Genomic DNA, 71,749 nt, shown 5'->3' with positions numbered 1-71,749 from the left:
CCTTGGTCTGAATGGTCAGAGTCAACCCTGAGTGACAGGTCTAGGCAGTGACAGTCAGGGTGATTGGGCAGGCGTAGCTGAGTTCCTTACTGAGCCCCCAGGAACAGCTTGGTCGTTATCTTGTAACAGGGACATTGCTGCTGCTGCTAAGTCGCTTCAGTCGTGTCCGACTCTGTGCGACCCCATAGATGGCAGCCCACCAGGCTCCCCCGTCCCTGGGATTCTCCAGGCAAGAACACTGGAGTGGGTTGCCATTTCCTTCTCCAATGTATGAAAGTGAAAAGTGAAAGTGAAGTTGCTCAGTTGTGTCTGACTCTTTGCGACCCCATGGACTGTAGCCCACCAGGCTCCTTGGTCCATGGGGTTTTCCAGGCAAGAGTACTGGAGTGGGGTGCCATCGCCTTCTCCAACAGGGACATTACCTTGTAACAAGACCGCCTATCCTAGGCCTGTCTTGGAAACTGTAGGAAAGAGACATGCCTATGTGCCCGACATCTTTTTTCACAGCCAAGGTAAAAATCAGACGAGGGCAGGGTGGGCTGTGGTCCTTTACTGGATGCTGATGGGCTAGGAGGCACCTTCCGTGGTGTGCAGCCATGGGCGTGTGGCAGGGCCCTGGAGCCCATTCCCAGCCAAGTCAGACAGGATGTGCTCTCTTCGCAGGAACCTGTAAGGGTGGGCTGAACAGTTTTTCAAGGTCTGAGCCCAGGTTCCTAGACTTTAAGTCCAGGGCTCTTCCCTCACATCGAGTGTATCCAGTCATGGAATCCTGTTCTGGGATCTCAGGCACCGGTCTGTGGCCGGTGGCCGACTGGATGCTCGGGTAGCACAGGGGAAGGAGGAAGATTCAGAGAAAGTTTGTGGAGGAGGTGACATTTGAGCCAGGCCTTTTAGGTGGAGATGAAGGACAAAGCAGTTGCCCCACTTCCTCATCTTCCACTCATTTCTCTACCTCCACCCATGGCAATCTGGCCTCTGGTACCACATGGAACTGTTCTTGGCCAGGTCATCAGAGACCTTCTTGTGGCAAATCCAATGGCGGCATCACGGCCTTCCTTTTCACTAATGTGGCGGCCACCTTTCCCGTCCCCCTTGACTCCTGCTTCTCCCCTGCCTCGCCTGCTCTCCCTTCTCAATTTTCCTGCTACCATCCATCTATTATCCATCCATCCATCCTCCCATCCATTTATTTATTCTTTCTTTATCTATCTAGCTATCTATCTGCACACCTATCCAGCATCTATTTATCTCTCTCCATGTCTCTGGAATTAAGGGGAGTTCAATGAAGGCATTGTTTACAAAAGTAAGGGAGGATTAAGGGAATCCAACACGAGATACTATAGTGTGATAGGATGAATAATCTCAAAGAGCCATTACCAGCCTTAGACTTAAAGGCCAAGTGGTTTCCAAAACCCAGAGGGTAGAGCTGTAAGAGGTGACTTACTGTTTGCAGCTTTGACAGAGGAACACAATCAACCAAGGGCGTAAATACCTCTGACTCGGCTCCCACCTTGGAATGACTTTACAAAGGTCAGCCTCCCACGAGCCTTGCCTGTTCCTTACATGATCTTGGCCTGCTGCTGCCTCTGATCCCCACCCCTTTCTCCACATTCTCAACCTGAGAACTCTCCTCTGCCCAATGGTTGATGCCCCCAGATTGCTTTCTTGGGCTGAGATTTCTCCTGGCTACGCAACTATCTGCTTACTGAACATCTCTGGCTGTCCTTCAGGCATCTCAAACTCAGCATGGCCACAATGGAACTCATGGCCTCCTTTCAATCTGTTTATGTTACATATTCCTCGTCTGCATGAATGGCCTTCCTGACTCCTGGCCCTCCTCTCCTGTCCACATCCCTCGCCAAGTCCTGCCAAATCTACACCCAGACGCTTGACTCATGAAACTCCCTCTCCATGCCCTGTCCACCTTCCCCCTTTCTTAGGTCCTTGGCATCTCTCCCTGGATTATGACAATTGCTTCCTAGTTAACTTCCAACACTCATCTCACATCCTTGTGGCAGGGGCTACTAGTAGCCTCTTAGGGTCTATTCGCTCTCTTTCTTAGTTAAAGAACCCCAAGTTTTAGTTAGCTGCATAACCAGTGATCTAAAAGACAATATCTGGGAGTTCCCCAGCAGTCCAGGGATTAGGACTCTGTGCTTTCACTGAAGAGGGCATGGGTTCAGTCCCTGGTTGGGGAGCCAGTATCTGCTAGTGTCTCCTGCATTTAGGAAGGATCAGGGGCTGAAGTTTGGCCGAGAAGATAGAAGCAGAAGTGCTGAGTGGAAGAGCTGGGAAGTTTATGTAAAGTGGAACTGGTGCTTAGTTGCTCGGTTGTGTCCAACTCTTTGCGACCCCATGGACTGTAGCCCTCCAGGCTCCTTTGTCCGTGGGAATCTCCAGGCAAGAATACTGGAGCGAGTTGCCATTTCCTCCTCCAGGAGATCTTCCCGCCTGGGGGACTGAATCCACATCTCCTGCGTCTCCTGCATTGAAGGCAGATGCTTTACTGTCTGAGCTGCCATGTTGCCCAGAGTGGAGCCAGAGCATTCTTCTTTCTCCTGGCTCTGCACTGAGTCCTGGTACATGGATCTGACCATAGGAGCTCCAACAGCTGCCTCAGGATGCGAAAAGAATGGCCTTCCACAGCTAGAAGGAAGTCCTTCAGAGGTATCAGTTCAGTCGCTCAGTCGTGTCCGACTCTTTGCGACCCCACGAATCGAAGCACGCCAGGCCTCCCTGTCCATCACCAACTCCCGGAGTTCACTCAGACTCACGTCCATCGAGTCAGTGATGCCATCCAGCCATCTCATCCTCTGTCGTCCCCTTCTCCTCCTGCCCCCAATCCCTCCCAGCATCAGGGTCTTTTCCAATGAGTCAGCTCTTCGCATGAGGTGGCCAAAGTACTGGAGTTTCAGCTTTAGCATCATTCCTTCCAAAGAAATTCCAGGGCTGATCTCCTTCAGAATGGACTGGTTGGATCTCCTTGCAGTCCAAGGGACTCTCAAGAGTCTTCTCCAATACCACAGTTCAAAAGCATCTTATAGGGGACTGGAATGCAAAAGTAGGAAGTCAAGAAACACCTGGAGTAACAGGCAAATTTGGCCTTGGAATACGGAATGAAGCAGGGCAAAGACTAATAGAGTTTTGCCAAGAAAATGCACTGGTCATAGCAAACACCCTCTTCCAACAACACAAGAGAAGACTCTACACATGGACATCACCAGATGGTCAACACTGAAATCAGATTGATTATATTCTTTGCAGCCAAAGATGGAGAAGTTCTATACAGTCAACAAAAACAAGGAGCTGACTCTGGCTCAGATCACGAATTCCTTATTCAGAGGTATACCAGCCCTAAACCACTATTTCTAGACTTCTTCAGTGCAAGAGTGGAAGAAATGTCTAACTTGGTTAAGCCCCTATTGTTTTCTCTGTTATTTGCAACAAAACATAATTCTCATCCTGTAGCTTGTACCCAGTAGATTGTTGCAAATGCCTATTTTTTTTTTTCCAATGCCATAATTTTTATTGAGTCCTTCTTTTCAAAACGGAAGGGACATATGTATACCTGTGGATGATTCATGTTGATGTATGGCAGAAACCAGCACAATATTATAGAGCAAATATCTTCCAATGAAAAATTTAAAAAAGAGTCCTACTTATGAAAGTATTTACTGTATATAAAGTTCAAAGAAGTTCAAAGTTCAAAGAAAGGCCATGCCAAAGAATGCTCAAACTACCGCAAAATTGCACTCATCTCACACACTAGTAAAGTAATGCTCAAAATTCTCCAAGCCAGGCTTCAGCAATATGTGAACCGTGAACTTCCTGATGTTCAAGTGGGTTTTAGAAAAGGCAGAGGAACCAGAGACCAAATTGCCAACATCCTCTGGATCATCGAAAAAGCAAGAGTTCCAGAAAAACATCTATTTCTGCTTTATTGACTATGCCAAAGCCTTTGACTGTGTGGATCACAATAAACTGTGGAAAATTCTTCAAGAGATGGGAATACCAGACCACCTGACCTGCCTCTTGAGAAACCTATATGCAGGTCAGGAAGCAACAGTTAGAACTGGACATGGAACAACAGACTGGTTCCAAATAGGAAAAGGAGTACGTCAAGGCTGTATATTGTCACCCTGCTTATTTAACTTCTATGCAGAGTACATCATGAGAAACGCTGGGCTGGAAGAAGCACAAGCTGGAATCAAGATTGCTGGGAGAAATATCAGTAACCTCAGATATGCAGATGACACCACCCTTATGGCAGAAAGTGAGGAACTAAAAAGCCTCTTGATGAAGGTGAAAGACGAGAGTAAAAAAGTTGGCTTAAAACTCAACATTCAGAAAACTAAGATCATGGCATCTGGTCCCATCACTTCATGGGAAATAGATGGGGAAACAGTGGAAACAGTGTCAGACTTTACTTTTTTGGGCTCCAAAATCACTGCAGATGGTGACTGCAGCCATGAAATTAAAAGACACTTACTCCTTGGAAGAAAAGTTATGACCAACCTGGATAGCATATTGAAAAGCAGAGACATTACTTTGCCAACAAAGGTCTGTCTAGTCAAGGCTATGGTTTTTCCGGTGGTCATGCATGGATGTGAGAGTTGGACTGTGAAGAAAGCTGAGCGCCAGAGAATTGATGCTTTTGAACTATGTGGTGTTGGATAAGACTCTTGAGAGTCCTTAGGACTGCAGGGAGATCCAACCAGTCCATTCTGAAGGAGATCAGCCCTGGAATTTCTTTGGAAGGAATGATGCTAAAGCTGAAACTCCAGTACTTTGGCCACCTCATGCGAAGAGCTGACTCATTGGAAAAGACTCTGATGCTGGGAGGGATTGGGGGCAGGAGGAGAAGGGGACGACAGAGGATGAGGTGGCTGGATGGCATCACTGACTCGATGGACGTGAGTCTGAGTGAACTCCGGGAGTTGGTGATGGACAGGGAGGCCTGGCGTGCTTCGATTCGTGGGGTCGCAAAGAGTCGGACATGACTGAGCGACTGAACTGAACTGAAAGTTCAAATTAAAATAGTAAAATCAATCTGCTTCTATCTTCTTGGCCAAACTGATAATATGTTGAGAGGTTAACTATATCTTAAAGCTCAAGTTTAAACCTTTCTATAATATATATTTAATTGTGTGTATCTGGGTCTATATGTTTAAATATATACATAAAATGGTACATTAATTTAAGAGCAGATTAGAAATAATAGAAAGGAGAGGACTGAATGACTAAAATGGAGAAGGATCTTAGAATATATAATCATTGCAGATGCGTTTGTCTCCCTGCCCCACACCTCCCTTGAGCCACCCGATTTCAGCACAGCTGTGAGGTCAGTTTTGTGCGTGCCACGAGCGTCCTATTTCAAATAGTCAGGCCTTGTTCAAAACCACAGAAGGCCCGTCAGCCGTGGCCCAGGCACAATCTGGAAGAGTGAGATGGGTGGGGGAGGCACCCTCAAGTACCAGGACTCAGTGTCTGAGAGGGTCCCCAGCAGGACTGGTTCTAGCTTCCCATGGAGACAACCAAATCAACAATGCACCCCTCATTGTCTTGTCCCCAGATCCCTAGCTCACTTTTCTGACTCCGTCCCTGCTGTTTCCTGGGGTCACCTCGCAGGTGAGCCTCCTCCAATCGCATCCTTGTCTCCGGCTCTGGTGCTGGGACGAGCGACCAGCTTCTCTCTAAAATGCAGCTCTGATCGTACCCTCCCCGTCTCTAAAGTCCACCCATTAGTGACTCCTAGAGATGGTACAACTCCTCAGCCTGGTCCATGCGGCCCCGTAAGCTCTGGTCACTTCCTCCCCAGAAGCCCTGTCCGTGGCCTCTTGGTCCCTGTGTGCCCTCTGCTCTGGCCACACCAAAAGCAATTTCACGCTCTAATGCCTCCTCACTGACTGGAATATCCCTTACCTTCCCCCCATTGCAAAGGCTCAGGTGCCCCTCTCTATTTTGTTCACAAGTCGCATAGTCTAGAAAGCAGTCTCTGACCCCCCAAGCTCAGCCGGCGCTGCCCCACATCTGGGGTCTCATTCTCTATTTACATCATTCTCTGTTTGCACTCAAATTGGCTAAAAAGCTTCTTTGACTTTGTCTTCTTTCTAGAGCAGAGGTTCCAAACACCTGATGCAGTTTTATATCCTGGACCAAGCGCTGGGTGGGGACAGAGTTGAAACTCAGTGTTTACTGACTGACAGAGCAAGTGGGGACAGACTGAGGATGAGCAAGGCCCACGGTGGGGATCACGCATGGTGCACCCCTGGATGGATAAGTGGTCCACAGCCCGAGGCCCGTCACTGTCACACCCCTTATCCTGCAAGATTTGAGCTCCCAACTTTTATTCCTCAACACCTACAACCTCTCCTCCTGCTCAGAGCTTGAGCTATACTCACTGTTTTGCTCAACACCCACTTGCTTTTGTATATATATATTTTGGCTGTGCAAGGTGTTAATTGTGGCATTTGAAATCTTAGTGGCAGCACGTGGGATCTAGTTCCCTCACCAGGGATCAAACCTGGGTCCCCTGCATTGGGAGCTCGGGGTCTCAGCCCCTGGACCACCAGGGAAGCTCCTCACCATTTGCTCATAAGCCACCCTGACTCTGGTCATGCTCTTTCCTTCACCTGAATTATTCTACCCCCATCTTCCCCTGGGGCTCCCCAAGTGGCACTAGTGGTAAAGAACCCGCCTGCCAATGCAGGAGACGTAAGAGATGGGGGTTTAGTCCCAGAGAAGGGAAGATCCCCTCGAGGAAGGCATGGCAACCCACTCCAGTATTCTTGCCTGGAGAATTCCATGGACAGAGGAGACTGATGGGCTACAGTCTATAGGGTCACAAAGGGTCAGACACCACTGAATCGACTTAGCATGCATGCACGCATCAGCCTGCTCACCCTTTAAGGCCATCTCAGGAGCACCTGCATCCATAAGCCCTTTTACTGCCCCGAACTGCGCCTTGTGCACTGTGGGTTCTTAGGAAAGCATGTTGTCATTGTGTTAGGTGGGATGAGGGGAATGTGTGTATGTGTGTCACAAACATTTACATAGGATTTAATATATTCTAGGCACTATTCCACGTGCTGTACACATATAAATTAATCTAATATACATAACAATTTTATAAAGAAGGCTTTTTTATGGTCCCCATTCTATAGATTAGAAAACTGGGGCATAGAGAGGTTTTTCTAAGGTTACACAGCTAGAAAGTGCTAGAGAAAGGATTTGAACCCAAGGAATTTGGCCCCAAGGTCCATGCTCCTAATTGGGGGCCAAGGCAAAGGGCTCTGATGGTCTCACTGCAGAAGATGAACTTTTTGGGGAGATACAAAGAGCCATGGGAGGGCTTTGAGTTCCCCTAGTGTGGATGGACCGAGGGGGTTGCACCTGGAGAGGCTGGTGCTAAGCAGACATGAGCGGCCCTGCCCTGAGCTGTGCAGCCTGGAAGAAGCTATGAGATGGGGGCTGCGGGGGCTGTTCCCCAGGGCCCCAGGGCAGTGGGGTGACTCTCAACTCCTGGGAAGCCTTTAACCAACTGAAGCAGAGGCGTGGGGTGGAGAGAAACTCTTTTTTTTTTTACTGACGTTTTGGACTGGAAGCAGAAGGTCAAGTGCTTGGTATTTCAATTCAAGTTCCCCTTCTGGGAGTTCCAAGGTTGAGCCTGGGTGACCAGGGCAGCTTGAGACCTCCCCCCCCCCCCCCATAGGTAGCTGAGGCAGCTCTGGGCTCCTGGGCTTCGGGGGAGAGAGGAGAGTTCCTGGCGGGGAATCAGCTCCAGACTCCCCAACAGCAGCCTCCCTGCTGTTCTGCCTGGGCAGGTGGGTAGGTGCTTAAAGTAGCAAAAAATTATGTTTGCTAATGGATGTGGGGGTCACAGGGAACCCATGGAGCAGCAGCCCGGAGCTTTCACTTGGTTTGCAGGGTGATTTGGGTGGCGTGTCGCTTCTCCTCCATAGGCCTCAGTCCTCCCAGCTTTGAAATGCAAGTGTTGAGCTGGATACACGTGGAAGGCTTTCCCAGCGTGATCTCTAGTGATTCTAGCAGCCTACGAGTCACCTAGGGGAGCAGGAGGAAAGAGGGGAACAGGGTGTGCTGTGGGCTACTCTGTATCTTTCCCAAATCCTCATGTTGAAGTCTTAACCCTCCAGAACTCAGAATGTGACTGTACTGGGAAACAGGATCCAAAGAGGTAATTAAGGTCATTGGGATAAACTTTCACCCAACCTAGCTAGTGTCCTCATAAGAAAGGGATTCTGGGACCCAGACACACACACAGAGGGATGACCACGTGAAGACACCAGAAGAAGACGGTCATCTAAAGCCAAGAAGAGAGGCTTCAAAAGAAACCCACCTGCCGACAAGACCTTGATCTTGGACTTCCAGGTTCCAGAATGGTGAGAAAATAAAAGTCTGTTGCTTAAGCCACCCAGTCTGTGGTCCTTGGTTGTGACAATCCTAGCAAACTGATACTGGGTGACACTGTTGGCTGACTCAACAGCTCTGTCCCCCACCACGGTGTCTGGGTCCCTGTGGGGTCAGGCGAAACCAAGCATGAAAGGAGTTCAGGCAAGATGAGGGGAAGGGCTCGGTGTAGGTCACCGTGGACAGCGTGCGTTGGGCCTGCTGTGTTGTCAGGCTTGGATGACTAAGGCTAGCCCTGCCCTTGAGGAGCTCCTGATCCCAGGAGGAGACAAATGTACACTTGTCCAGTGGGAGTCCTTCAGTGATGAAACATACACACCAGGCAAATGCAGGCCCGAAGAGAGAAGAATCCACTGCCCGGGGTGCCTTCACAGAAGACATGCTTTGAAGGGTCCGCTGTGGAGCCCACCAAGGAGAGAATAGAGGGAAGAGCGTCTCAGGCAGAGGGGTCACATGTGCAAAGGCACAGAGGCACATGTGATTCTACCAGGGGAGTCAGATATGATGCTGGCCTGGGCTGGATCAGACAGGCCCACCTGTGGGGGCTGGGCTTCATGCTGACTCAGCCAGGGAGCCTGGAGGGGTAGGAGGGGTTGACTCTGCCTTTCCACATCAGAAGGAGTGTGACTTGTAAGCTCAGGGCCCAGGAGCCAGACCACCTGGGTCTCAGCCATGCTGGCTGGGTGACCCCAGGGTGGTTACTCAACCCCTGGGACCCCCAGCATTCTCCCCTGAAAAAGGATGATGGTAATCATACCTCCCTTGCAGAAGTACTACAAAGATGAAGTCGATTAAACACCTACGACATCCTCTGAACAGTGTCTGGCATGGGGACGGCTCTTCATACCCTCTGGCTTCTCCGCTCAGCCTCGGGTTTCACACCTGCTCTCCTACGTCGCGGCTGAAATGGTGATTTCATCAACCTTTTCCGCTCGGCGCAGTGGGGAGTGAGGTCAGCGTAGGAAATCAATCATCACAAACGGGAACCGGGAACTGAGAGGTGCAGAGGCTGCTGGAAAGGCAAGGAGAACTTGCCAAGATGCATTGCTGTGGGGTTCCAGGAGGCCTGGCCCTCAAAACAGGACACCCTCCGCGGCCTCATAGGTCCGTGACGTGTGTGGGGGAAGGAACCGAAAAGGGGACCTGAAAGATGCTTCTCAGAAACGGGCAGAGGGAGCAAAGGGGCGGAAGGCACTGTTTTAGAGCCTCCAAGGAGCAGCTTTGCCTCCCATCAGGGCTGAGAAGCCCTGCGACGCTATCTGGCCTGTTGAGGCGAATGTGGCAGCCACTGGCCCAGCCTTGACTTGAAGACCTGCTTGTTTAACTTTACAGTGTTTGAAAAGATTAAAAGATGCAAATTATTACCAGCTTCTTTTAATTTGAGAATCCTTTTGCAAAAACCCCATTTTAACTCCTTTCAACTATTTTTCCCTCCCTCCTCCCAGCCTCTGGCAACCCCTGATCTCTTCTCTGTATGCAGGAGCGTGGTTTTCTGTTCTGTTTTGTTCCAGAGTCGCCCTATAAGTGAGAATCTAGGGCATTTGTCTTTCTGTGTCTGAATTATTTCACTCAGCATGATGCCTGCAAGGTTCAGCCATGGGGTGGTAAACAGCAAGTCCAGCTTTGGTGAAAATCAGAATGTCTGGGAACAGTAGGCCAGCATTCCTGTGTGACGACTCAGGGCGAATCGAATGGTAGATGCCCCCATGTTAGGTCTCCCTGGTCCGTTTTCATTGCCTGCGCTCACAGGAGGCGTTTGGATGTCAGATCACCAAGTCCAAAGCCAAAAGCATCATTTTACAGATGGGGAGCCTGAGATTCAGAGTGGGGACGTGCCCTGCAATTTTATGCCGATGATCAAGCGTGGGTGGGACCCCGGCGCTCCTAACCCCAGCCGCGCATTCCAACCTCTGGTTTTCTTCCTTCGCCTCAGTGCTCTATGGGAAAAGGACCAGGAGAGGAGTGAGGGGATGTGGTCTACTCTTAGATTTAATAATATGATAACAATTTTAATAACAATAGCCACTGTTCATTAAAATTCTGCAAAGTTTTAGAGGTTTTGTACACATTTAATTTTCGAAGGGTTATGGGGCTTCCCTGATGGCTCAGTGGTAAAGAATCTGCCTGCAATGCAGGAGACATGGGATAGATCCCTGGGTTGGAAAGATCCCCTGGGGAAAGGAATGGCTTCCCACTCCAGTATTCTTGCCGGGGAAATCCCAGGGACAGAGGAGCCTGGCAGACTATGGTCTTTGGGGTCACAGAGTCGGACATGACTGAATGACTAACAGTTCTCATAAAAACCCTGGAAAGTAAATATTATATCCCAGTTTTCCAGATGAGGACACTGAGGCTCAGAAAGGTTAACACAAGTTTGCCTAAGGCCACCAAGCCACTGTGTGGTGGAGCTGGACCTTGAACTTGTGGCCTAGTCGACCTTAAAGCTCCACAGCCTTGGTGCAGGCCAGTTATGAATTAAGTACCAGGTTAGGCTCTGAAAGACGCAAATCTCAGAAAGTTCTGGAAACCACAGTCTGAGCGGATTACCAATGGCCAGTTTGGAGAGTTGAGGGCCCCTGAGGGGAGGTTCTGAGTAGCTGCATGTCCCGTGGGCTTCATGGGGGAAGGGCGGCTGACCCTCTCCCTGGGACTGCCCTGCCCTGCCCTTCCCTCTCAGGGGTTCCCCAGTACAGGGAGGAGGGCACCTAGAGGGGAGAGTTGGGGCACCCACCAGGCCTTAGGAAGGAGGAAGAATTGAGGTGTTCGCCCAGAATGGAACGAAATTGGGCTCATTGTACAGGCCTCTCCAATATCGCTGTGCTGGGTTAATTGCCCCAGCTGAGGGCTCCTTGGCACTGCGAGCTGAGCTTGAATGCGGGAGTTGTGACTTAGTGCCGGGGCTTCCTTTAGTCTGTCTGTCTCCTTTTATAGTCATCTGCTCCCTCTGGCCAGGGCCCCTAACCCTTTTATGTTTATATCTCCATCACATGGTTCGGTTCTTGATTCACAACAGACACTCAGTGACTACGCATGTCTGGAATGAATAAATGAATCAGTGAATGAATGACGAGGGAGCCATATCTCCCCTCGGGGTTTAGTCTGCTGGGATTGAATCTTGGATTGACACTTATAACTGAGCAAGATGGACAAATTATCCTCTCTGGTCCTCAGTTCTGCATCTGTAAAGTGGAAATGATAATCACACTTATCCCATTGTTGACTGTTAGAATTGATATATTACCCATAAAGTACTGACCACAAAATCTTGTACTGTGTTGCTTAAGCTAGAGCCACTTGTCACATGGGGCTATTTAAATAAGTGAAAAGTGAAAATGTTAGTCGCTCAGTCGTGTTCAACTTTTTGCGATCCCATGGACTGTAGCCCACCAGGCTCCCCTGTCTGTGGGATTTCCCAGACAAGAATACAGAAATAGGTTGCCAGTCCCTTCTCCATAGGATCTTCCTGACCCAGGAATAGAACCCAGGTCTCCTGCAACGCAGGCAGTTTCTTCACCATCTGAGTTACCAGGGAAGGCACCAAGTACAACCTGATTTAAATAAACTAAAATTAAAGATTCAGTTCATCTACTGCACCAGCCATCTTTCAAGTGCACAGTAACCACACGCGGCCAGTGGCTACTCTACTGGACATCACAGATACAGAGTACTTACAGCATCACAGAAGGTTCTGTTGGACAGAGGTGGTCTCGAACATAGTAAGCTACTACTATTCTTACTGTCATGGCTTCTCTCTCTCAGCTCAAGGTGGAGCAAGTTACCAGGGCTCTCTCCAGCACTGAAGGAGGAGGTCAGCCCTCCTGGAAGGCCAGTCTGAGACCTCACCCTGCATGTCGCCTCTTCCTGGGATGCCTTCCCCATGCTCTCCACCTGCTGACATTTCACTTGTGCTGATGCCTGGGCATCAGAATTTAAGACACCTCCAAGTGGGAGAACCCAACGTAAGAACCCTCCCCTCCTCCACGAGGCCAGACTCTCTTCAAGGGCCGGACTGTGTTTTATTTATCCCTGTGTTCCAAGTGCCTGGTGCCTGGCAAACACTCAAAATGACTTTGCTGGAGAATGAAGCGGGCTGGAGAATGAAGGAGCTGTGCCTAAAGGTTTCCAGGACAGCACATTGACGCAGCCTTGTGGCCGCATCGGAGGGTTCCACACCACATGACTTACAGGGCAGACGAGAGAGCAGCTCAGAAGCAGGCCCAGGTGGGCAGCCAGGAGGCATGTGCTCCAGAAATACCTGCAGGATGACCGGCCTTCCTGAATGATGGTGAACACTAGGGAAGTGACCTGAAACCCAGGTGAGAGGCAAAAAGAAGGTGGATGGACAGGTTTCAGCACACCCCTGGCGAAGGGTGGGGAAGCAAGCCACTAGCACCACCTCATTCCTGTTACAGGAATGTTCATCTGTCCCCCTTTGTCTCCATCTCCATTTTTGACCTGTACTGATAGGAACTGGGAAAATGAAAGTTAAACAGAATCTATTTTATTTTGCTTACTTTTTTTTTTTTTTTAATGGCTGCAGTGCATGACATGGGGCTTCTGAGGTGGTGCTGGTGGTAAAGAACCTGCTTACCAATGCAGGAGACATAAGAGATGGGGGTTTGATCCCTGGGTTGGGAAGATCCTTTGGAGGAAGACATGGCAACTCTGTTGCAATCCCATGCAGAGGAGCCTAGCGGGCTACAGTCCATAGGGTCGCAAAGAGCTGGACACAACTGAAGCGACTTGGCATGCATGCACCTCACAAATGTGTTAGATTGTAGTTCCCCAACCAGGCATCGAACCCATGCCCCTTGCAGTGGAAGCACAGAGTCTTAACCACTGGACTTCCAGGGAAGTCCCTCAAATATCTTTCAAGGTCTGTAACCCAAAAGATTCTTTAATTTGGTTTCTCTCATCACTGAGGAGTCTTTCTTTTATAGGCGTGTGTTCTTGCCAAGTCTGTATTGTTTCAAGGAGAAATGGATCCAGACCCTTAAGGCCTAAACTGTTGTATCAATCAAGGGTGATCAGGTTCAGTTCAGTTCAGTTCAGTCGCTCAGTCGTGTCCGACTCTTTGCGATCTCATGAATCCCAGCACGCCAGGCCTCCCTGTCCATCACCAATTCCCGGAGTTCACTCAAACTCATGTGCATCAAGTTGGTAATGCCATCTTGCCATCTCATCCTCTGTCGTCCCCTTCTCCTCCTGCCCCCAATCCCTCCCAGCATCAGGGTCTTTTCCAATGAATTAACTCTTCGCATGAAGTGGCCAAAGTATTGGAGTTTCAGCCTCAGCATCAGTCCTTCCAATGAACACCCAGGACTGATCTCCTTAGGATGGACTGGTTGGATCTCCTTGCAGTCCAAGGGACTCTCAAGAGTCTTCTCCAATACCACAGTTCAAAGTTCAGTCCCCTTTAATCAGACCTAGAGGCCCACTGGGGAGAGGGGATGTGTCTTTTGCTAACTGTGGTTATTGGAAGTTACCTCTGTTCCAGTTTGCTCCACCTCAAATCTCAACCTGGCCCACCCTGGCTTCAGTGCCTTCCCTGGTTCATTCCCCTTTGACCTCAGCATGAACTGAATGTTGCATCGGGGTCCACATGGCCAGCTGGTGTCCAACCCCACCGTCTGTCTGCCTACAGCTCCCACAGCTCACCTTCCTACCCTCCGACGAACAGCCTTACTCAATTTTCTGTTTTCCTAACCATCCAGCTCTCTGTCACCCCCGGGACTCTTCATGTGCCTTTACTGTTTCCTGGCTCATTGTGGCCCAGCCTTGTCATCTGGCCAACTCCTACTTCTATGTGAGGCCTTGGCTTAGACATCACTTCTCTCCACCTTCCCCCTGCCTCCACCCCAGGACTCCCACAGTGAGCTGATCTTTGCATCTCCTATCTGAGACCCCGACTGCTGGCCAGACTGTATGCTCTAGGCGGGCAGGGCCGTGATGGCCGCACTGTTGTCTACTGAGTGTCCAGTCTGAGGCTCAGAGGGTGCTTGGTAATACTTGCTGAATGAGTCAAAAAGGTGAATGAATGAATGGATTTTGTCATCAAGTTCATAAGCCCATCTTGGATTGCTGGTTCTGAGAATCTTGATAATGTTTTTAAAGTTGAATGTGGAAATGACTTACTCATCACAAGAGTTTATTCATTTACTTGTCCAAAAAAGATAAAGTTACACTAATCGTTCAGTGCTCTTTCACTTTTGCACCATAGAAGTTAATAGTGTGGACTTTAGAGCCAGACGTGCCTGGATTTGAACTTCCACTCCCCATTTAGAAGCTGTGTGACATCTGACAAATTGCTTAATTTTTCTGTACCTCAGTTTCCTCAGCTGTAAGATGGGAATCCTAGTAATGCTTAACTAGTGAGACTATTGTGAAGATTCAATTAGATTCTATTTGCAAAGAGCTTAGAACAGCCCCTAATACAGAGTTGATAGATGTACTATATGAAATGTGATAACGTAAGTAAAGAATAAATCTCATAAACAATATGGAAGTCAGTTAGATGATAACCTCCTCTCAGAGGAAAGTTTTGGCATGGTCCAGCACAAGGCAGATTAACGGCAGAGGTCAAGTTCATTTTCAGCATGTGACAAGCCTGTAGCTACCCCTTTTGGCCCTGCTCTATCTAGTCCTGCTTGTAACTCCCAGACATCTCATCTTTTTCACCTTCTCCACCTGGCAACTGCTTTCAGATCTGCTAAAAGGCCAATTCATACTTCAGTGTAAATGACTTCTGGGCTTTAATGTGTCTCCTGTTCAAAATTACTGTCTTCACTTGAAGTGCTCTGGTTTCAGGAATCCAGGAGGGTTGGAAGTGCGTGTTACACAAGGTCTACACGTCTAGGTGCAGATCTTGGCCAGGCTTATTTGTCATGTCTCCCAGAATAAGGGGTCAGGAACAGGAGAGTTAGACCCACGGAGCTTTACACTGAGAGTCCTGGAGACGCATTGAAAGGAGAGAGGAAACATATACCACTGGGCATTGACTAACAGTGATGAGCTTAAAAAAAAAAAAAAAAAATCAGAATCCTGGCCAGCCCAGACTGCCGCTTGAAGGGTGCAGAGCTCTCAGATGCCATGTGACTCGACCTCAAAGGAGAGCTGTGGTTTCAGGGTCAGAGTGGCAGCAGCCAACGATTTAGAAAGTGGAGCTCAGCGTGGGACCTGTGCCTGGAGTCTCTAAAGGGCACCATTGTTTGAAGTTACAGGCAATCAAAGAAAGAGAAAAGGGCATGGGGAAGAAAGAGAAAGAAAACCAAACCGCTTAAAATTTTTGGGACATTGTCTCTTGCCAAACATTTTTGTAAAGAAACAAGCCAACCTGAAGCCATAGAAGCAAACAGAAAGAGGTGGCCAGGCTGCTCAGAGGGCAGATGGCAGCCTCTTCGGTTTCAGCTTCAGTCGATCTTTGCATAAACAAGGTGACTTCCAGGTGGGGGTGGCCTGCTCCATAAGAGCCACCCGCTGACCGAGATCTGGGCCTTTCAGTGTCCACATTCTTCTAGCCCAGAAGTGCCCTGTGCCTTAGCTCCTTCACTCGGGGCCTTGCTGGGTAACTTACTATTTTTTTTTTTTTTTTGATGTGGACTAATTTTAAAGTCCTTGTTGAATTTGTTACAATATTGCCTCTGTCTTATGTTTTGTTTTTTCGGCTACAAGGCATATGAGATCTTAGCTCCCCAACTAGGGGTTGAACTTGCACCTCCTGCGTTGGAAGGCCAAGTCTTAACCACTGGACCACCAGGGAAATAAATCTCAAGGGGTAACTTATTTTGTGCTGTCACGTAGGTCTCATGATTCTTGTCAGGGTGTCATGAATTATTAGATCCACGTTGTAGAAAGGGTAACACTGAGTTTCAGAAAGGAGTCCTTGCTTGCTCAAGGTCAGTGGGTAAGGGATTGGCAGAAGCAAGCGCAGAACACAGGCCTCTGTTTTGCCATTCTGTCAGGGAAGTGCAGAGGGGATGGGAAGAGGCAGGCATGCCTGACCTTGGGGAGGGCAGGGAGCTTTAGAAATAACATCACCTGGAGTTCGTTGAATGTGTCAGTGATAGCAGGCTCAGGCTCTGGAGCAGAAGAGCAAGAACTCGAATCCCAGATACCCGTCCTCCTAGCAGTGTGACCTTGGACAAGTTACTAAACGCCTCTGAGCCTCTGCTTCCTCATCTGTAAGATGGGACAAGAGTAGGACCTGCCTTATGAAGTTGTGCAGGGGACTGAATGAGCCAAAGCAGGTGAAACATTTAGAGCCACTCCGAGACACCACGAGTGTTAGGTTTATTATAATATCTTGTAACAGAAGCTCTTTTGTTTTGGGTGTTATGATGAGAAGGAGTTCTCTATTTTTTATTTCTATTTTACAGACTATGAAATGAAGCATAGAGAGGTTATTTGTAAAGAAGCAGAGCTGGGGTTGATTTTGATGCTAAACATGCATTGCTCCTGGATTGCCCTGTTGGTTCCCTGAACCAAAGTTCTTGAGCTTTCCTGCCTTTACAGATCCCAGGGGTCTTGTTAGGAGCCACACCAGGACCAACACTGAGCAGAATCACAGCCAGGGCACCACGGTCCCCAAACTTTCTGCCCAATTCCTATGTTAGAGGAAACCTCTGACCTCTCCTCCCAGGAACTTTGTTCTTCTCCACTAGGCTGTTCTCCTACACCCATGGATTTGAACGGATTCCCAATGCAAGGGAATATCAACCAGCCTTTCAGCAGTCAGGAGGCTATTTCAGAGCAAGAGCTGACAATACCTTGAACCAGGGTATAGATGGCTATGGAGATGGATGGGTTTGAGGATCTTTGCTTTTAGGAGGTGAAAATAGACTGCTCCAGGCACTGTGATTGGCACTGGAGATACAAATATTAAGCCAGTCTTTAAAGGTCTTACAGTCTAAAAATATAGGGAGATGTATATGTAACAAATACAAACACATGAGTGTAGCTGGCTCCTATGGAATGACTGCAGACACGGCCACAGTTCTTTGGCCTGTGCTCTCTTCACACTCTTTGAGATGTGATTTCTTATCTCCTCCTAGCAAAAGGCTGAGGTTAATTCCCTACCCCTTGGATCTGGGCTGGTCTTGTGAGGTGCTTTGTCAATAAGATGTGATGGAGGTGATGATGTACCCGTTTTGAGCCTAGGTCTCAACTGGCCTGTGTGCTTCCACCATCTCTAGAAGCTTGCTGACTCTCTAGGAGAAGAAACCCGGGTTAGCTTCCTTGATGAAGAGAGACATGCAACCCAGGTCTCTCTTGTCACCTTCACTACCAAGGTGAAGGTCAACTACCAAGTATGCAAATATACATCTTAGACCAGCTAGCGTTTAGGCATCTGGCCAGCTGACCACAGTTGCACGAGTGAGCTCATCCAGATCAGCAGATCCTGACCCAGATGAACAGACTGGTTCAGCCAACTCATAGATTCATGAGCAATAATAAATGCCTACTGTTCAAAACAAGGATTGGCAAACTACCACCTGTGGGCTGTCTGTTTTTGTAAAGAAAGCTTTATTAGAATATAGTCATTCCTATTTATTTATTATTTAGTTTTTGTGTGTGTGTGCACTACAAAATCAGACTAAATAATTGTAACAGAGACCGTGTGATCTATGAAGCCTAAAATATTTGCTATCGGTCCCTTTAAAAAAGTGTCTTCTGACTACTTGTTTGAAAAGCTTGTACGTGCTTTGTTACACAGTGATAACTAACTGATACATAGACTTTGTGCTGAAACAAAGGGGCTGGTGGGAACACAAAGGAAGAATTATTAGTTCTCTACTGGCTATGACTTGGAGTGGTTGGGAGAGGCTCTGGAAAGGAAGTGATGATACATGTGTCCTGAGTCAAGTGTAACCTTGGACTTAGAGGGAAATGATGAGGAAATCAAAGGTCAGAATGATTGTGACCAGGCCAGTCACGTGGCAGGTCTCCTGGTTCCTGTTCAGGGACTTTTCCTGACTTGTTCAAGCAGGCAGTTTAACATTTTGGGTAAGAGGAAGCACCATGGGGCCAGACAGAACTGGTCTAGCTTTTCCATTTCTGAGATCTGTGATCTCAGGCACCTTGACTTCTCTGCGCCTTAGTTTCCTCCTCCATAAAATGGGGAAAACAATACTAGTCTCACAGAGCTGTTGTGAAATTAAATGAGATGGTGGGCACAAGTATATCATTTTATGATTGAAAAGAAACCTGCAGAAATAACGACAGCTTAGAAGTCCTTGTCATGAGGCTTTCCATTTTTCACCAGGGTGAGAGATTTCAGCTAAAGGCAAGTTGCTCGAGGGCTGGAATTTCTGGGGGAGGGGTGGATGGTTTGGGACACATGGAACCTATACCACTTGGGACCACCTGTGGACTCCTACCACCAACAGCTTCTTGAGGCCCCCATGCTGGGCTGCCTTCTCTCCGTTTCACAATCCACCACAAATGGAAGAGCCTGTGGGCTCAGGAGATCCAGTCACGTTTTATTTACCTTTAAGTTCCTGTTTGGGCTTCCCAGATGGTGCTAGTGGTAAAGAACCTGCCTGCCAGTGCAGGAGACGTAAGAGACACAGGTTCGATCCCTGGGTTGGAAAGATTCCCCTGGAGAAGGGCATGGCAACCCACTCCAGTATTCTTGCCTGGAGAATCTCATGGACAGAGGAGCCTGGCAGGCTACGTAGAGTCCATAGGGTTACGCAGAGTCAGACACGACCGAGTTTCTGTTTCTCTGGGCAGGGGCTAAGCCAATTCACACACCCATTTAGAAGATGAGGGCAAACAAACTGTTTGAGCTAAATTCCAGAGAGAGCTCCTCTCAGCAATCCACTGTATGTCAGGTCCTGTGCTGGGCCCTGGGAAGCAGGGAGGAGCCAGAGAGGGTCTTCCCAGAACTGAGTCCACTGTGGGAGGTGGACCAGAGAGCAGATGTTTCCAGCATGAGGTGCTGAATGTCAAGGCAGAGGGAAGCCCGGGGCTCCCAGGGGAGCAGAGCTTAGCCTGAGGCTCAGGCAATGATGCTCAGTGTTGACCTGCGCTGGGTCTTCCAGCAAAAGTAGAAGCTTGCTAGGGAGACACTGAGGGAGAAAGGCATCCCAGGCAGAAGAAAGAACACGAGCAAAGGTAGATCGATGGAACAGCACAGTCTCAACAGGGCATGGCGCAAGGGTTGCCTGACATGGAGTCTGAGTAACTGGAGATAAGATGAGGTGAGCAGAGTAAACGGAACTTACATCTCATAGTCATTGAGAGGATGAGGCATGGAGGGACCTGGGTGATGCAGTAAGCATGCATGTTAAGGGATCTCACAGACCCTGTCCATGGGCCACCAGAATGGGTGATGGTTCCCTTATTCTCAGCCCCCAAGAAGGGGAGGGAGTAAGGAAGTTTCCAGCATCACCTTGGGTCCATTCAGCCTTGAAGCCCACTACAGTTTCGCCATCGGGTTACATGCTATTTCTTACTAAACCTAAGAGGAGATTTTATCACATTGCTTCATAACGAATGGGGGACGTGGAAGGGACTGATAAATGTGTTGAGTGCGTGAGTTGGGGATGGAGGAGAGGAAGAGGAGGTGGGGACATCCCATCCTGTGCCGTGTGGTTCCCAGAGGTGACGGTCAAGGTCTAGGGACGAGGCCAGTCTTCAGCGCTCAGAGGAGATGTCTGGTAAGCATTTGGAAATCCTTTCTGTTCTTCCAGATGAATGAAGAAGTGAATCCAAACCTGGAAGTGGCAATTAAAAAAAAAAAAAGTCCCTTCATCACTCTGAGATGTCCAAGTGTCACAAAAGAGAATTTCTCAATGAGGAACTGGTCAGCAAGGGAGAAAAATACCCTTTAAAAATACTTCCTGCTAGAAGTCAAATGGTAGGCAAACAAGAGTTGCACCATCAACGCAGTCTTCTTCTGGGGTCATTATTTGAGTTTTGAGTAGGCTGGTTTCTATAAATCGAGCATTCTGCTCCCCTATCACCAGTTCCCACCAAATGCTAGCCACAGGAGTTGGAACTTCCAGCTGATCAGCTTGGGCTGGCATTGATGAGGGTAACTGATGATTCATCTGCAGGCAGTGAGGAGGGAGGCGAGTGCTTCCCTCGTTACTTTAGTGACCCGGGACATTGGAGGTCCTGTGCTCCATTCCTCTGCCTGCATTCCTCCAGGTTTGTGAGGACCACTTCAAATCAGCCAAGAACAGTTCCAGTTTGCATCTAGTAACCTGAGTTGGAGAAGCCCGCTGTGCAGAGCTGGGCTGTAGAAGTTCTTTGGGCCACGATAACCTCCCATCACCCAGCAGGCCCTGTGCTAGGCTCTGGGATGGAGAACTTGGTGGCTAAAGGCATGGCCTGTTGAGTTCGGTTCATTCGGGGTGGAACCATGGCTCTGCACCTCACTAGTTGAGTCACCTTGGAAAAATTATGAACCTTTTTAAGCCTCCGTTTCCATATCTGAAAAAAAATAAAGGGACACCCAAACTTACCCCATAGGGAGTAAATGATACCATGGACTTAAGACATGCTTGGCACATAGTAAGAGTTCAATAGGAGTGTGTGCGTGTGTGTGTGTGTGTGTGTGTGTGTGTATGTGTGTGTAGGGCAGTGGGAGTTGGGACTGCAGGATGCCTGGTAAGTATTTATTCATGGCTAGTCTGTGCTGGGCTCTGCATCAAGCAGTGGAAAAACTCTGGTTATTCAACAGTCACCTTTGCCAGTTCTTCTCTGTGGGTCACCATATCCATTCTCTGCCCTGCTCCATGCCCCGGAGGCCAACTCTGCCAACAATGTCCCCCAGTTCCCTCCCCACCTGTCTTCCAGAGGCCCTGGCAAGAGACCAGAGGGCAGGAGAGAGAGGTTTGTGTCTTTCGTGACAGCTGTGCTTCTCCACCACGGAGGTTCCCATCATGCTCTTTGAAGCCTTCTGGACCACCATCCCTACCTTGGCTCATTTGGGGGTGTCGTGGCTTCACACTCTGCTGGCCCAGGAGCCTCAGCTCCAGCCCCAATCAGTAAAAGATCCCTCTATCGAATGTTCTCCATTTGCACCATCTGGGGTAAATTCCGTTTTCTGCTGGGAACTTGATGGGTACACCTACTGGTTTTTTTTTTTCTGTTTTTATCAATACTCTATTAAGCTGGAGTTTCCTTTTCTTAAGATGAACTCCCAGACACCATCATTATTTTATCCCTTGGGCATAAAAGAGTCAGGGGATCAGCAGGCTAGTGACTCACTGAGGTTTGCTCCACCTCGGAAGATTCTAGGTTTGGCTTTTAGTCCTCCTTCCCCGCTCTGGGGTGGGGCTCAGCTCTGGGTGGTTTCAGGGTGCTCTTCACTTTGTGGAGGAGAAGAGGGAAGATCAGAAACTGAACCCAGCTGTGCCCTGCCAGGGGCACCCACTGACGACTGACAGCGGCCCACGGTTCCTTCTGCAGAACCGCCCTCGCCTCCCCTCCCCTCCCACAGTCCTCAGCCCACTGCTTTCTGCCTTCTCCCTCCCTCTGCCCACCAAACCCAAAGGAGCCCTATAGTTCATTCTCTTATACAATAGATCTGCACAGAGCACCTGCTGTGCCCCAGGCCCTGGTCAAAGCGATGAGGACACAGAATGAATGAGACAAGCCATGCCCCTGCCCACAGGGAGCTTATATTCTAATGGGAGAGAGACAGTAAACAAGGAGATGGGCAGCCCTAATTGGTTGGGTGGTGTTTAGGTGTAAAGTGGGATAAGGAGGTTAGGAAGATGATGGAATGGGGTATGGGAGCTATTTTACAAAGAGTGGTCATGGAGGGTGTTACCAAGAAGGAGAGGGAGGGGGTCCTTGCAGACGGACCAGACCGGGAAGAGTGCCCTAGGCAGAGAGGACATTAGGGATGAATGTGTGGAGGAGGGAACGTGCAGCTGGGTGTATTTCAGGAAGAGTGACTGGGGGCATGCAGGGAATGAGGGGTGGGGGAGGAGGGGGTGAGGTCTGGGAGGCCTCAGAATGCGTCCTGTAAGGCCTCGGAGGCCACTGGGGGTGGCTCTGGATTCTGCGCTGAGGGCAATGGGAAGCCTGGGGAGGAACAGGGAAGGGATGGAGAATGAAGGATGCCTCTGGCTGTGTGGTTTTTTTTTTTAAGTTGGAGGATAATTGCTTTACAATGTTGTGTTGCTTTCTGTTGTACAACAACGCGAGTCAGCAGTAAGTACGTATCCGAATGCCTTCCCTCTTGAGCCTCTCCCCTCCCATCCCCTCTTCCGGCTGTTCAGTGAACACAGGAGGCAGAGAGGAAGCAGGGAACCAGAAAGGGACCATCACAAAGACAATAAAACCCACCCCCACGGCCATCCCCCACTGTATCCACTGGAACCCAGTTCGTTTCTGTAAGCTGCCCAAGGTCTTTTCAAGGTAGTGATTGCTATTGATCTCACAGTCAACAGCGTTATCACCCCGCCTGCTGTGTAAGCTTAGGGGAATTATTTTTTCTATCTGAGATTCAGTTTCCCCATCCCTAAAATGCAGATAATAAAATCTACCTTTAAGGGTTGCTATGAGGATTTATATCGCTTGCATATATTATCCTCACAGAAAGTGATGTCATGACGGTTCTTCCCAAAACCTGTAACTGAGGCTGTAACTTGTCTTCATCCGCTGTGACTCTGGATGTCATCTGACTTGGAGCTTGGTACCTCGTGGGAGCATAGGGACACGGTTATCATCTGGATGATAAGATGTTGAGCCTTTCTCCTCTGCAACCAGCCTGTGGTGGACAGGTGTCCACCAGAGTGTAGATGGCAAACCCTGGAGGTGTTTGGAGATGCCAGGATTGGTGGATTGGGCTGGTCAGAGAAGCTTCCTCAGAGAAGGTGGGACTGGGGACATGAATTGGAGGGACATCACGAGAGAATCATTTTGTGGCTCTAAGAAATTAAAGTCTGTTAAATCCAAGTATTAGGCTTACCATCCCATGCCTGTGGGGCACCTGGCTCTAGGTCAGGGGCTCCGTGTCAGGAAACACTGCCTGGATCCTTTCTGAGCTGCTTACCTGCTTGTCATTAACTTCTCTAAATACTGTTAAAGACAGGGATAATGATGCTTACCACGTGAGCTGGATAAGAGGAGAAAATTAAGTGAGCTGTTGGTTGTAAACATTCTTCAAAGTCTGCCCTGGAGTGAAGAAAACTGAATCATAGTTATTCTTTTTATTGCCCACAGGCAAGCACATTGTGCTGCTGTCAGGAAACGGCCCAACAAACACCGTTTGATTTTGGAATCGTTTTCCCAAACAGCTGTCCTCTGCTCTCCTAGAACACATGCCGTCCTCACGTCTCTAAAGACTCACTTCCTCGCCTGGAGCCTGCTCACTCAGGGAAAGCATACCGTTTTTTTTCTGTGTCGTGGAAGGAAGATTGCTTCTTCCCCTTCCCTCTCACTTGCCATGTGACCTAGGGGAAACGACTTTCCCTTTCTGGGTCCTGTTTCCTTGTCAGAAAAAATATATTGTGCTGGATGGTCTCTCAGGTACCCCTTAATTCTTAATCTGTGAGTCTATGTATCTTTAAGAAAAAAAAAAAAACCTAAATAAAAAATTGACAACACCACTTCAAGATGAGAATCATCAAGACTACCTTTACCAGCTAGAAGTCAGACACTGTTTGTTTCATTGCTCATTTCATTCTCACAAGCATTCTAAAACATCTGTGTTGTTCTAATTCTCAGGCACAGAGAGGTTGGGTTTCTTGCCTCAGGTTACATAGCTTGCACGTGGTGGGACAGTTTATCCTCAGCCACTGTCCACCACAGGCCACACTAGTAACCCAAAGCCTTGAATCACTTCCATTCTCTACTCTGTTGTTTGAAAGTCAACGTGAGACTCCGCCAAGAGCCGGTTGTATCTTTCTCACACCCCATCTAGACCGGAATTCTATTCTGTTAGTATTGTCAAGTTAATTACACTCTATTGTTTCCCAGAAATTTGGGGCTGGGCTGGAAGAATATTCTGAGATGTTTAATACCTGGGTCTTCACATTGTTAGATGACATATGAGTCTTACATTCTAAATAATTGTAATCATGCTTGCATGCTCAGTCACTTCAGTCATGTCCAACTCTTTGCAACCCTATGAACTGTAGGCCACCAGGCTTCTCTGTCCACGGGATTATCCAGGCAAGAATACCAAAGTCAGTTGCCATACCCTCCTCAAGGGGATCTTCCCAACCCAGGGATTGAATCTGTGCCTCTGGTGTCTTCTGCATTGTAGGCAGATTCTTTACCCACTGAGCCACCTAGGAAGCACAGTTGTAATCATAGGTAATATTTATTGAGCACTGACTATACTAAAGGAAATCAACTCTGAATATTCATTGGAAAGACTGATGCTAAAGCTGAAGCTCCAACACTCTGGCCACCTGATGCAAAGAGCCGACTCACTGGAAAAGACCCTGATGCTGGGAAAGATTGAAGGCAAAAGGAGAAAGCGGTGGCAGAAGATGAGGTGGTTAGATAGCATCACTGACTCAATGGACACGAGTTTGAGCAAACTCCAGGAGCTAGTGTGGGACAGACAAGCCTGGTGTGCTGCAGTCCATGGGGTCACAGAGAATCAGACATAACAACTGAACAACAATGACTATGTGGAATCAATTCCAGTCACTGTACATACTCTGTCTGATGAGGTGGGTCCTCTTATTTCATTTTGCAGATGAGGAAGTGAAGCTCGGGCATGGGTGGAGCGAGGCACCACCTTCTTAAAGTGAGGCACCTTTGGATTTTCTTGTGCAGAAGGAAAAAGTTGGATGAGCAGGGAAATGCAGCACAGGGTGTGGAAGTCAAAGGAGTAGAAGCTGTGGTTTTCCCCCAAAGTTGCACAAAATAATAATATGACTTCTGCTTTTCATCTACTCTGGGTGGCAGCTGGGGAATCTAGCAGCTTGCTTGAGAGGGCTGAGTTGATTTAGAGGGCAGTCAAACTGTTAAATCTTAGAAAATCTTGGTTGTCCAACCTGCTGGCATTTCTTGCTTGTGGCATCTGCTGATGCTCTTTCTCATGCTCTAACTCTGGGAGGCAAGGCGGTCTCCTTGTGTTGTCTCATTCTGTCCATTTCCACATTCAAAGGGTAAAAGGTTGCCAAGACCTGGGTGGGCTTACTATGAGCCGGGCATATGGATTTAGTGCCCGTTAACCCACGCATGAATGCCAGACCCTGGAGATAAGACAGTTGACTAAACAAGCTCTCTGCTTTGGAGGAAAACTCATTTAATAGACAAATAAGCCAGATACTCAGTTGACCGTCAGTTTTGGCAGAAGGAAAGTGCCATTAGAGTTGGACAAACATAGGGGTGTGAGAGATCGTACCTAGGTGGTACAGTGGGGGCATTCGGGAACACTTTCTTGATAGAGGTGGCAATGGATTGAGGTTTGAAAGGTGAGTAGAGTGTAGCTAAATGGAGACAGTGGTGGGAAGACCTTCTCGGGGGAGGGAATGGCCTGAGCCCAGAGAACTTGAGAAAGTCCAGACAGGCATCATTAGTTTACCAACCACAAAGTGCACTAGATCTACGTTCCCTTGCAGTTTCTATGGCAACCAGTGACTGCTATCTATTAAAAGCTCCCCGCATTGAGGGCAACAATTGAAAGCTTTCCAGATAAGACAGTTTCTGAAGAGCCCAGATAGGTTATTGAATCTCTGGGGACCTTAATGTTTTCATTGGCAGATGAGGAGAAAGTCCTTATCTCATGAGGTTAAGATAAGAATTGAGTGAATGATGCAAGTAAAGTTTTAGAACTATTTTATTTAGCACCTAATAAGTGTTCCATAAATATTAATTACTGTTATTGTTGTTACTGTTATTTTTATTGAATGCTTAAAGATTTCAATAAATAGCTTGACCATGAGATCTCTCTGGGTGGGTACACAATTACTTCTACATCTTCTGCATTTACCAGTTTCTGAGCTGGTAGCTTTCAGTAAATGTCTGTCAGATGACTTGAATAGCTGAATGAATAAACATGAGAAAAATATTCCTTCTTTCTAGGATTCAGTTACCTTTCATCCTTGAGGCTCTAGATATCAGACTCCAGCCTAGGTGGGATGACCCTCTCCCCTACATACATATCCTCCCCGACAGCCCCACTACTGGACAGACTCTTTATCATCCTGTGCATCTTCTGTGAGTTACTCTCGGGTAAAGAAGAACATTTGACCCTGGTTTAGAAAGATTGCCTTACACAATCTTGCAGTTCCCTAGATGGGACTTGCTGAGCTGACAGAATGCACAGAGAAGAGCTAACTATTTTTAGGATGAACTAGAAAGATTAGAACTTTACTCTCTCCTCAAATATCAAACCTACAATCTGTAGGACTCCAAACAGGAGTTATTAGGGAATTGGATATAAGGAGTTATTCACTGGGCCTCCCCAGTGGCTCAGTGGTAAAGAATCTGCCTGCAACGTAGGAGCTGCAGGAGATGCAAGTTCGATCCCCGGGTTAGGAAGATCCCCAGGAGGAGGGCAAGGCAATGCACTCCAGCATTCTTGCTTGGAGAATCCTGTGGACAGAGGAGCCTGGCGGGCTATACCCTATAGGGTGGCAAAGAGCAGACATGACTTAAACGACTCAGCAGGCATGCAGTTATTCATTGTGTTCCTGTTGCTTAAAATTCCCACATAAAAATAATAATAGACCATTGATTTTGGACTGACTACTATGTGCTAGGCACTTGCAAAGTGCTTTACATGCACTGTATTATTTCATTTGTTTAGCAACCTCATGGTTTCAATCTCCATATTTTGCAGATAGGAAAACTGAGGCATAGAGAGTAAAGTATCTTGACCAAACCTACAGAGAGAGGGGTAGTGAAGCTGGAATTTCATTCCTGATCTGTCTGACTTCAAGATCCATTCATTCCATGAGGATACAAATGACAATGACACGAATCAAAACAAAGAGGGGAAAACAAATTTTGGCTCCTGGCTGAAGAATAAAATCATGGACTGGTTGACTGCAGTATTTTGCCAGGTACAGCCACAGATGTATAGAAGAGAAAATCAGAAATTCTGTTTCCAGGGAGATCACATCCTAATAAGGGCAATGTAAGGACTTTCTTGTTTCTCATCTGCTTCACTTTCTCATTTTCCTTTTGGGATCTCCCTTTCCCTCATTGCATGCATGCCACACCGGGGGGCTTGTTCATCGAGGCTCCTTCACTCCTGTAGCCAAGGGGTAGGCATTTGCCTCCAACTGGAAAAACCAGGCTATGGGAAAATAAATCAGGACTTAAGAATGTCAAATGGCTAGGACTGATCTGGTTAGTAACACCCTGAAGATAACTGTATCTCAGTTTCTGACATCTGGCTATTCAGCTTTTCCTTCTTTCTGAGAGCTTGCTTATGGCAGATAATATAGACGGTTCACTCGCACATATCCCTGCTGCACTTTCTCTATTCTAGAAGGTGGAAAGCTCAACGCTGCCTTCCAGTTTGGGATGGATCACGTGACTTAGCCAGTAAATGCAAGTGTATTGTCTGCTGGGGATGTGTCTCCCTTTTCTCCTTCTTCCTACTGGGATAAGGAAGGACATGATGGTTGCAGCTGCAGCAGATAAATTATGAGCCTGAGGAAAAGGCTAGGAGCACTGCACAGACTGTTTAGTGACATCAGGCCCCAACTCCCCTTTGGACCTCTTGCAGAGAACCCCTTACCATTTTAAACCACTAGGTTTAGAGGTTTGGTTACTTGTAGCCAAACACACCTCTTAACTAATAATCTGTAAATAATCTGTAAATAAATCTGTAAATTATTATCTGTAAATAATCTGTAAATAAATCTGTAAATTATCTGGAATCTGTAAATCTCATTTGCATTTTTTTTTTTTTACTAGGGAGGGTGCTTGCAGTAGACAGAATTTCTTTACACAAGCAAAAAATACCCTAATTGATAACAGAGAAGGGAGGAAAGTACAAAGCAAACCATAACATTAGCTGGAATGAAATATGCTGTCCTAGAGGGAAGCACTATCACAATACAAATTCATGTTGACATAGTCTCTAATATTTTTCTTTTTTTTGACAGTCTGTTTTATTTTTCTAAGAGTTTTCCCACACATGGTTTCCTTTGACCTTCTCAGCCAGCCAGTAAAGTATGAATTATTATTATACCTGTCTTACGAGTGAAAAACAAAATCTCAGCATTTGAGTACCATGGAAGAGAAGAAAAGGAAGTGATTAATTCTAGCTTGAGAAACTGGCAGCCTCAGGAAAGGCTGGCCTCGAGCTGGGGTTTGAAGGATGAACAGACTTTTAACAAATGAAACAGTGGGAAGGGCATTCCTGAGCTAAAGCAAGAACCACCAAGCTTAGAGGCCTGAGAGGGCTAGGTGAATCTGGCAAATGTAGCTGGTGCTCAGGGAGAACCTGAGAAACACATAGAAGAGGCAGGCTTCAAAAGCCAAGAGGGTTCAGATCATAAAGCCTTGGTGTGTTGGCAGCCTCTTTGGGTTGCTGCTGCTGCTAAGTCACTTCAGTCGTGTCCAACTCTGTGTGACCCCATGGACAGCAGCCCACCAGGCTCCCCGGTCCCTGGGATTCTCCAGGCAAGAACACTGGAGTGGGTAGCAGAGACATTCAAATAACTTCAACTCATGGGGTGATTGTGAGGATGTGTGTGTGTGTGTGCTAACTCACTTCAATTGTGTCCAATTTTTTTGTGACCCTATGTAACCCGCCAGGCTCCTCTGTTCATGGGATTCTCCAGGCAAGAGTACTGGAGTGGGGTGCCATTGCCTTCTCCACTCTCTCCTCTAAGCCTCTTTTAATAATGAAGGATCTTAAGTTGAGCTTTGGGATGCAAGGGCAAGAGCTTGGTCTTTGTTGTGCTAAAGAAGAACTCTGAAGAACTGTTTCTCTGGGGGCACTGTCTCCTCCACATGAGACTCTGTTTGGCTTTAGGAGACTGAGCTTTAGTTATACCTCATAGAAGCAGAGTGTCAGTGAGAAGGGACTTAAAGATGGCTTTTCATTGCTGGGGCAACTGAGGCTCAGAAAGGAGAATGCCTGGTTCTGAGTCACAGAGTCCCCAGTTTCCTCTGATAACTTCTAGAAACTTCTCCTCTCTGGGACTCAGTTTCCCTCTCTGTAAGATGAGGTGCCTTCTTTGGCTCTGGGTTTGTTGGTGAAGCAAGTAGGAGTTAGCTGGAGAGCTGCCCAGCTCAACAGAAACTGTGACATACCTGGAGAGAAGCATGGTGGGTACACACGCTTTGAACAAGCTTCTCGGGTCACGCTGGATTGCAGCCTCTGCCACTCTGGGCTTCCCAGGCGGCACTAGTGTAAAGAGCCCGTGTACCAATGCAGGAGACATAAGAGACGCAGGTTCGATCACTGAGTTGGGAAGATCCCATGGAGGAGGGCATGGCAACCCACTCCAGTGTTCTTGCCTGGAGAATCCTCATGGACAGAGGAGCCTGGTGGGCTACAGTCCATAGAGTCACAAAGAGTCAGAGAGGACTGAAGCAACTTAGCGCGCACACACTACTCTGAAACCCTTGTGTGGGGACGTTTCCTCTCTGGCCTTGAGACCTCTGAATCTAGTCTGTCCAAGGGCTCTGGGACTGGGAGAAAGGGCAAGTCAGTGGATGCCCCAGGGGAACCTGCTTCCCTTGACCCGAGTACAGAAGGAAGACGAGGGAGACCTGGAAGTGCTGGCGAAGGCTCAGAGCATCCGGCCAGGAATTTGCAAGGATGCTGCTGGCTGAGCCTTGCTGTTCTGATGCCCTGGGTCGTGTTGTCATGCAGGGAGGCCCCCACGCCTGCCAGAGACCTTTGGCTGACCAGGCTGCAAGGCAGGGGCACTGGTCCTTCCCTTCCTTGCTTGTGGGTTACTAGAAGTTTCCAGAAGGAACAGCCTTTAGAAAGGGGACTGGAATTGGAGTGAAGAGCCCAGGTTCCAGTCCCCGTGCATGCTGCCATCTACGTGCTCCGTGACCCACAGCAACCGGGAGACGTGTTTCCTCATCTCCCAAGAAGGGCTTATGGCCCCTGTCCAGCTTTCTCGTTCCACGAGACACGAGGATTTCAAAGCCAGTGATGCAATGGAGTGAAGACTGGGTCCACAATACACGTGTTAGAGGATTATTATTATTGTTGAAAATAACAAACGGCTTCGACGTTGGAATCCGGAGGCTTCCGCAGAAGCCTGTTGCTGCCAACCAGGGGCTGCCTTTCAGATCGAGATGGAGATACGAGAGGCAGAGCGGAAAAGCTGCTCCTGGAGGCTTCTTTCCAGAGCCCTCGTTGTCTCCTTCCCTTCGAGACCTGCAGGGGATCTGGGAGGCTTCCAACTTAGACAGCGCGACCTGACGGAATAACGCGAGGCACCTGTCATCACCTCCGAGAAACGGCCGGCTAGGGGTTGGGAAACAGAAGCCAAGCACAGGAGAGTGTGGCTCTCCGCCCCGCCCTCCTCTTTAACCTGTGTACTCAGGCTCCCAAGCCCCAGCCATTCAGGTTTTCTTGCTCCATGCTGGCCACACCCATTTTCTGCCTGTAATTCTGCTAACTTGGCATTTGAGATGAAGCCAACCCACGTTTCTTTCATTTAAATCCATGTCTTAAGCACAAACATCACTGCCATAAACATAAACGCCATTCACTTGTAGAATGATCTGTGACCATTAAAATAAAATCGTGGACATCCTAATGAACGTGATCTCATGTCTTTCTTGGGGATTCACCTTGGAGAGCCCTGCATCAGCAGATGCCATCGACACTTCTGGAGCATGTGCAGATGTCAAGATCCGTCTCTTAGTGTGTTGACACTCATGGGATAACGGATTCTGATTCAGTCCAAGCCTTGGGGTCACTTTGGAGGTGAAGTAGCCAAGGCTCCGGGGAAGAGATCGCCTTTTCCAAGGTTCCCAGCCAGGAAACGGTAGGACTGGGGACCGAAGCAGATCCTTGGACCCCAGGTCCAACCTACCTGGGGCCTCCTCGGCAGCCTTGCGCACAGGGCTTCACACAGTGCTGGCCGCAAGGGAGTGTTTGAATGAGGAAGGCAACCTTGAGGGAGCAGGTGCCGCAGTTGAAGGAACACAAGATTAGAACATAAACGCAAGTGTTCTAGAACGTCTGTTTGGATCAGTGGCTTTCCAATGTTGTTGTTGAACCCCCTCCCTCCTCCTGAGGGCCAGATCAGGGGCTGAAATGATGAGTGTTTAATTTTTCTACTTTTTTATTATCAAGGGTAGATTCTTCCCCCAAACTATTTGTATTGTGATTCTGAGTAAGATTTCACTGGGGGAAAAAGGAAATAAGATTCCTTTGTTAAAACCAGGTTGGATAAGCTCTGTTTTGCATGGCTATCAAGGACCCCCTCCCACCCCAGATCACATGGTCTGTGGTTTTGTAATTTGTGTGTGGGAGCTACCCCTTCCGGGCTGTGCAGTGTTGGATGAGTCTGTCAGCATTCTGAGTCTTAGTGCCTTTATCTTTAAAATGGGTACAAGGAGAGATACGCTGCCTAGTTCCCAGGGTTATCCTGTGGATGTGCCCTCAGAACAGGATTCTGCAGGAGTCTGGAATTGGGGAAGTTACGCCATCATCGAACATTTCTTAAGTGGCAGCTCCTACTTGCACTCTGGCTAAATGCTGAAGATACAAACAGCCACCAGGTACAAAGTGTAGTAGGAAATAGATAAATACAGGTGCACAGCTTCCTGGAGAAGAGAGAAATAAGCAGACAGTTTCAATGCAAAAGTGATGTGTGCCTTGACCTAAATGTGGCAGAGGGTCACCCCACTCAACCTCGTGATGGGGCAGCTGGAGAGAGTGGGGGCTGTGGGAACGTGACATCCACCTTGAGTCCTAATGCAGACACAATAGTGATATTGATATCTGCTTTTCATTCACACAGGATTTTAGTCACACAGAGTTAAGACTTCTGAGGTTTTACTTTCCCTTTTGTGCAAGGGTCTTATAGAAACAAGAGCAAACGCAAAGTATACTACTGGATCAATGTTATGGATTCTCTTAATGAGTTCTGCGGCGCCCTTTTTGCAAACAACTATTATTCAACCGACAAATGTGCTAGGCCCTGTCTTCCTGAGGAATCTCAATGCCCTTCAGAAGCATCACTTGTGAGAGCCTGGAGGTCCTCTGAGGTCTCCTGCTCAGTAACATATTTGCTCAGATGAGAAAGCTGGGAACTTGGGGATGTGAGATGTCTTTACCAAGGTCAGGAGGTACAAGGAGCTGGTTTAGATGTGACACTTCCTGGAGACCATAGGCTCCGAGTGCTCTGGAATGGGGGTAGCAGTGAGTGTAGGGGACACACCCAGTTCTGCCCTTTGAGGGCCAGAGGTTGAGTCTGTCAGGGATTTCATCCAAAGGTGGGTGTGTACCTCTGTGTCAATTAGCAAGCTGTGTGCTGAGGGTACAGAGATGAATGAAGCACCGTCTTTGCTTTGAGGAGCTCATAGAATGGAGGTACATAGAGTGAAAATTCAAATCCACAATAAGTGTTAGTGGAATAATGTGCGAAGTGTTTGGAGAGCAGGATTTGCCTCTGAGAGCTTGGAAAAGATACAGGCTTTGAAGCCAGGCACATCTGGGTTTCAGTTCCAGCTCTGCCACTTGCTGTGGGACACTGGAAAAGTTACTTAACCTCTCTGAGCCTCAGTTTCTCTATCTAGAAAATGGGAAGAGTAACAACCTATCTGGGCATGGGTGGATACAAGCGATAAAGCGCCTGGCTCACTCAGTGCGTGGAGACTATCATCATCATCAACTGTCAGAACTCAGGCAAGACGTTCACTTTCTCCAAACTTCTCCAGGAACTTCTAATGTTCTCATCAGCACAGGAGGTGATGGAGGTGAAATGTGCTTCGTAAAACCACGACACGTTAAGCAATGGCTAGTTATCACTCTTGGGATCCTTGTAGTGTGTGCGTGCATGTATGCTCAGTTGCTCAGTCGTGTCCGACTCTGTGCGACCCCAGGGACTGTAGCTGGCCAGGCTCTTCTCCAGGCAAGAATACTGGAGTGGGTTGCTAATTCCTCCTCCAGGGGATCTTCCCAACCCAGTGATGGAACCCAAGTCTCCTGCATCTCCTGCATTGGCAGGTGGATTCTTTTACCACTGTGCCACCTGGGAAGCCCCTTGGGATCCTTATTCAGTCCTAGTTGGGGTCAAGAAGGAGATGCAGCAGGGTGGTTTGTCAAAGTCCAGTGAGTAACTGCAGGCTGGAAGCCAGGGCAGCTTCTTTGATCTTATGCACCCCCGCCCCCTGCCAACATCCAAAGCCTCCAAAACATTTCCCTCCTAGCATCTGAAATCTACACATATTCTGGACAGAATGGGCAGATCCTGGGGCTTGGTTTCTTTGTCTCTCAGTTCTTCTGCTGGGAGTGGGGGACTTGCCATCAAGCCTGAGAAAAAAGTCAGGCGTGTTTGGAATGCAATTGCAAAAGAGGTTACAAGAGCCTGGCAAGAATGCTGAAATCAAGTGATGTCGAGAGGTTTTGTTATTTTTGAAAAAATGACTCATTCTGAGAAACCCTAACGGCCTCCCAGAACATTCACCTAGTTGCCTGTATGTATAACCCAGAGCCCACTGCAGAGAAAAACAAATCCTGTTCTCACAGCTGAGGGAGAGGATGGTGGGGGCAGGGAGGGTTGGTGGTGGGAATCCGGGTGACAACCTAACGGGGGAAAGCTTTAAAGCTAAGTCTTGCCCTCTGAGTGGACGTTTTTAATTTCTCAAGGCCTTTCCCCTAAATTGTGTCATTCCAGTCAGCACCAGAGCATCCACTTGGAGGTAACTTGTGTTCTTTAGGTTGACCTGAATTGGCCAGGGGAGGGGTGGTTGTTGCCATTTGACATGCAAAGGAAGTAGGTGCCCGAGAGCTTAAGCTATTTCCCCAAGTTGAAGGATAGAGGAAGAGAGGGTGAGAGAGGAAGAAGAGGAGGGGAAACGAAAAAGAAAAAGGAGGGGGAGGAAGAAGAGGAAGAGGAGATCCATGAATGAGGACCAAGATGAGAACCATGCTTGTCTTGTGGGCAAACACTGCGAAGGGTTGGTTTGAGCAAGGGCAGTTGCTGTCTCCCCACTGTGGGATGCTCAGGATCAAGACTTAGAACTGTGGGCTCTTTCTCTACCTCTGCCCTTAACCAAATGTGTGCCTTTGGGGAAACGTGTCTCTTTACCAATCCTCCACTGTAAAGGAATGGGGTGGGGGGGAGTCAAACAAACTCAGAGCTTCTGAAATCTAGTGGGCACAAGAATACTCTGGAACATTTGTTACAATATAGATTGCTGGACCCTTCTCCAGAAATTCTGGTTCCAAGGGTCTGGGGAGGGGCCAGGGAATCTGCATTGCTGATAGGCTCCCCAGTGGGACTGCTGATTGGTCATGGTCCCCACTTTGAGCATCCTGAGGCCTGGAATGACCCTGTCATTTCTACTGTTCAGTGATTCAAACACTCAGCAGCTCCTGGTCATTGGAACTGCGCCAGGTATGGGGAATGAAAAAGAAAAATGAACTAGATGTGGTTTCTGCTTTCTGGGTCTAGAACCCTAGGTGGGGATACAGAAAGGACAATGGATCCTGTTATCACACAAGGTCCAAGGAGGCCAGGGACAGATGGGAGTGTTCAGCTGCCCGTGTGGGAGTCAAGTGGGGGCTCAAGGAGGAGGGTGAGCCTTTGGCACTAACTGGGAGGATGTATCAGGAGACGACTCCTGGGCAGAGAGTAGTACAGGCTGTTTTAAGCAGTCCACAGAGAAAGCATTGGCTAAGCGTTCTTTGCATGTGAGTGCTGCTCAGAACCATGAGAAGCCGCCAACCACAGCTGCAGCTGTTCCGTATCTGCTTGGAGGGCCTGAAACCAGAGGACAGGGCTCCCAAAGGGCCAGCATCCTTGGGGACCATACTCGAGTATAATATGTATACCACTCACCACTGATGCTCATTATCTGTGAAGTCTGCTTTTGCAAATTTGCGTACTTGCTAATATTTGCTTGCAACCCCTAAACTTATATTCGCGGTTCTTTCACAATCATTTGTGGTCATGTGTAGAACAGTGAAAACATTTGACTCACCCAGCATGCACGTTCCCACCTGAACAGTGCACAGTCTTCTTACTTAAGCTCTTGTATTGTAAACAAGGGTCCTTTCTATACTCTATTTAGTGCCATCTTTTGAGTATTTGGGGGCTTCTTTTGGGTGATTTTGCTCTTTAAAATTGCCCCCAAGCAAAGTGTCTTATATTGTGCGGTGCCCTAAGCATAGATGGTTATGACGTATCTTATTGGGAATATAGGTGTATGAACTAAACTTCTTTCAGACGTGGGTCATAGTGTTGTTAATTGCGAGTTCAGTGTTGGTGAATCAACAACATAAATTAAATATGGGCTTCCCTGGTGGCTCAGTTGGTAAAGAATCTGCCTGCAATGCACCAGACCCAAGTTCGATCCCTGGGTTGGGAAGATCCCCTGAAGAAGGAAATGGCAACCCACTCCAGTATTCTTGCCTGGGAAATCCCATGGACAGAGGGGCCTCGTGGGCTATAGTCCATGGGGTTGCACAGTTGGACATGACTTAGTGACTAAACCAACACCTTTAAACAGAAACACATATAAAACAAGGTTATGAATTGATGGATTGATGAAAATGTTGTGACCAGAGGCTCACAGGAACCTAATCTTATATTTCCCCTAGGAACAGTGGTACAGCATTAATACAGTGTTCATGGCAACTTTATGAAACATAACTACCATGAATAATGAGAATTTGTGTGTGTGTGCACACTCGTGATGAAGCCATTGCCAGGTTTTCTTTAGCTTAGTATTACAAGTTAGCGTATTTAATAACATAATTCAGAGTTGCAGCAAGAATTTAATAAAATCAGAATATCTCATTAAATTTTGGAAGCTTTCTTACTAATTTTAACTGGTGGCAGTCCTTATACAATTTAGCCATCTCCTCTTCTGCCTAGATTTGAACAAAGGCAGCTTTCTATTCAGCCTGAACTTATCTACAGCTTCCATACCCAACTGAATTCACAACATCTCATTGACTTGGTTTAGATGCAAATTTGTATATAACAGTTGTTGGTGTCACAATGTAGCTGAATGCAACTTCAATAAAGGTCACAGTTCAGTTCAGTCGCTCAGTCATGTCCGACTCTTTGCAACCTCATGAATCACAGCACACCAGGCCTCCCTGTCCATCACCAACTCCTGGAGTTCACTCAAACTCATGTACATCAAGTCGGTGATGCCATCCAGCCATCTCATCCTCTGTCGTCCCCTTCTCCTCCTGCCCCCAATCCCTCCCAGCATCAGAGTCTTTTCCAATGAGTCAACTCTTCGCATGAGGTGGCCAAAGTATTGGAGTTTCAGCTTCAGCATCAGTCCTTCCAATGAACACCCAGGACTGATCTTCTTTAGCATGGACTGGTTGGATCTCCTTGCAGTCCAAGCGACTCTCAAGAGTCTTTTCCAACACCACAGTTCAAAAGCATCAATTCTTCGGCGCTCAGCTTTCTTCACAGTCTAATTCTCACATCCATACATGACCTGGAAAAACCATAGCCTTGACTGGATGGACCTTTGTTGGCAAAATAATATCTCTGCTTTTGAATATGCTATCTAGGTTGGTCATAACTTTCCTTCCAAGGAGTAAGCGTCTTTTAATTTCATGGCTGCAATCACCATCTGCAGTGATTTTGGAGCCCCCCAAAATAAAGTCAGCCACTGTTTCCACTGTTTCCCCATCTATTTCCCATGAAGTGATGGGACCAGATGCCATGATCTTCGTTTTCTGAATGTTGAGCTTTAAGCCAACTTTTTCACTCTCTTCTTTCACTTCCATCAAGAGGTTTTTTTAGTTCCTCTTCACTTTCTGCCATAAGGGTGGTGTCATCTGTATATCTGAGGTTATTGATATTTCTCCCAGCAATCTTGATTCCAGCTTGTGCTTCTTCCAGCCCAGCATTTCTCATGATGTACTCTGCATATAAGTTAAATAAACAGGGTGACAATATACAGCCCTGACGTACTCCTTTTCCTATTTGGAACCAGTCTGTTGTTCCATGTCACAGGATCATATTAAATTGGATATTATTTTCATTTTACCCATATGACTGACACTAATTCGGACATGTGTTTTTTCCCACACTGCCAAGAAATTCAAGACACCATCTGGGTGTCCTACAACTTAACTGAATTCTGTCACTACTGCTATCGAAGTAGCATCATATCTCACAGCCTAAGGGCTCAGTCCCACAAGGCTACCCCCACTTCAGATGTTTATTGCAAGTCAAGATCATTACCTATGCTTCTGACTAGCAATACATTGGAAATTCCCATGTTTCTCTCCTTGGGTTGGATTAATTTGCCAGAGCGACACACAGAACTCAGGAAATCAGTTCACTCACAGACTACTGGTTTATTACAACGAATATGAAAGGATTTTTATGGAGGTTTCAGGAAGTCAGAACAATTGATTAAATCATTGGCCTTAGGCAACTGGACTCAATCACCAGACTTTCTCCCCTCCGCAGAGGTTAGAGGGTAGGGCTGAAATTTCCCACCCTGTAATCACTTGGCTGGTCTCCCTGGCAACCAGCCCCTATTCTTAGGTGAACTTGGGGCTTTCCAAAAGTTACCTCACTTAAATAACAAAAGACACCTTGATCACTCTCTTCACCTCGGAAATTCCAAGAGTTTTAGGAATTCTATGTAAGGAACCAGGATGAAGAGCAAATATGTATATTTCTTCTTAATAATCACAGTCACACTTGTTCCATTTAAATTTTTGCACTTGGCAGATGGATTAAATATTTTCCACGGGGGATAGGTAGAATACGGGGCTGAGGATCTTACAGTCCGAGTGCCTGCAGGCTCAGGCAGGAACCCCCCACCCACCCGGCCTTCCCCATCCAGCTCCTCACTTCCAGGCCCAGCCTAGGCCCTGTCCGCCAGGCTGCCTCAGCCCTTTCTAACTTGTTTTCTGAGAAATGTGCTGAGAACTGGAAAGGCCCCTTCAGGCTTTCACGGGGTTGGAGTGGATGTGATTTCCCTGGGAACCAGGACGGAGGCCTCCGGGCGTTCCCGGACCGTGAAATCCCTGCCTCCCACGGCACGGCCGGGCTGGACGGAGTCCTCGGGTGCTCCCGAGCCTCCGAGCCTCCCTGCGGGTCCCCGGGGACCTTGTTGGCCAGCGGAGCGAGAGGAAGCACTGAGGCTGAAGCAGCCAGGCGACTGGCGGGCATCCCACATAAACACGCTCCATCACTGTCAATTATTTACGCGCCGTATGGAGGCCGGACGGGCTTCTGGACCCGCGCGTTAATGAGAAGCCGGAGGATCCTGGCTTGGCCCAGATTCCGGAGGCGGGGCGGGCCGAAGGGCTAGTGGAGAGCAGCGTGTCCCTGACTGGAAACCTGCAAAAAGTCTCCGTCTTCTGCAGGAACAGATTGAACCCCATAGCTACGCACTCCCCACACCCCAGCTTCCTTCACGGTTCTTACCCCCAGACCTCTGGGGCACGTGCTCCGTGCTCCCCCTCGCCCCCGCCCTCGAGTCCCCTGTCTTTCTCAGCATCAGCACCCTTTAAGGCAGGGCTCAGACATCACTTCCTCTGTGTGGCCTCCCCTCTCACCCGCTGGAGGGTGAACTTGCTCCTTCCCCGTGCCCACTCCCTATCCCCCAGCTCTGAGCACCCTATTTAGCAGTGTGTCCTCTGCTCTGAACGGAGCCACCAGCTGCATCCTTTCCTGAGAAGTCTTGTTTCTTCAAGCAGAACTAGAGACAATGATGGTCTCTCTCTAAAGCTCTGTGGGGACGATTGGATACACAGGCAACTTTACACAGAGCTTCATACCCAAGAATCACCCCACAGATGAGAATTCTTTATTATTATTATCAATATAGGACTATTCCTCGGTGTTGTAATCACTTCCATCATAAGCTTCAGTCTTACTAGACTCTACTCTGCTGGAGTACAGTGGCTGCAGTCTTACTCATCTCTGTTAAAAAGCAAAATTCAATGAGTAAATGTGAAGATCTAATTGGCCTTACTCAACGACTCATGAATCAGGCCACATACCATGGAGTAAATGGGCTTCCCTGGTGGCTCAGAGGTAAAGAATCCGCCTGTAATGCAGGAGACTCAGGTTTGATCCCTGGGTCAGAAGATACCCTGGAGAAAGAAATGGCTACCCACTGGACTGGTATTCTTGCCAGGAGAATTCCATGATAGAGGAGCCTGGCAGGCTACAGTCCTTGGGGTCGCAAAGAGTCAGACACAACTGAGTGACTCACACACACACACACACACACACACACACATCAAATAGATAGACAGGTACTTGGAGGGGCTGGACCAAATGGAAGGTGTTTATGGGCAGGACGGGCAAAGGAAAACATCATTTTAGCAAAGGAAAATGTTGCAAAGGAAAACATCATTTCAGGCCAGAAATTTCTTCTTTTGGGGAAAGGACCAGCAGGCATCTTTGTCATGCGAATTGCCTGTCAAAGGAAGGGGTGGGGAGGGACACACCCCCATGACAGATTACCTCAATGGTGCCAACCGGAAAATTCCAGACTGGGTGATTAAGACCACATTTTGGGGGAAGGTTGAAATTGCAGGTAAGTCAGGTTTTAAATCCAGTTTTGATATCATGGGATTTAGCACAAGTGATACCATTTTGGCCCCCTGGTTCTCTTACTTAGTAGGTGTTCAATCAAGAGTAAATTTTCAGTGGGAGCACACATGTAAATATCCAGCATCTACTAAGTGCTTACTATCTTCCAGGCTGTGTTCTATGCACTTTACATGAAAGAACTCATTTAAAACAACAGTCCTGTATGATTGCTGTTTATCAGTATTCTTTTAACACACGAGGAAACACGACATGGACGGGAGAAGTAACTTGTGCAAGGTGAGTGTTTACCAGAGCTGAGATTCAAACCTGGACAGATTCAAACCTTATTGTTCCACCAGCTCTCATAGTACAACATATACAGCCCAGATCGGGCGCTCATGGGTAAGTTCCTGCACGTGGTAGGTGTTTAGTGAATGTTGAATAAGGGTTTGGGGCCTTTGTATGTTTTGATTGCCCAGACTAAAGCAGGCAAGTCACACAGATCAGCTCTCCAAAAGGGGTGGGGTGGGGGGGGAGCTTTCTATTTTTAGACTTATCTGGAGAGTCTCTAGTACTGTGTGTCTTTTCCTGAGATGGCCTGTTCTAGACTCAGCACTTGACCTTCCAGAGGGGAGGAGCAGCCAGCGTCTCCCAGATAGGTTCTGTCTCTCTGCCATGTTCCCTGCAGACTGCACACTTCTCTCCTTCTAGAATGTTCCTTCCTCTCCCTCTCCAGCACCTTCCCCACTGGCACCATGATCCATCTGGAAAGCCCTTCCTGACTCTTCTCTGGGATATCTTCCCCAACTGCCATTGCAGTCCTGAGCTCTCCTACACTGAACACGTGATTTGTAAACACACACCTGTGCATGTTCACGACACAGTGGTGAGTGGCAAGGCCTTTCATGTCAGACTCCTGGCTTTCAGTCTGGCTCTGCCATCCTGTACAAGTCTCCCCAGCTGGGCCTTACTTTCCCCACCTGTGAAATGGTGCTAATCATAGTACCCATTTCATAGGGTTTGGTGAGCATTAAGAAAGAGTATGTACAGAGCACTTAGCCGTGGGATATGAACATAGCGAATGTTGCATATGTGTTCCTGTTCTTTTATTCTTCTAAAATAAGCCCTTCCTTGCATATCTTTGCATCTCCAGTGCCCAGCACACTACAGGTACTCAGTAAATGAAAATGCAACTTAATTTCAACAATGTGAGCATGTATTGAGAACCCACCAGGTATCAAGGGGTAAATACGTGTTGGGGGAGGTGCAGCTAAAGGTCAGGATGCCTACGTATAGAGACATCCAATGAGCGACTGGATCAGGGACTTCCCTGGCAATCCAGTGGTTAAGACTTGGCCTTCCAATGCAGGGGTTGTTGATTTGATTCCTGATCAGGGAGCTAAGATTCTACAGGCCTGGAGGCCAAAAAACCAAAATGTGAAATGGAAACAATATTGTAACAAATTTAATACCGACTTTAAAAATGGTCCACATTAAAAAAAAAAAAAAAAAGCTTAGAGAAAAAGAGAGGGCTTCCCAGGTGATGCTAGTGGTAAAGAACCTACCTGCAATGCAGGAGACATAATAGGCATGAGTTCAATCCCTAGGTTGGGAAGATCCCCTGAAGCAGGAAGTGGCAACCCACTCCAGTATTCTTGCCTGAAGAATCCCCTGGACAGAGGAGCTTGGCAGGGTATGGTTCATGGGGTTGCAAAGAGTCAGACATGACTGAATCAACTTAGCGTGCAGAGAAAAAGGGCCAGGATGATGCCAAGGTGGTACATTCGTCAGCTCATCTATTCATTAAGGCATTTGTTGTGCCAGGCTCCAGGGAGGCAAAGATGAATAAAATTCACTCCTAGTCCTTAAAGAGACATGACTGGATATATATAACTTACAACATAGGCAGATACCTTCGTAGAGGCGTGAACAAGGTGGGCTCTGGGCTCAGGAGACACAGCCACTGGACTCAGGATCAGTCTGTAAAGTATGGGGCAGGGGAGTTGGGTAAGACTGGCTGTCTTTGCATAGGGTGGCCCTTTTGCCTGGGCCATCTCTCCTTCTCATCTTTCCAGCCTCAGATGACATGTCTTGTCCTCAGTGAATCCCCTTGGAAAGCCCACCTCCTCATCACTCTGGCACTGCACAGTTCATTTCTTCTCAACACTAGCCGTAGTCCTTAGTGAGTGAAAAGCAGGGAAGGAAAGGCAAATGAATTTCTTGAATATCTACTATGGGCCAGGCACTGGGCTCTTCAACTGCTGAACACTACTTAACAAATTTTCCCACTGTTTCCAGGGCTGTCCGTATTGACACTTCAAAAGGGCAAATGCCTTTGCTCAAGGTCACTGGCCAGGAAGTAGTGGAACTGGACTCGGAATTTCAGGGCCAGCTGCCTCCCCACACCCAGAGAGATTTCATGGCACTAGGAGAGGCCAAGTAGGCGAGAAAGGAAACGGAATGATTCGTTTACTGCCCCGGGGCATTTTCAGCAACAAGTAAGTGATTTCTCTGGTTCCCAGTCTGCTATTCAAGCAGAGACTTGGCAGCTGGGAACCAGGCTGCAGAAAAACAGGTTTTCTTCTTAACTCAGCAGCACCACCTGCAGGATGTGAAGGAAAGCTGCAAAAAAGGATCAGGAGAGAGGAGAGAGGGGACATAGAGAAGGGACCTGAGACATCGACTAATGACCTTTGATCTTAAAAAAGGAGTATATTGAGACCAAGAAAGGGACTTAAGGTCACGGTGTTAGTGGTGTCAAATTTGAAGCTGTATCTCTCCAGACTCATGGTTCAATGCCCTCTTCCCTTCCACCCTCCCTTCTTCCCTCTCCCTACTCACTCCCCTCCACCCTTGATTCTCATTCTCTCACTAGGTCTCTCCTTTCTCTCTCATTCAATAAGCATTAACTAAGCACTCAACAGAGGCTTCCCAGATGGCCAGGTGGTAAAGAATCCACCAATGCAGGAGACTCAAGAGACTTGGGTTCGATCCCTGGGTAGGGAAGATCCCCTCGGGGTAGGAAATAGTAACCCATAACCCATCCAGTATTCTTGCCTGGAAAATTCCATGGACAGAGGAACCTGGTGGGCCACAGTCCATGGGGCTGCAAAGAGTCAGACACGACTGAGCGCGCACACACACACACACACAAGCACTCAGTATGCCCTGGGCATATTCATTCTTGTGGGATATAAATATTGATAACTAAAATGTGCCTTTTAGGATTAACATTTAATTGTTGCTTAATTGCCATTAACAATCTACTTCATCATTACACCCAAGACATACTGTACATTACTGTGTATCAGACACTAGGCTAAGGCGTGATCTTAGTAGATCTTCACAGATGAGGAGACTAAGGCTTAGAGACCTTTGGATTAGTAGTTGTGGAGCAAGGATTCAAAACCAAATCCTTCTGATCTCAGAGCCAGAGATCTTAATCACTCTGTATATTTACTCTTTAAAGTATCCAAGGTTATTTGAAGAAGAATCCGTACTTTAATTAGGATGCTACTGCTATTTAAAATAACTACTTATTTCCTGTCTAAGTGGGGGTGCTGACTCTCCTCTCAAATTCATTGCTTCTGAAATCCCTTCAAGTTCACATCGAGATTCTCTGTACCAGGCACTGTGTTAGGTGCTAGAGTCACAGAGATGACTGTAGTTCAGCCAGAAGCTTGTGGCCTTGTAGGTGTCAGTCTTAACACTGCCATCGGCAAGATGTTCTAATAGAAGCGTGGCACAACTCCGGGGGGTGCCATTCGCACCGCAGCTGACGGAAATGGCATCTCCTGAATTGGCCAGTGCTCTACTTGTGGGACTGTATTTGGTGTCCTTGACCCAGTGGGATGGGAACAAGAAAGAGGGGCAGGGGGTGAGGGATGGGGACCAATCACTTCCACCCCGCAGGGTAGGGAAGCTTCACGGCCGAGGCCACTGGAGTGTGAATGCAGCAAAGCTCTATAGACTTGGATTTCCTGTTCTCTGCAGCTGGGAGGCAGGGTCAAGTTTTGAGGAAATACGTCTCTGCGTTTTGACCTGCAGAGCAGAAAGTGTATTTCGGTTTCCATTTCTGCATTAGCACCAAAGTTGCATTTTAAGTTCCTGGGGAATTTGCCCTCATTCTCGTTTTTGGGTGGATGGGTATTTTCTTTCTTTTGGGTGGTTGGTTATTGAAATTGGAGCTCACGAATTGTAGGAGCCACGTCCAAAACCAGAAGATCTAGTGTGGGCATCCTTGCAGCAGTTAAAGGATCCTCTGCCCAAATCGCAGGAGAATGAACCCACTGCAGCCCCGGAGAATGGGGCCTTCATCTCACAGATAACAGGCCCCCATCTCTCAGCATCTCCCCTCACTTTCCTCACCATCTAAGAGCACTTTGTGCTTATGCACGCAAATTTTACTGTTTCACTTGTAGTAGAAAAACAAAAGACTTTTTTTTTTTCATTTTCCTAATATAAAGTGATTTCATAATAGCGCCTATTCTTTGAAGTTGCTATTTCAGACCCCTCTAGGGAGGGCATGCTGGCAATCACAGGACTGAGCTGGGCTGGTTACTGGAAGGGTGCTGAGGGTACAAAGGTATTAAACGAACAAAAAAAGAACCTGCTCTCAGCCTTCCAGGTGCTCTTTACTCCATTGCTGGCCCTGCAGCCCCAGGAATGGCCACTGTGGGAAGGAATAGCCGTAGGGGTGGTGGGGGTCCCCACGCCCATCACACCTTGGATGACAGAGCAAGCACATGGGGGAGACTCTCTTCTCTTCTGCCCTGGGAGAAAGATGCTCATCAGCCTGTTGTGCGTGTGTGTTTAGTCGCTCAGTAGTGTCTGACTCTCTGGGACCCCCTGGACTTCAGCCTGCCAGGCTCCTCTATCTGTGGGATTCTCCAGGCAAGAATACTGGAGCGGGTTGCCATTTCCTACTCCAGGGGATCTTCCTAACCCAGGGATCAAACCCACATCTCTCGAGTCTCCTGCATTGTCAGGTGGGTTCTTTACCACTGAGCCACCTGGGAAGCCCTCCTTTCTTCTCGTGTTGTGGGCTCAGTAGCCAGACTGGGACCACCGTCAGTCAGCCAAGATAACCTTGTTTCAGGGGAAAGTGAGTTCTCAGGTTCAAATAGCCATCTTAGAAATCAACTATTGGAATACCTCCTGTTGTGAAGCTCAAGTGCCTCTGCTAGTCTTTATGGTAAAATTAACGCTGTGAAGAAAAGCTATGAACTGGGAATTCAGAGGCCCTGGTTCCAGGCTGCCCTTAGCCAGCTGATTTGGGGCAAGTCATATCATTGTCCTCTTTGAAGCCTCACCTGGAGAATGAGGGATTGCACCAGATGAATGGCCAGGCAATCTTTTGGAGTCTGAGTCTTTGGAACTTTGTAGTGTGTTACTTCCATTTCCAGTGTATTATTGCATTTCTGGTTGAACAGACTGCTTCTTTGGCCCAGGGCTTGTTGGCTCCAGGTCCACTTGTCACTCCTGTGTTAGCTGGTTTCTGGCTGGGTCTGGCACATGGGAGACACTGGACCATTACTGAAGGGCATCAGGAAGGGAGAAATGGGAAAGGGCATTTCCTCTCCCCGACACCTTCAGAAGCGTGTGGCAGAGGTTGCATTTCGTTCTTGGCTCTGGCTCCCACCATGGTTCCTGGGGTCATTCTTATAAGATGACCCCAGGCCTTGGGTTTGTATGATCCTGCCGTTTCTCTCTGTCCCTCCAGCTAAGGGACTTGCTGCTATTATTAATCGTTGGGTGGCCCCATTACTTCTTGGTGGGGTTTCCAGCCTTTCCATCAGCTGCGTAGCCCATTTCCCATGTTAACTTCACCTTGTTCCAAATACTCGGAGTGGGTTCTGTTTACTTTGACTGAACCATTTTAACTTTGGCCAGCTTTACTTTGTAACATCCATCCATAAGAATGATTTTGATAACGTGGATGATTATAACCCCTTACTTGGGATATAATCTCATGTATTAACAAAGCTTTGCTGGGGTTCTGTCATCTGAGTCTAATAATGACAGTGTGACGTAAGATGGGTATTTATCATGAATTCCACTTTACAGAAGAGGAAATGATCTCACGGAGCTCACGCAGCTGGGGAGTCTTGATAGAGCTGGAACCAGAATGCGAGGCTTTTGACTTCTCATCTAGCTTTCTGCCTCTGCTTTTCATCATTATCCCACTCACCCCACTGGAATGGTGACTTAATGTCGGTCCTTCAGAATGGTGTTATCTAAAGTGTGGGCGCAGCCCTTCAGTCGAGGGTGTGTTAATTACCTGTTGCTGTGAAACAAGGGACCCCCACACTTTGTGCTTTATAGCAGTGTCATTTATTATTTTGGAAATGGTCCATGCCTGCAAAGATGCTTTCTCCGTTCCACGTTTTCTGGGTTCATTGTTCTTAGAGCTGGGCCCTGGGAGGGCTTTGAGGTTGTACTTTCCAATTTGAGGTGGGTCTGGCTGTGATGTGATGATGAGTAGGCCAGTGTGAAGCACTGAATACACAGGCTTCTGTCCTCAGCAGACCCAGTGAAAAAGCAGCCTCTAACCAAGGGACAAGGGCAGGAAGCTTAAACTTTTTGTATTAAGCTCATTAAACAAGGACTTCTCTGGTGGCTCAGATAGTAAAGAATCTTTTTGCAATGCGGGAGACCTGGGTTCCACCTCTGGATCTTGGGAAGATCCCCTGGAGAAGGGAATGGCTACACACTCCAGTGTCTTGCCTCTGTCCAGTGAATTCCAAGGACAGAGGTGGCTGGCAGGCTGCAGTCTATGGGGTTGCAAAGAGTCAGACGTGACTAACACTTTCACTTCTTTCATTAAATAGAAAAGAAAATTGTGTCTTTCTCTTCATCTATATTGTTCACCTAGTGTTGAGTGTTTAACAACACACTAGAAGGTGAGGTGAGTTGCTGTACTATAGGGACTTACAATACCATTAGGAAAAACATGATTTTATATTCCTTAGTCCCCAGGGATCACATGTTTGGGCAAGAGTCAGGGTCACATCCATCACCTTTATCATCATCAATACATACATATATATATGTATGTATTTACTGATTTATCTGTGCTCACCTGGTGCTAGTCTCTTTCACTATGGCCTTGGGGTCCTTGCCAAGAGTCTCACCTCAGTTATTTCTGGAGTCCCAGGGGATGGCTCGTGTGTACCTGTGGACTCTGTCCTTCTGGCTCCCATGTAGTGTTTACTTTTCCCTTTTTCAGCTCCAACTTTCTGCTCCGATGTCTACAGCCAAGCTTTGGAGGCTCTTGCCAAGGCTGGTGTGACTGGTGTCTGTGTCAGGGCCACTGTCTCTGTCCAGCGTTTCACTGTGTTCCCTGATGATCCGGGGAAAATGCCTGCCTCTGTTTGCATCTGGTCTGTAAGATAAAGCCACCTTGCTCTCAATAGACAAGGAGATTTAAATGGAGTATTTCTAATTTTTGTTTTCTTTGGTTTTAACCTCTATGCTCGCAGATTCTGAGTTAAGTTCCAAGATGTAAAGAGGCTACTCAGAAACTTCTGAGCCATTGCACTCAAGCTGATCCTCTTGGTCTTGGAGACTCTAATTCATTTATTTCTGAGAGCTCAGCACTGGCTGGCTACAGACTCTGGAAGCATTCACATCATATTCATGATCATGGCTGGCATGACTAGTGAACGAGGCCCTGACCTTGAGTTAACTGGTAGTCAGCACCAAAGAACTGATGCTTTCAAACTGTGGTGCTGGAGAAGACTGAGAGTCCCTTGGACAGTAAGGAGATCAAACCAGTCAGTCCTAAAGGAAACCAACCCTGAATACTCATTGGAAGGACTGATACTGAAACTGAAGCTCCAATACTTTGGCCACCTGATGCGAAGAGCCGACTCATCAAAGACCCTGATGCTGGGAAGGATTGAAGGCAGGAGGAGAAGGGGGCAGAGGATGAGATGGTTGGAGGGCATCACTGATTTAATGGACATGAACTTGGGCAGACTCCAGGAGATGGTGAGGGACAGGGAAACCTGGTGTGCTGCAGTCCACAGGGTCACAAAAAGTCAGAGATGACTGGACGACTGAGCAACAAGAACAGTGTTACAGGAGTCTGTTGAGACAGAGACTTTGTAACCAGGGGTTTTATTCATTTTAGACTTGCTCTATATCATATTTCACAGTGTCTGCCTAATGTAAAATGGTTTGTGCTCTTTTAGTATAACTGCAACTTTCTTTGAAGAACCTTAGTTTGGATTCTCCCAAAAGCAGACCCCAGGCAGAGATTCTGAGTGCCAGCAGTCAAAATGGAGGTGATCTGAGGAAGCTTCACTTGGGGAGTGAGGAACTGATCCAGGGAAAGGCGGAAGCCAGTGAAGGCGCGCAGATGAGTCACTTGTCACCATGTGCACTGGGCCTGAGTTGTGCTACGGGCCCTTTAAGAGGCAGTATTGGCTCATCTCAAAGCTGCCCCACGGAGGGGTAGGCTCACTGGGGTATTTATTAGTTCTTGTTCTGTATCAGTTGAGGGTCACTCATGGAGGCATTATCTCCCTGGCCTGCCCCCAGAGAGGGCTGAACGCACTACTGTGGCATAGAAAGAGCTCAGACCAAGAGATGTAGGGATTTGGGGCAAGAAGGCAGCAGAGTTTACGGGAACTGTCACCAAACTGCTGATGATCTGCGGGGTGGGCTGATGGGATTAGGGTGGGACATTGGTGTCTATGAAGTGCAACCATAATATTGAAAAAGAACAACAACCTATAAAAGGACTTGACTTTTCAAGTGCATTAAATAACCAGGGTTCATATGGAGAGACCGTCTTCCAGGTCAGAAGATGCTATAAAATCGACCCAGGTGAAGATGATGTTGGAGTCAGGGACCACAGCTGCCTGTACCACCTTGCATCAGAATCCCAGCCTCTGGCCTCTCCTTGTCAGCTGCCTTGAATTGGTAGGACACTGGACTTGTTGATGACCAGGTGACAATGACAAGGGAGGTACAAGGCAGGACTCCAGAGAGAATTTTAAGGCCTTGGCCAGCCAGACACAGCATTCTTGCTCTAACAGGTATCCTCTGAATGAAGAGAAATGAATCACCTCTTGTTTAAAACATGGCCAGTAGCTGAGATTATTAAGAGCAAAAATAAACTTCCTTGTCCAGAAGGGAAAGAGTTGGTCAAATACTAAGATTTGAACTTAACTCTTTAATAGCCAGACTATGAACAGACAGAGAACGGAGAGTTACTTTTCAAACTCAGATCACTCCTACGAGCAAAGCTATTCATGATTGCTGACATTTATTGAATGGTTACTCCGTGCTGGGCTTTCTGCTGTGCTTTTTATGTGTCTGACTTCACTGACTCCTCACAACATCCTTTCTGAATAGCTCCAGTTCCTAGATGTGGGAAGTGGGTCTTAGGTTCAGTAACTTGACTAGGTCCTGGGAAGAGCAAGGGCAGAACTGGGATCTGAAATCAGACATGACTTTATGAACTTGAGGAGTTCTCTAAGATGACAGCTAAGATCAAGTGTGTCCTCTTAAATGGCTTGCATATAGGTTTGCCAAGGAGTAACTGGGCTGTTATTGTTAGGTTTGGGGGCCTGGGTATACTATCAAGACATCTCAGTGTTGCAAAGTCACTGCGTGTGCATGGAAGTGTCTGTGGGTACCAGATGGTTGGAAAAGATCCTGTGGACAACTCCAAGCCCTAACATCCCAAACGTGGCTCCAGACTTCCCAAGAAGCAATCTAGCTTCTGGAGTGATGATGGATGTCCTGGGAATTGGGTGACTGTGGTGCTTATTTTGGGTTCCACCCTTTGCTGGTTGTTTGACTTCAGGCAAGGGACTTAGTCACCAGGGAACCTACTTTTCTCATCTGTAAAATGAGGATAATGAGTCCTGACTCCTGCCTTCCTCACAGGGAGGGCAGGAAGCTTCCTGAGATCACCTCACTAGAGTCTTTTGATCTGCTTGAAAGCATCCTTCTTAATTGCCCGGCTGGGCACTTGAGCAGCTGGGCGAAAGTTTTATGACCCGAGATTCCCACAGCCCATAATCCACATGCTCCCAGAAGCCCTCTGAGGTTTTCAGTGAGAGATTCGGCCGGCGAAGGTTCCGCCAGGCCATCAACAGAGATTTCTCAGGGACTTAGTCATGTAATAGGCGGTTTCCCAGGGAAGTGCTTGCCAAGGCTTCCACTTATTCATGTAATATTTCTTAAGAGCTCTGATGTACACATGGCGATTTCTCACCCCTCCCCAGACTTGTGCACAGCAGTCTTGTCTGGTGTCATGGAATCCTGCCAACCATCCAGGACAGCTCTTGGCCACTTTAGCTAGAGCTTGAATGTGCTCTGTGTCCTCTGGGTTCAGTGGGTTTTTTTTTTTTTATTTTTTATTGGAGTACAGTTGTTTTATAATGCTGTGTTAGTTTCTGCTGCACAGCAAAATGAATCAGCTATATTTACACATATATCCCTTCTTCCTTGGATTTTCTTTCCATTTAGGTCACCACAGAGCACTGGTAATATTAGTACTCTATTATATGCATGTGTACGCGTGTGTGCTAAGTCGCTTCAGTCATGTCTGACTCTTTGCGACCCTATGGACTCTACCCTGCCAGGCTCCTCTGTCCATGGGATTCTCCAGGCAAGAACACTGAAGTGGGTTTCATGCCCTCCTCCGGGAGATCTTCCAAACCCAGGGATCGAACCTGTGTCTCCTGCAACTCCTGCGTTGCAGGCGGATTCTTTCTTGCTGAGAACCGGAGAAGCCCTATCTATTGTATACATAATATCCACAGTGTGTACATGCCAGTCCCAATCTCCCAATTCGTCCCACCCCTCCTTTCCCCCTTGGTATGTTCCAGTTTTTAAAAGGCTTCTTCAAATAAGTCATATGTCCACCTTCTCATTTCTTGTCTGAGCCATCACAAAAGCTTCCTAAAGACTTTCCCTGCCTCCAGCCCTGCTCTCTCTCTGCAGTCACGCTATACCCCGATGCATAAGATGTATCGCTTCTTTCCCCAAAACCCATCAGTCCTTCCCCACTGGCTGCACGATAAAAATGGAACAAATTAACCTGGCTTAAAAACCCTGCTCTAACGCAAAACCTGGCCCCCCCATTTCCTTTCTCTCCTCATTTCTCATCTCTTTCCATTGTCATTTTATTGGTTCAGCCTACCATTCTACTTTATTTGCTTATCACCTCCTATGTGCCAGGAGCTGTGTTATAGTTGGAAGCTAAATAAGAGCCCTGTTCTCATGAGGCTCACAGCCTCACGGGGGATAAAGATACATACACTGGTGAGTGCTGTGTAGCTGAGTAAGTGCCATGGGAACGAAGGCTTGACGGGAGCCCATTGGAAGGGAGACTGATTCGCCTAGGGTGAGGGTACCACGTCCAGCCCTCAAACTGATTAGGATGAGGCCCGCCAGAGTAAGAGGAGGATGGTGGGAGTGGAAAGTGAGTCCTGTCAAGAGTGAGTGCAGCCTGAAAGAGGGAACAGGACATCGGGGAGATCGACAGTGAAGTGAAATGAAGTGAAAGTTGCTCAGTGGTGTCCCCACTCTTTGTGACCCCATGGAGTATACAGTCCATGAATTCTCCAGGCCAGAATACTGGAGTGGGTAGCCTTTCCCTTCTCCAGGGGATCTTCCCAACCCAGGGATCAAACCCAGGTCTCCTGCATTACAGGTGGATTCTTTACCAGCTGAGCCACAAGGGAAGTCCAAGAATACTGGAGTGGGTAGCCTATCCCTGCTTCAGCAGATCTTCCCCACCCAGGAATTGAATCGGGGTCTTCTTCATTGCAGGCGGATTCTTTACCAACTGAGTTACCGGGGAGCCCTGACAAGCCCGTGGCAATTCATGGTTTGTGGAGGAGCGTAGTTTCTGAAAGCCCTGGTGAGCCTTGCCTGGATCCTACCCTGGAAGGAAAGGAACTGGAAGCAGGAGAGTCACGTGGGGTCTGCCCTGGTGACTCTGGGCAGCCTGACAGATGCTCTCGGACCCCAGGCCTTTACTGGGGCTAGTCTTTCTCCCCCCTGCCCTTCCTTCCTTCCCCGCCTGTCCCTCTTCTCCCCCTGCTGTGGTTCTTCTCATGTTTCATGGTCCCCTTCAAATGCCATCTAGATCTGGGGTCAGTATTCGTTGTTCCCTCCTCTGGGCCCTTAAAGTCCTTTCATTGTGTGTTACCATTTATTGTATTCCATCTTATCTTTTATGTCAGTTGCACCTGTTCATCTCCCTCACTGGACTGAAAGTTCCTTAAAGAGCATATTAACTCTGGAATATTTATTTCTCATTTCCCACAGCACTTAGCATACAATGCTTTGAGCCAGGCTTTTCTCAAGCTCCAGTTCCTCTGCTTATTGGCCATGTGATCTTGGACAAGTCACTCCATCTCTACAACCTCGAGTTGTCTCATCTGTAAAATGGGGATAATGATTTTTATTGCAGAGGATAATTGGGAGGATTACCTGGTTAGCACTCAGCAAACATTAGTTGCCCTCCTCCCTCCTCTGCTCTCTGGCTCATAAAGATTGCTGTAACATCCTGGGAGAGCATCCCTGAGGGAGGGGTACCCTGCTTTTCCCATGGGTCCAGGTGTCAGATGCCATCTGTACTGGTTTGCTGAGCACCTGGGCAGAAAGGCGGGCTACCAACATTACTGCGTGGATCCTTGGTTATCAGTGGCAGTCAACACCACCCATTCTAATCTGATCTTTTTTTTTTTTTTTTTTGACACCTTCCATGGAACCCTCATCCTTAATTTAAACAAAAAGGTATTGCAAAAAAAAAAAAAAAATTTAAAATCATGTGAGTTTCCTTGGGTAGATTATGCACTCAACCAAGGTGGGCTCCCAGGGAGAGGAGGAACTGCTGTCTGCCCCTGTCTTTCCCCTTTCTACCTGGTTGCTGCTCAGCCTGTGTACAAAGGCTGTACTCGGAGATGACAAGGGTCATCGTCACGGCTGCAGTCGTCCGTGACATTACCACGGTCAGCAGCAGCAGGACGCTCCTCCCCGTGCCTCGTCACCGCCCTTTGGGTGGGGGGCAGGGCAGACCTCCACTCCCTCACTTCCTCTACCATTCTCTGCAGCCTCCATCTGCATGGGTGCCGACAGAGCCTCATGCAGTCACCATCCTGAGTTTGTGCAAACTCGATTCTCACTGCAATCCTGGGAGGCAGGGTGAACGACTGCCATCATCTTAATTAGAGAGAAATCTTGGTACAGAGAAGTCAAGTGATTTGCCCAGGTCATGGAGTGAGCTGGGAGAGGAGTGGGGATCAGACAGGGCTGGGGCTGGGTCTCAGGTGGTTTGAAGCCGGAAGACAATTGTTCGAAAGAGAGAACAGCTCTGCTTCCCCTTAATATAATGGTGTCTGAGAAATTTTTTTAAAGCATCATGCCTGCGTGCTAAGTCACTTGTGTCTGACTCTTTGAGACCCACTGGACTGCAGCCCGCCAGGCTCCTCTGTCCATGGGATTCTCCAGGCAAGAACATCGGAATGGGTTGCTGTGCCCAGCCCCAGAGGATCTTCCGGACCCAAGGATCGAATCTACATCTTTTGTCTCCTGTGTTGGCAGGCAGGTTCTTTATCACGAGTGCCACCTGGGATGCAAGAGAAGAAGCTGATTCCTTTTTCTACTTCAGGTAATTGGAACACCCATTGTGTGCCTGGGCCATCTACGAGTTGGCTGCCTAAATAAAGACTGAAGGAGCACATAAAGAATTGAAAGGATATAAGGCTTTGCCCTGGGATTTATGGGGCTGGTATTATTTCTGGAATATTCCACAGATGCTGCTAACCTTCCTGCCTTGGCTCAGAGACATGTAAAATTGCATCAACATGTTCATCTTCCATGAAAGTGCTGAAGGCACACCGTCCTTCTCTCTTCTGCTTTACTCCTGTTTCCTCATGGGAAGAGCAGTTCTGTTGTCACATTGGGAATGCTGGGAAAGACTGACGAATACTGGGTCACATTAGTCTATGGAGCAGAGTTAATACCGAATCTTTGCTTCTCTTTCTCCTGCTGGACCTGTCTGGATTCTGACACTGTTCCTTGCATTTTGAGTCTTCATGCTTTAAACTGCCTTCCCTCCCCTGCAGGTGTTTTAGGAAAAGTTTTGGCTAAAGAACAGAGATGATTCCTTTATTTATTTGCCAGTCTCTTAATTAATTAAAAAAAAAAAACCTACTTCAATCAGGCTGGTGTGCAAGGTTTAGAATTCCAAGAGACATATATCAGCAAATGGATTTTTCAGCAAGATTTTTTTCCATTTTCTGTTCAAGATAAAGTTGAGATCGGAGCAGGCGTTACCTGTACTGCCTTCTCAGCTGTCTGCTGGAGAGAGTTCCTTCCTTGACCCATGAGTGCTATGTGGGTGAGTGCCCTTTCTTGGGACGTAGAAAGCACTGGGGTTATGGTTCTCAAACCCAGTGGTGCATGATAGTTACTCTGACCGCTTGAATCAGAGTTCCCTGGAGGTAGGCCCAGGCAAGAATACGGATATGGATGATATATCTGTGTTCTAGTATGCAGTATGAACCACTGCTACAAGGCAGTGTGCCTTGCTAAAGATTATGACATTTAAATAAAGTGAAATTTTTCATTTCCACAGATAGTTCCTTCTATTGTCTAGTGGGAATAAGTGCCTAGTAGGAGAAGCAACCTGGTACCTAGAGAGAAGTACCTAGTACCAAGAGGGAGAAGCACCTTAGTACTGAGAGAAAGAAGTACCTAGCACCAAGAGGGAGAAGCACCTTAGTACTTAGAGAGAAGTACCTAGCACCAAGAGGGAGAAGCACCTTAGTACTTAGAGAAATAACTAGTACCCAGTGGTGTGCTCAGTTGCTCAGTTTTGCCCAACTCTTTGTGACCCCATTAACTGTGGGCCACCAGGCTGCTCTGTCCATGGAATTTTTCAGGCAAGAATCATGGAGTGGGTTGCCATGTCCAACTCCAGGGGATCTTCCCAACCTAGGGATCGAACATGCATCTCTTGAGTCTCCTGCATTGGCAGGTGGGTTCTTTACCACTGTTCCACCTGGAAAGCCCCATACTATACCTGATCTTAGCCAAAAGGTCGAGAAGCATCTTAGTACCTAGAGAGAGATGTACCTAGTACCTAGTGGGAGAAGCACCCTTGTACCTGGTGGGAGGAGAAGGGATGAGAAATGGTTCTTTCAGCACCAATACCTCCTAAGAGGTTTCTATAAGCCTTCATCTATTAATCTTCTTGCCAATCCTTAAATAGGTGCCACTATTCAAATGGAATTCAGTGAAGAGACTGTGGTTCAGAGAAATTTAGGGACGTGCCTGAGGCTTATGTGATAGATAAGGGTAGAACCAGGAGTTGAATGCAGCCCTACTTAGCCCCAAAGGCCAATTCCTTTGCTCTTTACCTGTGGGTCACATCCAGTGGCCCCTTCAGCCCTCTTACAGCCCCTATGATGGCAGTTTAGCCCCCTCCTCCTCTGATGCCTCTGAAAAACAGGATCTATTGTAGTTGCACCCCCCAGGTAGCCTGGGCAAACCTTGTGAGCAAGGGGCCTTTCCTCTTAACCAAAGGACCATCCGATATTCCTAAAATTCCCCGGTCAGCCTACATATTAATCTCCAAGCCTGACCCACACATGAGTGGCATCACGTTTTTGATCTGATATGTATCTTGATTTTCAGCTCAGAAAAAACAGTCCCCATAACCACAGCTCCCACTGAACTCATTTCTCAGAATCCCTCCAAGAACCTGGGACTACTGTGTGTAAGAAACATAGGACTGGGGACTCTGCAATACTTCCTGACTCTTCCTCCCAATTCATCCTATTCTCTTCAGCTGGGTGACAGCTGTTGAGAGGCTGGCATGGCTGCTTAGGAGCAAATGGAGCAAAGCCTCTTGGTCTCTGATAAAAGCCAATTTTACAAAAACTGTACAATAAGACAGGTTTCACAGAGGCATGATCATATATACTTAGGCTTTTAAACAAAATATTTTTGTTTATTTTATTTGTTTGGCTGTCCTGGGTCTCAGTTGTGGCACATGGGCTCTTTGGTCTTCATTGCGACCTGTGGGATCTTAACTGTGACATGTGAGTCCTAATTTCCTGCCCAGGGATTGAACCCAGGCCCCCTGCATTGGGAGCGTGGTCTTAGCCACTGGGCCACCAGGGAAGTCCCTATACTTAGGGTTTTGATTCACTGGAAACTCTATATGTACCAGCAATAAGATCTGACCTCCCTCTCGCACACACACCTAACGTGACCCGAGTGTGTATTCCCGTAAGTGGCCCCTTTCTACTGAAAGTCAGGCCATGTGGGGGTCATCATCAATCCTGGGTGCTGGCTTAGAGAGCAGCATGAAGACTGAAGGTACTCAGAGATGGTACTCTGACATGGCAGAGGGATTTGAGATGGTACAGGAAAATGAAAAGAAATAAAACTAAGAAAGCTTGTATAACTTGGAAGGGACTCGGGAAAAAGCAATGGATATATTCTTTATGGGGTCAGTCTTAAAGGAAATCAGTCCTGAATATTCATTGGAAGGACTGATGTTGAAGCTGAAGCTCCAATACTTTGGCCACCTGATGCGAAGAACTAACTCATTGGAAAAGACCCTGATGCTGGGAAAGATTGAAGGCAGGAGGAGAAGGGGACAACAGAGGATGAGAGGGTTGGATGGCATCACTGACTCAACGGACATGAGTTTGAGCAAGCTTCAGGAGTTGGTGATGGACAGGGAAGCCTGGTGTGCTGCAGTCCATGCAGTCGCAAAGAGTTGGACATGACTGAGCAACTGAACTGAACTTATGGGGTTTCCCTGGTGGCTCAGATGGTAAGGAATCTGCCTGCAGTGTGGAAGACCTGGGTTTGATCCCTGGGCTAGGAAGATCCCCTGGAGAAGAGAATGGCAATCCACTCCAGTATTCTTGCCTGGGAAATCTCATGGACAGGGAAGCCTATCCTCTGGACAGAGGAGGCTACAGTCCCTGGAGTCGCAAAGAGTCAGTGTGGCCTCGAGGGCTGCACACTGTGTCAGGCTAGACCAGGGTAGACAAAAGAAGCCGCAAAGATCACATTGGCTTAATACAATCACAGTTCATCTCTTGCTCTGCTAAAGGGCAAAGCAGATGGTGAGTTCTTTTTAGTTTTGTACATGGTATTAACACCATCTGGAATATACAGCCTGTGGGACAGCTGCTGCTGAGGAAGAGAGAGTCGGAAGAGGCATATTAACCTCAAGTTGCTTCAGCCTAGATGTGACCCAGTGTATCCCAAAGTAGAGAGCATGGTTTCATGGACCCATGCATCCTTCACTCAGTTGAACGATTGTCAACATTTTGCCAATCTCATTTCATCTATCGCCTCCCAGTGATTTTAGAGTAGGGAGCAGAATTTTTAAAATAAATCCCAGAATCCTCTTATTTTACACATAAACATCCCAGTATCCAAGTTCATTTTGGTGGTGGATTTTGGGGGCAGGAGTAAGGCCTAGACCAGCCCTCTGTGGGGAGGGTGCTGCCTTTTTTCTGCCACAGTCAAAGGAACAGTCATACACATGCATTCATCCTGTCTTGATTCTGGACTATGGCCTCCCTTCCCTGTGAATAAGGCCAGGATCTGCCAGACTCAGGAAAGAAGCAGTGCAGAAATTCTGTCTGTAACTAGGACAAGAAAAAAACATGTCTTCGGTGGGTCCCTTAGTGCAATCACCCCCCTTTTCCGATGAGTCCCCTGCCCTTTGTGGGGCCTCTGAGACCTGCCGGATGGGTGTCCGTGTCCGCTGAGTCACCTGTGTCATTCTTTTTATCTTATTGGCCTGTGTTTGTCATTTTCGAGCAGTGTGACTCACCCAGCCGAGAGGAAAATGCAGAGCCTGGAAAGCTGAGTCTTTTGTCAAACCCTCACGGCCACTCCTCTGGAAGCAAAACCCTTTTGCTTTGAACTTTCACCTGAGCACCCCAAAGAAGGGGCCTCAGGGGCTTTTGGACCTTTTGGAAGGGCCAACCAGTCAATTCTAAAGGAAATCAGTCCTGAATACTCATTGGAAGGACTGATGCTGAAGCTGAAACTCTAATATTTTGATCACCTGATGCGAAAAACCAACTCAGTGGAAAAGACCCTGATGCTGGGAAAGATTGAAGGTGGGAGGAGAAGGGGACAAGAGAGGATGAGATGGTTGCATGGCATCACCAGTGCAATGGACATGAGTTTGAGCAAGCTCTGGGAGTTGGTGATGGACAAGGAGGCCTGGTGTGCTGCAGTCCATGGGGTCACAAAGAGTCAGACATAGCTGAGTGACTAAACTGAACTGAACTGAACTGGTCAGGGTGCCAGACTCTGGGCTGGATCCAGGCAGCCTTCTCGAAAATCTCCCTCCCACTCTCCAACCTGCCTGTTGGGTCTTCCCAGAGGGCGTGTCATTCTGGGACTGGGCCCTTTAGAAGCGGAGGAGAGAAAGCTCTTTACCCCACACCCTAAGAAGCATCTTCCTCCAGAGAGGCAGCCAAGGTGAGAAGCAGGAAGGGCCATTGGAGCGCCCACTCTTTGCCCCTCTCGGGCTCAATAACATCCACGCCTACACAGTGTCGGCCTCCTGGGCTAGGTGTGGGCGCCGTGCTTGGTTCCTCATCTGTTCCTGCTTGGAAGAGAGTGGAGGAGTCTTTTGATGTTCTGGACCATGGCAGACACTGGGCCTCCTGCTTCCATGGCAGCCCACCACCCTCCCATCACCCAGGGCTCTATTCTTTACACAGCAGCCAGAGTGACTGTCCCATGTGGAAGAACAGATCACAACACACCCCTGTTTAAAAGTCTGCAGGGACTTCCCTGGCACTTAAAATAAAATCCATTTCATCACCATGACCTACAGTCTTGGGAGACAAAGTGGTCCCCCAGCCTTGGGGTGGAAGGTGGGAGGGGAGGCCTGGGTAGAAATACAGAATCTCAGGGCCCACTCCAGGCTCAATGAACCAGAAGCTGCATCCATATCACATTAAAGTGTGAGAGGCCTCTACGACCTACGTGGGCCCAGCGGGTGGAGCCCAACTTTGATTGCTTCTCAGAATCTCCTGGGGAGTTTATACAGCGACAAGGCCCAGCCCCCAGGCCTGCTGGGATCTTGATTCAATAGCTCTTTGCTACCACCTGGAAGGTAGGTTTTATTGGTCCTACATCTGCAACCCAAGAATCCAAATCTCAGAGACTTACGGGGTTCCCGTGGACTCCCAGTCCCTCCGCATGGCTGGGACTGCTGGATAGGTACATTGCTGGCTGCAAAGGCAAGAGGAATCGGGGGGACGGGCTCTGGATTCAGGCTTGTCTGGGGCTGATTCCTGCTGCACCACATCCAAACTGGGCAAATCATTTATCACCTGAGCTTCATTTTCCTAATGTGTAAAACAAGGATAAGAAAGAACTTATGTCACGGTGATGTTAAGAAGATTAAATGAGGTAATTGTTCAGCATGGCACGCTGAGCACTTAGTAAATGTTACCTGCCACTATTATCATGGTTATTTATTATTCCTCACCCTCGATTTTTGGCCCTTTAAGCAACAGAAGCTCTGAATTGTCTGGTTCCAGGCTTTTTCTCTAGAGGTTAGATGGTCGACGTGGCACAATGAAAAAGGCACAAGATTTAGAGTTCTCTGGTTTGCTGTGTGATTCATCTTATTATGCATTTACTTGTTCATTTAGGCTGCATGGGTCTTCACTGAGGCACTGGGCTTCTTCTCCTGTTGTGGTGCTCAGGCTTGGTGGCCATGCAGCACGTGGGAACCCAGGTCTCTGACCAGGGGTCAAACCAGCAGCGTCCCCTGCATTGGAGGGCAGATTCTTAACCACTGGACTGACAAGTAGTGTGATTAAATAGGCCACAGGGCCTCTCTAATCCTCTGTGTGTGTGTTCCTTATTTGTGAAATGGGGACATGAACACCCATCTCCAGAGTTGGGGAGAATATAGGATGTGAGGTCAGGTACAAGGCCTTAACCAGTCTGATCTTGTTAGACTGTGAGTCATTCTATCACATTCTATCAAACGTGTACACTATCAAATTGTTCCTTGAAATGTCACCCTGTATATAGCAACGTCGACTAAAAAGCACAATCTAAAAGTGGAGAATTGTGTTTTATTCGGTGGATTTTTCTGAGGCTGAAGTCTGATATACAGCCTCTCAGATCGCTCTGAGGGACTGCTCCAAAGAGGTAAGGGAGGAGCCAGGGCACATAAGAGTTTGGCAATAAGAACCAGGTGACCGGAACATCAAAAAATTACTATTAATTAAAGGAAACCAGACCTCTCAGATTAATGAATTTAGCATTTTTCTTTGTATGGGGAAGATGCAAGAGTCTGGGCTCATTAAAATAATTCCTTTCATAGGCACCTTAGCCATCTACGGCCAGTATCCTTCTTTTCTCCCTCCTGAATCCCCTCCGGGTATGCCAGTTGAGAGCAGCTACAGTGGCTGCTGGCTGGCTGGCTGCAAAATCCTTTATTTTCTGAATGACAGGAGACATTTGTCATCCACAGCAATAACCTTGAGCAGCAGGGCCCTGAGGGTAAGATGGGTTCTTTCCTGGCAAGAGTCCAGGGTTGACATCCTAGGCAGATCCCATTGTCTTCTCTAATGTGGAGGGAATTGAGAACCCAAAGGTGAAATGCGATGGGCCACTGATCAGGGACAGCTCAGCCCTGTCTGGGAGGCCAAGAGCACAGGTTCTGGAGCCCCCCTGCCTGGATGCACATTGATTCTACCCTTACTAGCTGTGTGACTTTAGGGAAGTGATTTAACCTCTCTGTTCTTCATTTTCCCTGGCTGTAAATTGAAGCCAAACTACCTCCCCTATTGGGTGGCTGTAAGGGTGGAATGAGTTAATACATGGAAATACTTGGAGTCATGCTTAGCACAGAGCAAGGGCTCTGTAATTGTTTTACACTCCCTGGTTAGCTGAAATGTCTCTTTCGTGAGCCCACCTAATGGGACTTGCAATGTTCTGTTTGTTAATCTTATTTCCCTATGAGACCATCCCTGTGTTCCCAGTGCCTAGCAGCAGAGGGCTGGCTATGTGCCCGGTATTTATTGATATTATTATTTTCATTAGGAAGGTTGAGAGTGTTCAGTGATGAGCTGACATGAGCTAGATGCTTGCAGACCAGTGTTACAGAAATTAGATCCGAGTCAGCAAGCCCTGTGGTCAGTCCAGGAATGCCTGATCCCAGGCCTGGAGTCACGCAAACTGCATCAGTGGGGGAGAATTACTTACCATTTGTGCTGTGCAAGGGGCCAAATGTGTGTACACTCTTCACTCATGCCCATGGTGTTGGAAAGATGGGTGGGTGATAATTCATCATTGGAAAGAAAACATTCTCATTGCCAGTCAATCACTGAACCCTCAGACTTTTATGACTCTCATCAAACTCTCTTTCTGTCCACGCTGACTCAGGCAGAGAGGAAGCTTCCAGACTCGCAGAGTGGAGCATGTGTCAGAAAAACAAGCTTTCCTCTTGCTAAAACTGGCATTAATGCATTTTATGCAATTGAAATAGTGTCTTTTTTTTTTTTTTTTTTTACCAAATTCTAAGTCACTGAGGAGGGGATGACAGAGGATGAGATGGTTGGATGGCATCACCAACTCAGTGGACATGGGTTTGGGTAGACTCCGGCAGTTGGTGATGGACAGGGAGGCCTGGCGTGCTGTGGTTCATGGGGTTGCAAAGAGTTGGACACGACTGAGCAACTGAACTGACTGAACTGAAAGTCACTGAGGAGTCCCTTTTTTTGAGAAGGTGAGAAACTGCACCTCCTTCCATAGGTACATTTTCATATTAAGTTTTTTTTTTTTTTTTGATGTCTGATCTTATTTATTTGTTACTCTTAGAACATCTCATTTTTGACTGGACTCAGAAGTAGAAGCTCTCAGAGAGGACAGCCTCCATCTCTTGGCAATCTGTTCCTGCCGTTTTTCTTTGGCCTCTTTCATTCTCTTGGCCAAAAGTTTAGCATATTCTGCAGCCTCTTCTTTATTTTTCTTAGTACGCTGTTTCTTCAGCGCAATATGCCGGCGTTTGTGTTGCAGAACTCATGGAGTCACGAGCCGCTGAATCTTGGGTGCTTTAGTCCTAGGTTTCTTACCGTCTTTATTTAGGGGCTTTCGCACAACACATTGGCCAACATCGGCTTCTTTAGAGAGATTGAAAATTGCGGATTCTGCTAGCTCTTTTGGGACCCAGGCGATGAGGCACTGTAGTATCAGTGAGTCCAGGAATATCCTTCTCCCCTTTTTTCATGATGACCAAATTGAGAACACTCAGATTGGCATCCACAATGCAACCCTGTACAGATTTGTGCTTTCTCTCTCCAGTCCTCCTTGGTCCGTAACAGGAATGCCCCTTACTCAGTAGCAGGTGAACTCGGCCATGGGTCAAGACACCCTGCTTCATGGGGAAACCCTGCTTATCATTCCCGCCACTGATTCAGACCACATAACCCTTCCATTCTTCACCCAGAGCATCAGCAGCAACTTCTGTGGCCATAAGCTTCTCGTAGAAGGTATGAAGTTTTCGTTCATTGTCCACTTCAATGAGCTTCTGGCAGCCCGTGGCCGGGAAAGAGATGTTCAGCTTCATTCTGAAGTGGCCGACAGCCTCCGAGGCGCCACGAAAAAGAGCCATATTAAGTTTTAATTTAGCAAATGCTCATATGGCACTGTTCTGCCAGGCAATGTAAGTACTTTATAACTATTAGCTCATTCGAACCTTCAAAAGACCTATGGAGGCAGGTAGCATGTCCCCATTTTATAGGTGAGAAAACCAAGGCACAGAGAGGTAATTAATTGTCCAAAACCCACAGCTGCTATCACAGAGTCAAGGGTCTATTAGTTTGGCTCCAGAATCTGCATTATATCCCTAGGCTGTGTCGTTTCGTTTAATTCTTGCAATCCTCATGTAAGTCTGCAACCATCCTGCAGGTAACTTCCTCAGAGGACAATGAGGCTCTGAGAAGTTAACTTGGCTCAAGGTCAAGTGACAGAGCTACAGTAGGAATTCACTTTTGTCTGATTCCAAAGTGACCGCAGGCTGAACTGACCGCTCAGTCTATGGAGGAAGAATGTTCAACCCTCATAGGCGCTGACACCATGGATGCTTTCCTTACATGTCCTGTGGACGGCCAGGAACTCCCGCTGTTCGAATTCTCCTTTCTCTTTTTCCGTTTTCTTTCTTTGCTTCCACTTGTCACAGTGGAACCGACAGTTGAACCTTGGACGGTGGTGCTGATAGTCAAGAACACCTTTGCCTTGCCATTCACTGCAACGAGAGTGTTGCTGATATCTTCCTCTCGGTTCCCCAAGGACATTGATGTACCGGTGGCTCCTTGAGGAACAGGAAGAGCCCTGCAGAAGTTAGGAAGAAGATGGTGGTGCTGACCACGAGTCTGCCTCTGGTTTGCAGGGCAAGTTGGACAAGTTACTTAATTTCTCTGATCTTCAGTGTTAGCTTTTAGAATTGGTTAAGATTTAGGGTTGGTTGATTAGATTTTTTAAATTAATTACTATTATTATTTTTTTTGACCAAGTGTGGGGCTTACAGAATCTTAGTTCCTGGACCAGGGATAGAACCCAGGCCCACAGCAGTAAAAGTGCTGGGTCCTAACCACTGGACCACCAGGGAATTCCCTAATTTAGTTTTTGTTTTTTTGTTTTTTTTTTAAGCTGAAGAATATTTAAATCATGCTGCTGCTGCTAAGTTGCGTCAGTCGTGTCCAACTCTGTGCGACCCCATAGATGGCAGCCCACCAGGCTCCCCGTCCCTGGGATTCTCCAGGCAAGGACACTGGAGTGGGTTGCCATTTCCTTCTCCAATGCATGAAAGTGAAAAGTGAAAGTGAAATCGCTCAGTCAAAGAACACTAAAAATTGCTCTAAATACAAAATGTCATCATAGGGGCCATGGAGGGCTCTGCAGAGCTTAAGTCTGGAAATCACTAGATCAGGAAATACCAAGTTTGCACGATTACATGAAGCCAACAGGACAAGTGTATTCATTTCCTAGGACTGTGGCAACAAATGACCACAGATTTGATAACTTAAAGCAATAAAAATTTATTCTCTGACAATTCTAGACCAGGAGGTCAAGCTCAAAGTGTCGGCAGAGTTAAAGTCACTCCACAGGCTCTGGGGAAGAAACCTTCCTTGTCTCTTCTTAAACTTCTGTGGTTCTGACCCTCCTTGACTTGTGGCTGTGTAACTCCAATCTTGGTTTCCATCTTCACTTGGACTCCTCCTCTGTGTTCTGTGTCTTCTGGCTCTTACAAGGACATATCATTGGATTTAGACTCCACCTGGATATATTCCAGGGTGTTCTCAATTCAAGATGCTCTACTTATATCTGCAAAAACCCTTTGCCCAAATACAGTCATATTCAGGGTTCCCAGGGATTTGGAGATGGACTTATCTTTTTGGGACCACTGCTGAACCCACTGCAATCAGTAATAACTTTTAAGCATCTACTATGTGCTAAGCATGACAAGGACACAGAGATAATTAAGACAGAAATGTTATCCCCCAAGAGCTTCTAGTCTCCTTTGACAATCTCTGCTGAATTTGAGGCCTTAGAATTGATGCTTTCCTCCCTCCTCTACTCCCTCCCTTCTTCCTTCTTTCTTTTTAAAGATGAGTTTATGAAGATATAATTTACAGACGGTAACCTTTGCCCTGTGTAGGTAAACAGCTGGGGAAATAGGCTCAGAGCAGTAGCACAATTTCCTCCAGTGTACACAGAGAAGAGACGGCAGAGACTGGGGCTTGAACCTATGTTCTCTGCCATCAGAGTCTGCATCAGTCTCCATGGTCTCTACTTTTTCCCCTTTGTTCTTGTTGTTTAGTTGCTAAGTTGGGTCCAACTCTTTGTGACCCCATGGACTATAACCTGCCAGGCTCCTCTGTCCATGGGATTTCCCAGTCAAGAATACTGGAGTGGGTTGCCATTCCCTTCTCCAGGGGATCTTCCTGACCCAGGGATCGAACCCACATCTCCTGCATTGACAGGTGGATTCTTGACTGCTGAGCCAGGAGGGAAGCCTACCAGAGCCACCAGGTAACTCTTCCACTGGGTGATTCCAACTCCTTGCATGAGAAGGCTGACCAGATGTTTTCTAGCTGCTCTGAGAGCTCTGACCTTGAAAACTCCCATGGTGAAGTGGAGGGGAACACTCCTTATTCAGAGGACACTTCCTGAAATGAAAATCTCTGTGCCTCCTGGAAGCATTGCCTATCTGTGTCTTGTGCCCCGTTAAGTGGATTTACAGCTTAGGAGATCTCATTTCCATTCAACTAATCCTCACAAAATAGACAAGTGATTGAAATGATTCCTGTGGAGAAACTGCAAGCAGACGACCATGTTAATAATGATGCTCTGGGATCAGCGTGAGAATGGCTGACTCGATCCCTCTGCACCTCCTCGTGCTCACTGCTTCCCAGCTAATTACAGGAGAAAAATAAGGGCTGTCTATCAAGCACAAAGTTTGTCAAAAGACTTAAAAACATTGCAGGCTTCCTTGGCGGCTCAGTCGTAAAAAGTCTGCCTGCCAGTGCAGGAGACAAGGGTTCCATCTCTGGTCTAGGAAGATCCCGCGTGCTGCAGAGCAGCTAAGTCTGTGAGCCACAGCTGTTGAGCCCACACGCTCTGGAGCCTGAGCTCCACAACAAGAGAAACCACCACAGTGAGAAGCCTGTGCACTGCAACTAGAGACTCGTCTCCACACTCCACTCTCTGCACGACTGAAGTCTGTGCAGTAATGAAGACCCAGCACAGCCAAAAATACATATATAAATAATTAAAAATTATTTTAAAAGCTATTAAGAATAATATTTGAAATATGGTCTCTCATTCACTACCATTGATGATGATGTCCTTGAGTGAATATCGTGTGTTGACATTCCTCATGAAAGTGTGAAGACATTGCTACTGGCAAAACATTTAAAACCTTTTTTCAGCCGGTGAAAGCCATGATACATGAAACCCAGCACTTTACAAAATTTGATTAAATGTGATAATTTTAAATTTGTTGCTTAATAGTGAAGGTAAAAGGTCATCATCCATTGGTCAAAGCCTTGGTCATCTTGCTATGGTGAAATGGCTGAAGAAATATCTGAAAACTATAGAGTTACACATTATAATGGATTCTTGGTCATTAAATATTACTGGAAGATGCATAAGACCTGTGGCTGAAGAGGTGAAGAAAACAAATAATTCAGTGTGTGAGGTTTGCTATACACATTGTAATTTGGAAAGTACTAATGTTTGACTGCAGCTATGAAATTAAAAGACACTTACTCTTTGGAAGGAAAGTTATGACCAACCTAGATAGCATATTCAAAAGCAGAGAAAATTACTTTGCCAACAAAGGTCCGTCTAGTCAAGACTATAGTTTTTCCAGTGGTCATGTATGGATGTGAGAGTTGGACTGTGAAGAAAGCTGAGCACCGAAGAATTGATGCTTTTGAACTGTGGTGTTGGAAAACACTCTTGAGAGTCCCTTGGACTGCAAGGAGATCCAACCAGTCCATCCTAAAGGAGATCAGCCCTGGGTGTTCTTTGGAAGGAATGATGCTAAAGCTGAAATGCCAGTACTTTGGCCACCTCATGCGAAGAGTTGACTCATTGGAAAAGACCCTGATGCTGGGAGGGATTGGGGGCAAGAGGAGAAGGGGACGACAGAGGATGAGATGGCTGGATGGCATCACTGACTAGATGGACGTGAGTTTGAGTGAACTCCGGGAGTTGGTGATGGACAGGGAGGCCTGGTGTGCTGTGATTCATGGGGTCGCAAAGAGTCGGACACGACTGAGTGACTGAACTGAACTGAACTGAATGTTTCCAACATATGTTGTTTCTAGAGTCTTCAATTCAGTAATGAAAGGCATTGGAGGACTCTTTTTCATAAGCTCTTAAAGAGGTATCAGAAAAAAAAATATAGTCTCAATAGTATGAGTTTCTTAACAAAAGCAGTGTTTTTGGTATTTATGTTGACTGGAATGAAAACAAATAGGTAAGTTCCAGCTGCTAGTACTGAATGTGAAGTTTACTGCAACATTGTCCATAGTAAGCTATTGAAACCAGGAGGTTAAAGTCGCAAAACACAGAGTAGAGTGGGATTTCACTGGTGTAAATCATTGTTGGGCTTCCCTGGCGGCTCAGTGGTAAAGAATCCACCTGCCAAGCTGGAGATGTGGATTCTATCCCTGAGTCGGGAAGATCCCCTAGAGGAGGGAGTGGCAACCCACTCCAGTATTCTTGCCTGGAGAATCCCATGGACAGAGGAGCCTGGCAGATGACAGTCCATGGGGTCACAAAGAGTCGGACATGACTTAGCGACCAAACAGCAGCAGCAGCAGATCATTGTACAGAGGCAAGATGTTTAAAGTATGGCAGAATCTTTGAAATACTTTGCAATTAGATAGGAAGTGCACCTGAAAATATTTTGTTCAAGCAGAGATTCTCTCACTCTCTTTTGGCAAAGTCATTTCAAACTGTGAGTGAATATAAAATCAAGGGTTCCAAATTATTTGATCTTTTCAAGGTTGACAAGTGACTGTTGGGAGTAAGCTATAATAGATACATTTGAAGAAACCGAAGCATGCACGTAAGTTGTCCCTGCAGGGTAAGTATATAATTTAATAATGAAGGAGACAGTAAATGCCGTTCAAGAAAATCCTTATAAATCACAATGAGATACCATCATACATGCATCGAAATGGCTGGAATGAAAGAGACAGTACCAAGAATGGGTGGGAATAGAACACCCAGAACTCCCACAGGGCAGGGAATGCAAATTCATGCAACCCGTTCCAGCAACTGTTTGGCAGTATCTAATATTTGACAGAACAAAAAACAGAAGCAAAGTAAACCCAGTGACCCAGCAATTCCACTCTAGGGACGTACCCAACAGAAATGCAAACAAGTGTTTACCAAAAGATGGTTCTGAGTGTAAACAGCAGCATTTCCCCTAATAGTCGAACACTGGGATTTACCCCAGGGCCCACCAAAAACAATGTGAATAAACTCCCTGCTGTGTATTCACACAAGACAATACTACATGTGATAAAAATGAATGACCGAGACAACTTCAGTTCCATGGATGAATCTCACAAATGAGATTTTGAGCAAAAGGTGCCAGACACATAGAAAGGTGCCTTCTGGTGGATTCCACTAATAAGAGGTTAAATAAAACACACACGGAACTAACCTGAAAGTTAAGAGTGGTTACCCTTGAGGGTGGGAGAAAATAACTGGAAAACGCACAAAGAGGGCTGCAGATAATGTCCTGTTTCTTGATCTCGGTCTGTAACTGGCTGTGCTCACTTTGTAAAACTACCTTGATCTGGACACTTATGTAGATTTTCCTGTATGCATATTATTTTTGACTAAAAAAAAGAAGATACTTTTTATATGAAGACAGTGCTTGAACACTGAAGATAGGAGTCATTTCCAGTGTTCAGTTCCAGTTCCAGTTCAGTGGCTCAGTCGTGTCCAACTCTTTGCGACCCCATGAATCGCAGCACGCCAGGCCTCCCTGTCCATTTCTAACTCTGGGAGTTCTCAGACTCATGTCCATCGAGTCAGTGATGCCATCCAGCCATCTCATCCTCTGTCGTCCGCTTCTCCTCCTGCCTCCAATCCCTCCCAACATCAGGGTCTTTTCCAATGAGTCAACTTTTCACATGAGGTGGCCAAAGTATTGGAGTTTCAGCTTTAGCATCATTCCTTCCAATGAACACCCAGGACTGATTTCTTTAGAATGGACTGGTTGGATCTCCTTGCAATCCAAGGGACTCTCAAGAGTCTTCTCCAACACCACATTTCAAAAGCATCAATTCTTCGGTGCTCAGCTTTCTTCACAGTCCAACTCTCACATCCATACACGACCACTGGAAAAACTATAGTCTTGACTAGACGGACCTTTGTTGGCAAAGTAATGTCTCTGCTTTTGAATATGCTATCTAGGTTGGTCATAACTTTCCTTCCAAGGAGTAAGCATCTTTTAATTTCATGGCTGCAGTCACCATCTGCAGTGATTTTGGAGCCCCCCAAAAAATAAAGTCAGCCACTGTTTCCACTGTTTCCCCATCTATTTCCCATGAAGTGATGGGACCAGATGCCATGATCTTCGTTTTCTGAATGTTGAGCTTTAAGCCAACTTTTTCACTCTCCTCTTTCACTTTCATCAAGAGGCTTTTTAGTTCCTCTTCACTTTCTGCCATAAGGGTGGTGTCATTTGCATATCTGAGGTTATTAATATTTCTCCCAGCAATCTTGATTCCAGCTTGTGCTTCTTCCAGCCCAGCATTTCTCATGATGTACTCTGCATCTAAGTTAAATAAGCAGGGTGACAATATACAGCCTTGATGTACTCCTTTTCCTATTTGGAACCAATCTGTTGTTCCATGTCCAGTTCTAACTGTTGCTTCCTGACCTGCATATAGGTTTCTCAAGAGGCAGGTCAGGTGCTCTGGTATTCCCACCTCTTTCAGACATTTCCACAGTTTATTGTGATTCACACAAAGGCTTTTCCAGTGTTAACCTTGTAAAAATAACATATATAATCTGTGCCTCCATTCTTGAAAAAATTGAAACAGAATATTCTAGCCTGTTTTAAGTTTCTAATTGAATTATTATTAACGATTGTCTATTAAGCTAGTTTTTTGTTTGTTTGCTTGTTTTAGCCTCACTGCACTACATGGCTTGTAGGATTTTACTTCTTGATCAGGGATTGAGCCCAAGCCCTTAGAAGTGAAAAAGTGGAGTCCTAACCACTGGACCACCAGGGAAATCCCTTGAACTAGTATTTTTTTGTGTGCAAGTGAAAGTCGCTCAGTCATGTCTAACTCTTTGTGACTCCATGGACTGTATGGAATTCTCCAGGTCAGAATACTGGAGTGGGTAGTCTTTCCCTTCTCCAGAGGATCTTCCCAATCCAGAGATTCAACCCAGGTCTTCCACACTGCAGGCGATTCTTTTTTTTTTTTTAATTAATTTTTTAATTTTAATTGGAGGCTGCTGCTGCTGCTGCTGCTAAGTCGCTTCAGTTGTGTCCGACTCTGTGTGACCCCATAGACGGCAGCCCACCAGGCTCCCCGTCCCTGGGATTCTCCAGGCAAGAACACTAGAGTGGGTTGCCATTTCCTTCTCCAATGCATGAAAGTGAAAAGTGAAAGTGAAGTTGCTCAGTCGTGTCCAACTCTTAGCGACCCCATGGACTGCAGCCTACCAGGCTCCTCCGTCCATGGGATTTTTCAGGCAAGAGTACTGGAGTGGGGTGCCATTGTTAATTACTTTAAAATATTGTAGTGGTTTTTGCCACACATTGACATGAATCAGCCATGGGTGTACATGTGTTACCCATCCCATCCCTCAGGGTCATCCCGGTACACCAGTCCTGGGTGCCCTGTCTCACGCATCGAACCTGGACTGGTGATCTATTTCACATATGATAACATACATGTTTCAATGCTATTCTCTCAAATCATCCCACCCTCTCCTTCTCCCACAGAATCCGAAAGTCTGTTCTTTATATCTGTGTCTCTTTTGCTGTCTTGCATATAGGGTCATTGTTACCATCTTTCTAAATTCCATATATATGGGTTAATAAACTGTATTGGTGTTTTTCTTTCTGATTTACTTCACTCTGTATAATAGGCTCCAGTTTCATCCACCTCATTAGAACTGATTCAAATGCATTCTTTTTAATAGTTGAGTAATATTCCATTGTGTATATGTACCATAGCTTTCTTATCCATTCGTCTGCTCATGGACATCTAGGTTGCTTCCATGTCCTGGCTATTATAAACAGTGCTGCGATGAACATTGGGGTACATGTGTCCTTTAAATTCTGGTTTCCTCGGTGTGTTTGCCCAGCAGTGGGATTGCTGGGTTGTATGGCAGTTCTATTTCCAGTTTTTTAAGGAATCTCCACACTGTTCTCCATAGTGGCTGTACTAGTTTGCATTCCCACCAACAGTGTAAGAGAGTTCCCTTTTCTCCACACCCTCGCCAGCATTTATTGCTTGTAGACTTTTTGATAGCAGCCATTCTGACCAGCATGAAATGGTACCTCATTGTGGCTTTGAATTGCATTTCTCTGATAATGAGTGATGTTGAGCATCTTTTCATGTGTTTGTTAGCCATCTGTATGTCTTCCTTGGAGAAATGTCTGTTTAGTTCTTTGGCCCATTTTTTGATTGGGTCATTTATTTCTCTGGAATTGAGCATTGAGGGCGATTCTTTACCAACTGAACCACAGGGAAGCCCAAGAATGCTGGAGTGGGTAGCCTATCCCTTTTCCAGTGGATCTTCCCGACCCAGGAATTGAACCAGGTTCTCCTGCACTGCAGGCAGATTCTTTACCAACTGAGCTATCAGGGAAGCTTTTTTTTTTTTTTTTTTTTAATTCCAATAGATTGTGGGAATAATGGATCGTCATCAGGGAAGTTGGAAATTTAGTTGCCAAATTTCACCAAATACCTTTGCCAAAATTGGTAGATGAGATGAAAACTAAGTATTATGACTAAGGCTATAATGCTGCATTGCTTGCACTTAGATCTACATATTTCTGTGAGGCTTCCTTTCCAGCAATGACAGTCACTAAAAGCAGGTATCAGAACAAACTGAATTTAATACCAAACCATCAATAACTGTGTCATAAAGATTCACCAAGACTGAAAAAAAAA

The 71,749-nt window shown here is 47.1% G+C and overlaps 2 long non-coding RNA genes and 1 pseudogene across 2 annotated transcripts; 1 reads left to right on the top strand and 2 right to left on the bottom strand.

The window, feature by feature from the left end:
• Positions 1 to 20,063: 20,063 nt before the first annotated feature.
• Positions 20,064 to 23,614, bottom strand: LOC133260356 (uncharacterized). Its single transcript, XR_009740781.1, has 3 exons — positions 22,932 to 23,614; positions 21,646 to 21,746; positions 20,064 to 20,144 (listed from the first exon to the last, which is right to left on the bottom strand). It is a non-coding gene; the product is annotated as an uncharacterized LOC133260356 (long non-coding RNA).
• An 8,996-nt stretch (positions 23,615 to 32,610) lies between these two features.
• On the top strand, positions 32,611 to 54,521 carry LOC133260357 (uncharacterized). The gene is made up of 3 exons (XR_009740782.1): positions 32,611 to 34,206; positions 40,211 to 42,538; positions 51,834 to 54,521. It is a non-coding gene; the product is annotated as an uncharacterized LOC133260357 (long non-coding RNA).
• A 7,324-nt stretch (positions 54,522 to 61,845) lies between these two features.
• On the bottom strand, positions 61,846 to 62,954 carry LOC133260366 (small ribosomal subunit protein eS6-like; annotated as a pseudogene).
• Positions 62,955 to 71,749: the final 8,795 nt, after the last annotated feature.

Source organism: Bos javanicus, chromosome 14 (genome assembly GCF_032452875.1).
Source record: "Bos javanicus breed banteng chromosome 14, ARS-OSU_banteng_1.0, whole genome shotgun sequence".
Taxonomy (NCBI): Eukaryota; Metazoa; Chordata; class Mammalia; order Artiodactyla; family Bovidae; genus Bos; species Bos javanicus.
This window is presented reverse-complemented; position numbering and strand designations above follow the sequence as displayed.